Source organism: Lolium rigidum, chromosome 1 (assembly GCF_022539505.1).
Source record: "Lolium rigidum isolate FL_2022 chromosome 1, APGP_CSIRO_Lrig_0.1, whole genome shotgun sequence".
NCBI lineage: Eukaryota > Viridiplantae > Streptophyta > Magnoliopsida > Poales > Poaceae > Lolium > Lolium rigidum.
This window is the reverse complement of record NC_061508.1, coordinates 13,477,810-13,538,757: the sequence shown is the minus strand read 5'-3', so window position 1 is coordinate 13,538,757 and position 60,948 is coordinate 13,477,810. Positions and strand designations below refer to the sequence as shown.

General features: G+C 45.0%; 2 protein-coding genes and 1 non-coding gene across 3 annotated transcripts; 1 reads left to right on the top strand and 2 right to left on the bottom strand.

Moving 5' to 3' along the window:
- The first annotated feature begins 5,124 nt into the window (after window positions 1-5,124).
- On the top strand, window positions 5,125-24,968 carry LOC124704304 (callose synthase 10-like). The gene is made up of 51 exons (XM_047236555.1): window positions 5,125-5,386; window positions 6,229-6,326; window positions 6,426-6,580; window positions 6,910-7,033; window positions 7,218-7,328; window positions 7,425-7,544; window positions 8,614-8,703; window positions 9,682-9,779; window positions 9,897-10,014; window positions 10,658-10,786; window positions 11,156-11,232; window positions 11,323-11,401; window positions 12,502-12,594; window positions 12,695-12,797; window positions 12,960-13,083; window positions 13,175-13,364; window positions 13,447-13,499; window positions 13,761-13,821; window positions 13,912-13,993; window positions 14,157-14,206; window positions 14,294-14,380; window positions 14,455-14,552; window positions 14,625-14,649; window positions 15,028-15,122; window positions 15,202-15,283; window positions 15,373-15,533; window positions 15,648-15,768; window positions 15,912-16,009; window positions 16,096-16,186; window positions 16,461-16,621; window positions 16,692-16,801; window positions 17,331-17,462; window positions 17,633-17,701; window positions 17,782-17,959; window positions 18,198-18,315; window positions 18,811-18,930; window positions 19,411-19,526; window positions 19,616-19,696; window positions 19,840-19,952; window positions 20,184-20,236; window positions 20,560-20,736; window positions 21,400-21,447; window positions 21,551-21,709; window positions 21,783-21,896; window positions 21,968-22,056; window positions 22,700-22,858; window positions 23,171-23,273; window positions 23,381-23,500; window positions 23,972-24,022; window positions 24,111-24,293; window positions 24,402-24,968. Exons 1-51 carry the CDS (start codon window positions 5,125-5,127, stop codon window positions 24,636-24,638), a joined length of 5,766 nt encoding a protein of 1,921 aa, XP_047092511.1. The 3' UTR covers window positions 24,639-24,968.
- Window positions 24,969-31,895: 6,927 nt separating this feature from the next.
- LOC124667698 (transcription factor MYB53-like) lies at window positions 31,896-33,387 on the bottom strand. The gene is made up of 3 exons (XM_047204955.1): window positions 33,122-33,387; window positions 32,248-33,009; window positions 31,896-31,982 (listed from the first exon to the last, which is right to left on the bottom strand). Exons 1-3 carry the CDS (start codon window positions 33,385-33,387, stop codon window positions 31,949-31,951), a joined length of 1,062 nt encoding a protein of 353 aa, XP_047060911.1. The 3' UTR covers window positions 31,896-31,948.
- A 25,763-nt stretch (window positions 33,388-59,150) lies between these two features.
- Window positions 59,151-59,222, bottom strand: TRNAD-GUC. The gene has a single exon. It is a non-coding gene; the product is annotated as a tRNA-Asp (tRNA).
- Between the last annotated feature and the right edge of the window lie 1,726 nt (window positions 59,223-60,948).

Sequence of the window (60,948 nt, the reverse complement as noted above, 5' to 3'; positions counted from 1 at the left end):
ATGCTAACCCTAACATGTCTAAGATAACTACGTTGCTCGCCATCAAAAAGGCTTCGATACGAGCAACGCATGAACAACGTAGGCAGGCTTGTGCTGCCTAGATCGCAAGATGCGATCTAGGCAGCATGATGCTTACCGGTAGAAACCCTCGAGACGAAGGAGTTGGCGATGCGCCGAGATTTGTTTGTGGTTGAACGTTGGTTGTTGTTTATTCCATAAACCCTAGATACATATTTATAGTCCAGCGGACTTTCTAATGTGGGCGTGCACTAAACCGTGCACGAGTAAGATTCTATCTCTAAACTAAGATGCGATCTAAAATGTTACAGATACACGGGCAATTAAGCCCAACTTGGTATAAAAGGCCGATCCACGTATTCCTTCTATATATATTTCTTCAAACCCATCTTGATCGCGGCCCACCTCTGACTCGGTCAAACTCTGGTGATAACACATTGTCCAACTCCAGTATGATTTTTGGTATCCTCAGCTCCTCCGCCAGAGCAAGAGCCTGACGACAGGCCAGCAACTCCACCGTCTCCACATCTATGACATTGTCCACCTTAGATGAACGTGCTGCAATGACATTGCCGTCCTGGTTCCGAAGGATAGCTCCACATCCTCCTATCTTTTCCTCAAGATTCAGCGCTCCGTCAGAATTTACTTTGATCCATCCCCTTGGAGGTTTTGACCATCTTTTTGGTGGGCGCAGGTTCATCTGAGCATCATGTTGGTGCAGGTTCGCCCATTCCTGCAGCAGATAGTCAATCTTCCGAGCTACTGAAACTGGGCTATTCAGTGTATCTTCATGTACAGCAACATTTCTAGCTTCCCAAATATCATATAAAGTTGTAAGAAAAGTTTGAGCTGCATTTTCTTTCATCGTCTGGAGAGCATCAAGCATCCACCATTTGAGTGTCCAGGCCGTTTGTCGATCATCGGAGGGCCGTGGCATTTTAGTTCCGCAGGCCGTCTCAACTTCACGCCAAACATCACGAGAGTACGGACATGTCCAGAAACGATGTATTGTAGACTCCTCTTGTGCACAAAAAATGCATTTAACTCCATCTTTAATATGTCTTTTTTGTAGCTGAGATCCTACTGCTACCCCTTTTTGCATCACTCTCCATGCATGAACTTTATATTTGTGTTGGGTGGATACATCCCATAGTCGCAACCAGCCTTTGTGACGGTTAGCTGACTCCTCTGAGGAATTACCTTTTTTATTAGCAAACTTGTTGGCTTCTCTGGCATAATGGTATGCTGATCGAACCGTGAAAACACCCGATTTGGTAAGGTTTCATCCCCAGAAGTCCTCCCCTACACCTTCACCGATCTTTATTTGCAAGATATCTGTGGCATCGAGTGGGAAGCAAACCCTCCTTATCAATTCTTCATTCCACTCAACCGTCCCTTTTTTAAACAAGTCAGACACTCGTTTTAGATTGTTTTTGCATAACTGGCCAAAAGGGTGCCTCAGCGTGCATCTTGGAATCCAAGGGTCAGTCCAGCAATTTGTACCTTCACCATTACCAATTCTTTTAATCAAACCTTCTTTTAACAACTCCCTTCCATGGAGAATACTTCTCCAAGTATATGAGCATTGGCGCGGCTTTGTAGCCTCCATAAAAGAGGATGAGCTGAAGTAGCGTGCTTTCAGTACCCTCGAGCATAAAGTATCAGGGTTTGTCAAAATCCTCCAACCTTGTCTGGCTAGCAGAGCTTGATTGAAAGCTGCCATATCTCTAAATCCCATACCGCCAGTACGTTTTGATGTACACATTTGTTCCCAATTGATCCAGTGAACCTTCTTTTTTCCTTCCTTGATGCCCCACCAGAAATTTGCTGCAATAGTCGTTAACTTACTGCAAAGTTCATGTGTAAATTTGAAACAACTCATGGAGTATGACGGAACTGCTTGTAAGACAGATTTAATCAGCGCTTCCTTCCCAGCTTTTGATAGGCATTGTTTCCACCCTTGAACCTTGCCCCATGCACGCTCCAATATATGCTTGAATGCCCCATTTTTGGATCGTCCAACTGATGTTGGAAGGCCAAGATATTTTTCATTTAGTGCTTCCGATCGTATACCCATAATTTGCTTTAACTCTTCCTTTCTTTCCTCCGAACACCCTTTGCCAAAGAAAATGGATGATTTGTGAAAATTTACCTTCTGTCCAGAGCAAGCCTCATAGCGCTGTAAAACCGATTGTAGGGCTTGGAAATTGTCACTCGTTGCCTCTAGGAAGACATAGCTATCGTCAACAAATAGCAAGTGTGTGATATGAGGGCCCCCCTTCCTGCCAAACTGAACTCCACGTAGTCGTAATGCTTCTTGTTCCCTTCGTAGTAGTGATGAAAAACCTTCCGCACATAGAATAAATAGGTATGGGGAGAGAGGGTCGCCTTGTCGCAAACCCCTCGTCGGATAAAACCACTCAGACATGCCTCCGTTCAGTTTAACTGTAAATCGAACAGTTGTAACACATCTCCTGACCATATTAACCCATGCCTCTGAGAATCCCATCTTAATAAGCGCCTGTAAAAGAAAGTCCCATTCGACTCTGTCATATGCCTTCATCATGTCGAGTTTGATCGCACAAAGTGGGGTTTTCCGTTTCCGGCTCCGGATCGCGTGAAGGCACTCATAGGCTATGAAGACATTGTCGGTAATGAGGCGACCTGGAACAAACGCGCTCTGCTCTTCGGAAATCAAAATTGGCAAAATTCTCTTGAGGCGATTCGCTAACACCTTTGATGCCAGCTTATAAAACACATTGCATAGACTGATGGGCCTAAATTGGGCAAGTTCCTCTGGGTTAGCCATCTTTGGGATCAAGACTAACACGGTCTCATTTAGCTCTTCGGGAGCCTCATGGCCTGACAGAAAATCTCGCACAGCGTCACACACAACTGGCCCGATAGCAGTCCAATGCTCCTGGTAGAACAAGGCCGGTAGACCATCTGGTCCCGGTGCCTTTGTTGGACCCATTTGCATTAGTGCTTTGTAGACTTCCGCATCAGAAACTTCTGCACTCAATTCATAGTTCATATCATTAGTGACAAAGTGCACAACGGAATTTAGGACAGTGTCCATACCATAGGATCCTTCCGTGGCATACAGATTGCTGAAGAAATCCCTTGCCATGGCTCTCATCCCCTCGTTTGTGGAGCAAAAGGACCCATCAGCACACCGTAGACGTTTGATGGTATTTTTCTTATGGCGGTGGGAAGCCCTGGTGTGAAAATATTTTGTATTACGATCACCAGCTTTCAGCCAATCCTGCCTGGACCTCTGCCTATACATGATTTCCTCTCTTTCATACAATTCATGCAAACGATTCCTCAGTGCAGCCAATTGTGATTCGTCTCTTGTACCTACTGTTTGTAGCTCTGCTTCTTCAAGTTGTGATTGTACTGTTCTGATTTCTTTTCGTACTGAGCCAAAAACATCACGGCTCCATGACTGCATATGAGCCGATACACCCTTAAGTTTCTTCCACAAACTACACACACTACCATCAAACGGATGAGAAGACTCCCATGCATTTTCAAACATTTCTTGGTATTTTTCATGCCTTAGCCACATTTCTTCATACTGGAAACGGCTACCTACCCGGTACCTTGGTTCTTGCAATGTGGATTGAAGGTCAATCACAAGAGCAAAGTGATCTGACTCTTCGATCATGATGTGGTTGACAATTGCATGTGGGAAAAGATCCATAAATCCAGCTGATGCATAAGCCTTATCAAGTCTAACCTCGTACATTTTCTCCCCTTCCCGTCCGTTGTTCCAAGTGTAAGGGTAGCCGACGAATCCGAGATCCCGCAGATCACGGTCATCCAAGCATTCACGGAATTTGATCATTTGTGCTTCAGCCCTGTCTCTCGAACCAATGTATTCATGTCCGTGAGCAATTTCGTTGAAATCCCCGGCACAAAGCCAGGGCATATTGTCTTGTGCCTTCAGGTATCTTAGCACCCTCCATGTCTTGTCTCGTTGCTCAGTTCGGGGTTCACCATATATACCTGAAAATCGCCATCTCCTTCCGTCTTCCCTGATGATAGCGTCCATATGGTACTGGGAATACAGACGTATCTCCACATCAATTTCCCTTGTCCAAAGCAAAGCTAAACCACCGCTTTTACCTTGGCTTGCAACATATTCTCCATTAGCGAATCCCAGGCTCCACTTCAGTGTATCCATAGCGTGACGGCTCTTCTTTGTTTCACATAGGAAAACCAAGCTTGGATTGAAGGATCGAATTAAATCCCTTAACTCACCCACAGCAGCGGCCAACCCCAAACCCCTACAATTCCACACCAAAATTTTCATGGTTGCCAACAAATTCTATATGGAATTGAATCAAGGGGTCTGCGTGTACTGGATTGGAAAAGCAGGAATAAGGATTCAGGGTGGGAAAGAAAACAAAACGTGATGGGGAAAGCCGTAGATCAAAGAACTAGAGACTACGCCGACCTCTGCGCTGGCGTCGGCGGGGCGGAGACAATGGCGACGGTGGCTGCAGCGGTGATGATGGAGGCGGTTGGCCTATCCAAGGCCACTAGTATTCAATTCCAGCTCTTTCTCAAAAACAGGGAAAGGTTATGGCAGAGTGAGATTCGGATCTGGAGAAACTTAATCGAAACAGGTAGAGAACAGGGGAATTTGGCAGCTTGAGATAGAATTAGGAGGGAGATAAGAACGGCATACGCCAGTCGCCGGCAAATCGCCAAAGACGCTACCTAGAGCATAACGGTGTGCATTGGCCGAGGACAACTTGATGACATTTTGATCAATCGTGGATGCATTCGTCGCCCATTTCAGTCTGTCCAGACAACACGATGTAAGCGACACCTGATTGAGACTGCTCTTACCTAGAGCTCCGAAGCCAGACCGACCGCACCATCTGCAGCTGGCTGGGTCGCCCCCGCGTCGCACGCCACAAGGAAGAGCACGTTACCGCGTCCCGGGCTACCAAAGCGGAAAACAGCCCAAACCCATCTCCCCTGCCTGATCTACCACCACCTTCACTTTGAATCCGCCTCGCCTCGTCCAACTCCCCCAAAACCACCACACCAGCAGCTCAGATCGCTGCCGCCGCCGCAGCCTAGGGCGCCGGGATGGCGTCGTCCGCGAGGAGGCGGCCGAGCCGTGGCGGGGGCCCGGAGCGGGTGGCGGAGAACTGGGAGCGCCTGGTGCGGGCGGCGCTGAAGCGGGACCGCGCGGGCGGCGCCTCCGCCGCCGCCGCGCACGGCGCGGGCGCGGGAGGCGTCGGCCTCGCCTCCGCCGTGCCGCCCTCGCTCGGCCGGACCACCAACATCGAGCACATCCTCCAGGCCGCCGACGACATCGAGGACGACGACCCCAACGTCGCGCGGATCCGTACGCCCTCCCCCCCCTTCGCTTCCTTGCTTGGTTGGCTGTTGCTACCGCTTCCGGGCCGCTCGCCGTGCCGACTCGGCCTAAAGGGTGTGGGGAAATGCCTTTGGGGCCAATTCCGTGCCCACGCAGCGGGTTTCAGTTTATTTTAGCGTGCTCGAATGCTTTGCGAACTTGGATTGGGCTCAGAGCTTGTAGTAGTAGCATTCGTTGCCTGCTGATTCCGTGGTTTACCACGGGCCTGTGCGGGGCCACTCTAACAGATAGGAGCGCGAGACCAGCTAGGCCAGAGTTCCCCTTGCGAGAAATCCAGTAGATGCCTTTCCGAATGAACCTGCGATAGCTTAGTTTACTCCGACCTGCGATGCTATGATGACCTGCAGTCGAACCATTCACTACATGCAGTGGGTTTTAGGGTTTTCTGCGCTCTCAGTCTCGTATGCTCGGTGTTTACTTTCGAGGAACATTAATTAATACACAAGGGAAGGCTCCTGCTCTGCCTTAATTTCAAGTTTTAAACGAAGAATTGTCTACCTGGGATTAGGTACAGAACTCCTAACATTGCAAATTTTGTTGCTGACCTGGATAAACTTAGTAGTACCTCTGCCTCGCAAATGCTTTCCAGATTAATATCTTTCCATTCCACCATGGCTATGCTCGAAAATATTCGGTAGAGGAAATGTCTGTTTTGATATGTACTGTAGCTACTCCCTGTTTTTAAGTCCTTGCCGACTCGAATGATTTCACGGAGAAGAACATTGGTGACATTGTGCTTATATATGTACCCTTGCGTAGTTTTTATGTGATTGTGATTTTCTGATCGGAGGTTCATTGTCGCCCTACAGTCTGTGAACAAGCATACACCATGGCTCAAAATCTGGATCCAAGCAGTGATGGTAGAGGCGTTCTGCAGTTCAAAACCGGATTAGCATCTGTGATCAAGGTTTGCCCAGTTTTCACTGTGATTTCTGTTCAGTCTCTCTTCCAATTGATGGCTCCACTTTGGTATCTAACTGTCTATGTATGTCATGCTACTCTGCAGCAAAAGCTTGCTAAGAAGGACGGCGCCTCCATTGACCGGCAGAATGACATCGAGGTGCTATGGAACTTCTATTTGGAGTACAAGAGCAGGCGTCGTGTTGATGATATGCAGCGAGAGCAGGAGAGAATGCGGGAATCTGGAAACTTTAGCACAGAGTATGCCTTTCTCGTTATCGTATATATTGTGGTCTTATTTGTTTACATAAACACTAGTGCCGTAGCATTTTATGTGACTATTTTTTTTTGGCCTGGAAACTTCTCGCATCCTTTCATCCATCTCTGTTTAAGGAGTAATCCACCTATTTATGATGTACGCCGAGTGCTAGGTTGCCCTTCTTTCTTAAGGTTTTTGAGCACAATTATTTGCTGAAGTACTACTATTCATATTCTTCTTGCGCTGCCTTTGTACGATTTAATGCATGCCAAATCATCTTGTGTACATTATAACATTTCTCATGAATTTCCCATTTCTTACCTATGATCAGGATGGGAGCGAGGGCTGTGGAGATGAAAAAGATTTATGCTACTTTGAGGGCTTTGCTTGATGTTTTGGAAATTCTTGTTGGACAAGCACCAACTGATAGACTTGGTAGACAAATTCTAGAGGAGGTAATTGCTTGATCATGATATAACTGATCCTGCCACGACCTTTTTGTTCCTTTGCAATTATCTGTACTATATTTGGTTGATGCCATATACACGAATACATCTTTGACAGCCTTGATTGCTCATGCTGGTTGCTTGAAAATTATGCTTCATTGAACTGTTACTTTTTCTCATTGGACCTTTACAGATAAAGAAAATAAAAAGATCTGATGCAGCCCTGAGAGGTGAACTGATGCCTTACAACATTATACCACTTGATTCAGCATCCGTGGGAAATGTTGTTGGGTTTTTCCCTGAGGTATGCTGTTTCTTCTTGTTATGGTTTTATCTTCTCATGCCTTGCCAAATATTCTTTCCTCGTAATTGTCTTCACTGTCTCTTGCAACTCTATTAGGTCAGGGCTGCAGTTGCTGCAATTCAAAACTGTGAGGATCTGCCACGGTTTCCTTATGATACACCACAGCTGAGGCAGAAGGACATTTTTGACCTTCTTCAGTATGTATTTGGTTTCCAGGTTATATTCTCGACCTTCCATATTCTTCTTTTCATTCATTTTAAACTGGACCCCCTGTTAAGTGTTTTGAATCATTTAATAGGGTATCTTGCGAGTGAATTGCCCTGAGACACTGTCTGAATCACTCTGTTCTCTATAGTTCGATATTACACATATGTTCTTACATTTTGGTTGATCGATTCATCTAAGGACCATTTTGAGAAGCAACAGGCAGTCAAGCTTGTGCATGTCAGACCTGTGTCTGTCTCAATATCTTTCTTTCGAGAAAACGCAAAAGACTTTTGCGTTTCATTTCATCATTGAAAAGATAGAGAGTTTTACAATCCTCCTAGGAGACTAAGTACAAAGGAAGATAAAACAGTGCTGTCTCAATATCTCATGCTTAGTTTTACATTTGTATAATATGTTAATACTTTGCTGCTCCAGCTAGTGCCGTGCTGCATGTTTTTAGCTGTCAATCAGCTGATGTTGAGACGCCACAGTTGGATTTCTTATGTTGTATGCCCTACTCTTATTGGTGCATGCATCTTTGATTCCTACTCCTATGTTCAGAAGAGGTCTTTGCATCCGGGTGGGGATCATGATCCGAATGATCATTAGGATCCGTCTATTAGGATCAAGATCATTATAATCTTTGTTGTGAAGACCTTCAGAGAGTGAAAAAATAGATACTCTATGTGCATAGTTTTTTCTGGGTGTGCTCAGTTTGAGATTCTTATGCTATTCGATTTAGTTACCTATCAAGCAACACTGTGGCAAGTTGTTCCTTCTTCTCTTTACTGCTGCTCCAGTTGCTTCTCATCTTGTTCATGATTCCTTTATGTTATTCTATGTGCACCGTGGAACTGAGCATCAACGTTAGTGCAATGACGTCCCCTTGCCGACGTGGTTCGACCCCTGTGGGGGTGGATTATATCTTGCTGGTTTATTTGACTGGTTCGATAAACCAGTGTATCCCGTCGTATTCTAAATAATGTGTGAGGAGGTGCAAGTACCCTTAGTTTCATTATTATTATTATTCTGCCTGCATTGTGTATCTAATGCGGCTGAATTTTTATTCATGTTTCAGGATGATAATGTTCGGAACCAGCGTGAAAATGTTACACTTACCTTAGCCAATGCTCAGTCCCGTCTCAGCTTACCTAATGAGACAGAACCGGTTAGTTCTCCCCCTTTCCTCATCTGGATACATCTGAATAAAAAAACATTTGGACATCTGGGTTGTGGAGTTCAATGAGATCCTTATCTCTGCTGATATAATATCTCATGTATTATTTGTTATTTTGGGCATTGACATGGTTTCAAATGCATGATATAATTTATGAGCATGATGTGTAAAAGTTTTTACACCACACATTACAAGAACCGATCATGGCTTATTTGGTGGGCCTTGCACCTTGGTGCAAAATATGCAAGGGGGGTGACAGGTTTAAAGTACCCTGAGGGAGGAAAGCCCCACTCCCCACTTATAGAAGTAAATGTGTTCACGTCATGCAGTCTTAAAACTGTCATCACCGTTAGCTTGATGGTCCAAGTAGCCTATATTGCCTATGTGGTCTATTTGATCAATCGCCTTGTTGTCTGCTTATACTTTATGCAAAAGTAAATTTTGTGTATACAATAGACATCTGAATAATTACTACCTCTGTCCATAAAAGAAAGTCTTAGATTTGTTTAAATTGGATGGGATCACTAAATAATTTTCAGCAAAAGTAAATTTTGTGTATACAATAGACACTATTTAGTGTATAGGTACATCCTAATTTAGACAAATCTACGACATCCTTTATGGACGGGGAGGGAGTATTATTGTTGCATCATATGCTAATTTGTTTTTCGCAATTAGAAGCCTATTTACCTTGTTCGTCTTATATGATTTGGCTGATGGACGAGACAAGGTTTTGCATAGTAAAACTGAACTTTGTAAGTAATAGATGAGGTACAAGTATCTATGAATCCAAAAATGCCTAGGTGTATTGCTCTTGGTCCATCTACTTTCAACAAATTTGAGGCTCTTGACAAAAATGAAATCTTTTGACCTTCGTTATTATTTGTTGTGGCCATTTATCAGGAATTTAGCTGTGTAATTTGATAACTCCAACACAATGTACAATAAATATACACATGAATCTTGTAGAAAATCGACGAGAGGGCTGTTACAGAAGTGTTCTGCAAAGTTTTGGACAACTACATAAAATGGTGTAGGTTCTTGGGCAAGCGTGTTGCATGGACCAGGTATTCTTACTACCTGTGAGCAGTTTCTTACATGCTATTAAGTCCCTGGATGTGAGCAGTTTTCTTGCATGCTATTAAGTCCCTGGATGCTTACCTGTTATTACCTTTTTTTGGTAGCCTCGAAGCAGTAAACAAGAACAGAAAAATCATACTGGTTGCTCTCTACTTTCTTATTTGGGGCGAAGCTGCAAATGTTCGCTTCCTTCCAGAATGCCTATGCTACATTTTCCACAATGTGAGTCCCTTCTTGTCCATGTTGATGTTGTTTCCGAGGGATGCCATGTAGAGCAATATGGATCACCAATCGGTAGGCTCTTTTCTGTAGTAGATGATCTGGTCAGTTTGTGACGATGCAGCCTCATTTTGATATCTAAGTATCTTAGCTTCTTGGCAAGGTACTCTGTTATGGTTCAGTTTTGTAATTGTCAGAATGGGTGTTGCATTTCTATGCTTATCTAGCTAGTTAAATCATAGTTCACATAGTTATTTGTGAAGACTGTCACTGATGGTGTAGCTTTCCACCATTTTTGTTGAACTGCCTTTCTTTCAGGGAACACTCGTGTATACTGAATGGGATTATTATGCTATGGCACTCGCAGAAGTTTGCTTAATGCCGAAAAAATATTGTGAAGTAGTTCTTGTTGTAGATCCTCACTGTACAGTAGAAAAGTGGACACTGTATTTGATTCGATGTAATAAATGATATGTCCTCGAGAAACCAACTTCTTATTCATGGTGACCTTAAGCTTTGCTCCTTTTGTGTTGTGTTTGAAATATATTCTTACTAGGGGAATAGTTCCACACTTCCACTGTATTTCTTTTGCAATATTTCTTTGTACAATTTGTTAAGCTTACAGATCCTTCTGGCATATATTCAGATGGCAAAGGAACTTGATGGGATTCTTGATTCATCTGAAGCTGAACCTGCAAAGAGCTGTATTACCAGTGATGGTTCCACTTCCTATCTAGAGAAAATAATTACTCCGATATATCAAACGATGTCGGCGGTAGGTTCATCTATGGAAGTTCCAGTTTGATTTTCAATCTTGTTTAACTGTTATGTCTATTATATTTGAATTGGTATTGCTTTGTAATTTTTTGCTATTTTTGTATTGGCACTGATCTCCTATATTCTGCTGGTACAGTTTGGTGCTTTACTGCTTTAAGCTCTAAGCATTTCTTGAAAACATGAATTGTTCACCCAGTCTCTTAGTTGGCTATATGTGAAAATAGATGGTTATTGTGGGCCATGTGGTTTCGTTGTCCTGTTTTGTTACTTAACATCTACGAAACATGTTTTTCCTGTAGTGTTACAATATATAAGCTGTTTACATAAGACATGACTTACCTTCTTTTTATTCGTATGTCTTCCTCAGGAGGCTAACAGTAACAATGATGGGAAGGCAGCACATTCTGCATGGCGAAATTATGATGACTTCAATGAATATTTCTGGTTTACTGTCCAACCATTGCGCCTTTGTGCTCTTTTCTCTTATATCCATTGCATCACTGTCTCTTACTATGTTCTGTTTCATATGTGTAGGTCGCGCTCATGCTTTGAACTCAATTGGCCACCTGCTGAGGGTTCCAAATTTTTGCGCAAGCCTGCGAAGAGGAAGCGTGTAAGTTGATCATGCATATTTGTTTTAGAGAAAGTAGTGTTGGAGCTATGGTATCTACTAGCTCTCACCCAGGACTCTCTCTCTCTATGAGCTTCACACTCACAGCTCTCTGTTTTGAGGTGCTTCACACACGCACACATACACACAGGGCTTCTACTAGTAGGAAGCTTTATTAGATATCTCACTGATACAAGCTTAGTTACATGGGAGGGGTCGTACCCTATTTATACTTGTACATGACCCTTTAGATTGTTGCCATGTGGCATAATCCAAACCCTACACCATACTTCTAAAATACTCTACAAACTCTAGATATTTCTCACTACTAAATATCTCACTCTAGAACATTCCTACTTCTAGAGTTCTCTCTACATACCCTGGATACTTCATGACTAAGCTAGGTCTTTCTACTAGCCAATTACATTGACAAGATTACTTCTAACAACTAGAAGTTTGGATGATACGTGTGGTACAAACAGTCGAACACTATACATGTGAAACTGTTAGAAACCTAGTCTTTACAGTGCAGTCGTTTGAGTTCCTTCTTTTGCATTACCTAGTTCTTATCTGTTGTTTTGTCATTGTATGTCATGGGCAGGGGCTTCACTGGCAGTAATAACATTCCTGCCGTTAGCCAGTTGCTATAGCACAAAGTGGTAGTAAATTGCCTGTTATCTTTTAGCTCGTATCACTTTTAATCTTCTAGGTTGATAAGTTCTCAAGAGTTTGAGTTTGAGTCAGCAAATTGGTAGTAGGCTCGTTTTGATTGGGCGTTAGACATAAGAGTTTAGACTTTTAGGTAATTAGGTGACAAGGCGGGTCAGCCCTATAAAAAGCTACAACCATTGTACCTTCAAACATCAAGCAAGAAGAAAAGCTCTCATCAATAGTCTTCTTCCCCTTAGGCAAACATTGGACATTCATCATTGCTTAATTTTACTACTCCTTATAGATTTTTTTTGTTGTACTAGTGACTAAGGGGCTCGCTTTGACTTAACTGAAATAATTATACCTTTTTATGGAATATTCATCTATACTTTGTTCTGTATAATTATTTTTTTCTATACCAATGCTCCTTCTGATTTTAGTTTTTTCTACAGACCGGAAAGACCAACTTTGTTGAACATCGAACTTTTCTGCATTTGTACCGCAGTTTTCATCGCCTGTGGATTTTTCTCATATTAATGTTTCAGGTCAGTTTTTTATACTATGTTAACTTACGGGTATAAATATATCAAGAATTTATTGCTCTAAAGATGCCTTCTCTCTTTCCCTCTGTGAATGGTGCTGCAGTGCTTAGCTATTATAGCCTTTCACCATGGGAAGATAAACCTTAGTACTATTAAAGTAGTACTTAGCGCTGGACCAGCCTTTTTCATCCTGAACTTCATCGAGTGTATGCTCTCTAAATTTTTTCTTCACGATCCCCCTTTTTCTGTGATGGCTTTGCATGTGTTGTCATTTATACATTTTACAAAGTTGTTACCTGGACTAGGACCTTATAACATTTGTATGTTGCTTATGCTACTCTTTTTGTGGCGGCTCTTATGTTTTGTAGGCTGCTTGGATGTGCTATTAATGTTCGGTGCATATAAGACAGCGAGAGGTTTTGCCATCTCAAGAATAGTTATCCGGTTCCTTTGGTTAGCTGCAGCTTCAACATTTGTAACCTATCTTTATGTGTGAGTACTTGTTTGTGTTTCGTTCTTAAGTCTTACCCTTTCTCCATGTGCACTTTGTTGCCTATTCATTTGAATGTTAAATATTGAACAGGAAAGTCTTAGATGAGAAAAATGCAAGAAATTCTGATTCAACTTATTTCCGGATCTATGCGCTTGTTCTGGGTGGTTATGCTGCGGTTAGGCTCGTATTTGCTTTGTTGGCCAAGATCCCAGCTTGCCACAGGCTATCAGATTTCTCTGACCGGTCACAGTTTTTCCAATTTTTCAAGTGGATATACCAAGTATGCATGTCTTCACTCTACATCGGGGTTTGCTAACACTTATGACGTTACGTGTTTACCTTGTTTCTCTTTTTGCACCTAGGAACGATATTACATTGGACGGGGACTTTATGAAAGCATAAGCGACTATGCCAGGTTCTTTTCTTCTCATTTTCAGGAGTTTTGAACATTTTAATGCGAGACACCCTTAGATGTTATACTACTTCAAATCAAGATACTAATATCCACATGTGTAGGATTTGTAAAATTATGTGGGATGTTATTTGCATACTATGCTTTGTGACATGGTATCTGTTTCAGATCATCATGTTTCATGTCGAACTTTTGTTGTTACATCTGTTATGTTACATGTGGTCTCCTGGTGTGTTATTTACCTGTGAATTTTTTCTTATGCAGATACGTTATCTTTTGGTTGGTCATATTTGCCTGCAAGTTCACTTTTACCTATTTTCTCCAGGTGGTTATAACTGTCTTTCAGAAATCTGATGCTTACTTACTGTTTCTGTATCCAAAGTTATGTTGTTTATAGTGATCTTCCCTTTTGCAGATTCGTCCTTTAGTTGAACCAACCAATATAATTGTGCAACTCCATGATTTGGAGTATTCCTGGCATGATTTTGTATCAAAGGGTTAGTAGATTTGTGCATATTATACTAGCAGTGTTGTTTTATTTACTCCACATATTTATTCGAGGGAATAATTTGTTCCATTTCTTCGTCAAGGAGAAAATAATTACCATCTTATTTAAAGTACACTAGCAATGACACTTACATGCTGATGATATTTTTGTAGGAAATAAAAATGCTTTGACCATTCTCAGTCTATGGGCACCGGTTGTAGCTGTAAGTTTCCTGCATTGACCTTTAATGTTATTGGAGAGAAGTGAACTTTGCGAACAATAAATTACTTCACCATGTTTGTATATGCAGATATATCTGATGGACATTCACATTTGGTACACTCTTTTATCTGCTCTTGTTGGTGGTGTTATGGGTGCTAGACAGCGCCTTGGAGAGGTACCATCACCCGCTTATGCTTTTCTTGTGATTTGTAAACTGGATATCACTCTTACATGTGTCATTTAATGCAGATTCGCTCAATTGAAATGCTTCATAAACGTTTTGAGAGCTTTCCGGAAGCTTTTGCGAAGACTCTTTCCCCGCAAAGGTCCTTAATACTACTCTTAATGTGTGCACATCTTTGTGGATCTGCTGCCATCTAGTTTAATTTTATTTTTTGAATTTTCATTTGCGATTGCAGGATATCTAACAGGCCAGTTGCTCAGGTAAACCAACCTCCAGTTATCACGTACCTTGTCTGTTAATTCCCGTAGAAGATTGTTCCACAGCACATCTCAAAATGCATCGCCACCCCCCCCCCCCCGGCACAACACCCACATCTTCTTTCTTATTAGATCAATTGTTCAGAAAATCAGTTTTATGACCTGACGCCACTCTGTTTAAGCTTGTGGTTTTGCTAACACCAAGTTAACTTAACTTTCTTAAACTCTGATGAAGTAATTATGGCCTGAACATATTATTGTTTAAAGGTTTCTTCTCCATTTACCTTTAAAATGATCACGGTAGTTGATTCTAGTTTTGTTTCCGAAATCCGTTAAGTGTAATATCTGGCTTTACTGAGCTCTGATCACCCTGAACACTAGGATTCTGAAGCTACTAAGATGTATGCCTCAATATTCTCCCCATTTTGGAACGAAATTATCAAGAGCTTACGGGAGGAGGACTATGTCAGTAACAGGTACAAGAAAAGATACACAGCTTTACCACTTCTAGCTAATTTTTTTTTGCTTCGATTTCATGAAAGAATTTTCTTTCAGAGAGATGGATCTGCTTATGATGCCAAGTAATTGTGGAAACTTAAGACTTGTCCAGTGGCCGTTGTTTCTTCTTACTAGCAAGGTATACTAACTGAAATAAATTATACTATTTTTACGCATCAGGAATCAGTGGTTTGACTGCCATGAATCTGTTGGTTTCTTCATTTATAGATCATGTTGGCCAATGACTATGCATCAGACTGTAAAGACTCCCAATATGAGCTGTGGCACAGAATATCGAAAGATGAATATATGGCCTATGCTGTCAAGGAATGCTACTACAGCGCAGAAAGAATTCTTAATTCCTTAGTTGATGCTGAAGGGCAACGTTGGTATGTTTTCTTACTGAAAGATGAAGCATCTGATACTAACATCAACGTTATTCAGTGGTTGCCCTAAATTATGTCTTTGCTTATTTACGATGCATACTCCTGATCTATGTACAGGGTCGAACGTCTTTTTCGAGATCTCAATGAAAGCATAACACAGGGTTCACTTTTGGTGACTATAAATCTGAAGAAGTTACAATTAGTCCAATCACGACTTACGGGCCTGACAGGGCTTCTGGTAAGATTGCTACACCTGTGCTATTCGCCTCCACATAATTTCTTTTGAGCAGTGCTCGGTTGAGAGGTTATTATCGAGCTGTTTCGTGTTTCTTAAATTTATCGCAAGGTATTTTGAATGAAAGTCTTGTATATATATATTAGATACGCGATGAGACTGCTGACCGTGCAGCTGGTGTTACTAAAGCTCTACGTGAGCTCTATGAGGTTGTTACCCATGAGTTTCTTGCACCAAACTTAAGGTATGCAATGGAAAGCCACCTTTCGATTGCTGAAAGACAGCTGTTCCACAGTTCTACTCATTCAAATGCGTCTTCTCTTGCTGCAGGGAACAATTTGATACATGGCAATTACTGTTAAGAGCTAGAAATGAAGGGCGTTTATTCTCCAATATTTTCTGGCCAAAAGATCTGGAAATGGTACCCCCACCTCCCCTGCACAACTATGCGAAAATTTCTTAGTGGAAAAGTTCTTTTGCTATCTCCTCTTGTGATGCTACCGAACTACCAATTTACGGTGTCACCACTAAAATGTCAGGATTGTTCTAGATATTTTTGGGATATTCTATGATGCTTCTGTGTGTCCATAGCATAGCAGCAGCCCTTAATAAAGGGATAAAAGATGATATGATACAAAACTGTCTCATCGCTCTTTTATGTTCTTATTGCTAGAGCTGTGTATTTGTGCTTTCAGAAAGAACAAGTTAAGCGACTACACTTACTTCTGACTGTCAAAGACTCTGCTGCGAACATTCCGAAAAATTTGGAAGCTCAGAGAAGACTGCAATTTTTCACCAATTCTTTGTTCATGGACATTCCCGAAGCAAAGCCTGTTTCTGAGATGATCCCTTTCTGGTACTATAAATGCTTATGAATTTATATGCTCTTGAGGAATAGGATCCTCTTAACACTTGCTTTGCAACAGTGTCTTTACCCCATACTACAGTGAGACGGTACTTTATAGCATGTCCGAGTTGTGTGTTGACAACGAAGATGGCATTTCTATACTTTTCTACCTTCAAAAAATCTTTCCTGGTAATATTACGATCTTGATTTCCACTATTATTGCAACTTGTTATTCACAATGGTTATTTTTTTGGGTTTGACCAAAGCTCTTTATGCACCTTGTTTTACCTTTGTTGTATATAAGTTGCTCGTTTGCATGAGTTATTGGGTACCTTCTCAACTTCTAAATGGTTTTATTGCTTCTTAATCTTGTTAATTTAAATGCCCATTAGTTATGACAGATCATGATGTTCTAGCCAATTTAGGAATATTATTAATTTTGATATCGGGGTAAAGGAATAAGTTGTAAATACAACTCCAATCAATTATCACAAATTCCCCACATGTCAATATGTGTGGTTCCTTGGTGAAATATTTTTGTCAGGTCACCTCAAAGAGGAAATTATTCTCCTCGTTTATTGTACCCAAATACTGATTAAGTTGTTAGGTTTACCTGGCATATAATTGGTAACTCATTTTGTTGCAATCGGATTCTCATATACAAAGCATGCCCTTAATTTCTATGCTTATATGCCCTGGACTTTTATTTGGTTTGCAGATGAGTGGGCAAACTTCTTAGAACGAATTGGCCGTGGAGAATCATCGGAAGAAGATTTTAAGGAGAGTTCAAGTGATACCTTAGAACTGCGGTTTTGGGTATCATATCGTGGCCAAACTTTGGCAAGGACAGGTCAATTTGTTGCTTTATTTCTGTTGCCTGCAACTGAATGCTCATATTTTAGCAGAATATATGTGCAATAAATGCTAAAATGATCCATAAGCTTCATTTTGGTCCCAAACTGCATGTTTTTTTCTTCTTCTTTGTAATTGATACATTTGTTGACTTCGTATTTCTTGCAGTGCGAGGAATGATGTACTACAGGAGAGCTTTGATGTTGCAGAGTTACCTGGAGAAGAGATATCTTGGAGGTGTGTATAGAGTTTGCTGCTGTACTAAATCAATTAAACACATTTCCTGGTTAATTTCATCATTTTGTTTGTTCTATCAGGCATTGAAGATGGGTATTCTGCAGCTGAATATATTGACACTCAAGGGTATCAATTATCTCCTGATGCACGGGCGCAGGCAGATCTTAAATTCACTTACGTTGTTTCATGTCAAATATATGGACAGCAGAAGCAAAGGAAGGCTCCAGAGGCTGCGGATATTGCTCTTTTAATGCAAAGGTCAGTTTCTTGACTTGTATTTCTTGTGTAGGCTGTAATATAGATTGCGCGGACAATTGAATCTTTAATTCTTTTTGTGCTTATCAGTTGAGTTCTTTTTTATCAAGATGAGCATGATCTTCCTTCTTTCTTTTCATTATCTTGAGTTCCCTAACATGTTTTTCGTCGTGAGTTCTTCTATACAACTTTTAAACTGTTCCATTAGATAATACAGACTACGTATTGTTATAATTTGTAGAAATGAGGCCCTTCGGGTGGCTTTCATACATGAAGAAGATGGTGTATCTAGCGACGGAAATGCTATAAAAGAGTATCATTCGAAGCTAGTAAAGGCTGATATTCATGGAAAAGATCAAGTTAGTGAACTTCTATATTTGTTTGATTATTTATTTACCAATTATTTGGTGCATTTTCTACCAATTTGAAATCATTGGTGGATCCGCTACTCACTCCCTTCTTTTGATCCCACATAGTACCATGTTTAGCTTTATGCCATTATTCCCCTTAGTTATTCTGGCAAATATGCCCTTCTCAAATAGCTGGTAATAGTGTTCTCACCTGTTCCTATATTGAATATGATAATAGGAAATAATATAGATTCTGGCTCCTTGCTACTGCACTGCCGATTCTAGTGGTAACCTATTTTCCGATCTACCAAACCAACTCCACTTTTGGCAGTAAGCACTATTGTTGCTGTAGCCTTAACTATGCTAGTATAAAATTTTATTATCCAAAATATAGAAGATGAAACTTTCAGGTTCTTGTCATCCATGATGTATTTTACCGACGTTACTCTCCACTAATCTCTTATGCTTTATTTTTCTGTAACTGGTGTATATAACTATATATAGGAAATATACTCCATTAAACTGCCTGGGAACCCTAAGCTTGGTGAGGGGAAACCTGAAAACCAAAATCATGCTATAATCTTTACTCGTGGAGATGCAGTACAGACAATCGATATGAATCAGGTATACTATTCTTCTACAATATTATTAGTACACCTTAAACCAGTGACCTTGTCAATTCTCAGTTCCTCACTGAACGTATCAGCTGTCTAGATTTTTATGTACTTTTGTGGTATTGGATCTGAGTTCCAGTAAGAACACTCTCATATGACATAATGGCTGATTTTAGGTTGTTCATGTCTTTTTGAAAATATTTCTCAATATATGGATGCTGAGCTATGCATGATTCTGTTAGTGTTACAACTTGCGTTCTGTGACGTTTTTGTTAAATTTGCCATACAGATGGATATTCTATGCTTTTGGTTTGCCTCTGTTTTTTGTGAGTAGAAATGAGTTTGTTATGTATAAGTCGTAAGGAGAATATACAACCAAATGCCCTGCACTAGATACCTTCCTTTTATCTTATGCATGGCACAGTCATAGATGTTTACGATCCTTCTTTGTAACCCCAAACAGCCTTGATTGATAGAAGTTCTAATGTAGGATAATTATTTGGAGGAGGCAATGAAAATGAGGAATTTACTTGAAGAATTTCGTGGTAACCATGGAATACATTATCCCACAATTCTTGGTGTGCGGGAACATGTGTTTACGGGAAGGTATTATTTGACTATTCTTGGTTATTTTACCAACTATTGACATGTTTGTATCATTCTCTATCAACCTGTTCGATTTTATTTTTCTACAGTGTGTCTTCGCTGGCGTCATTTATGTCGAAACAGGAAACTAGTTTTGTTACTCTGGGGCAACGTGTTCTTGCTTACCTCAAGTGAGTAAATTTTGTAAACTATACTTTGGCTAGCTGTAGTGAATATCCGTGCTCATTGTTACTACATTTTCTATTTCTACCAATGAATGTGACAATAATTTCATTTTGGCGCAATTTAATTGCATTCTGTTATTGTTATCCAGGGTTCGAATGCACTACGGACATCCTGATGTTTTTGATCGGATATTTCATATAACCAGAGGCGGCATTAGCAAGGCTTCCCGGGTGATCAATATAAGTGAAGATATATATGCTGGTTCGTTTTTTGTGCTCTATACAATTAAGTTACATCATGAATGTGAAATATCAAGCTGCAGCGGTGGAAAAATTTACAAGAGTTCTGTTTTAAGCACCAAAAAACTGAGGCGGTCATGTCTGTTAATTATCACAGGGGTTAGGATGATAGGCGAAGTTGATAACTAACATTTAGTTTGGATCACTAGTGTTATCCGTACTTAGATACTGAAATACAATTACCAATTTGCAGGATTCAATTCAACTCTTCGCCAGGGCAATATCACGCACCATGAATATATCCAGGTTAGCTGTCCTGTTCACTTGCATTACAAAGTCTACAACATCGATAATAGGCATTTGGGTGCATACCGCATGTATATATGTTATGGTTTGCACAAGACAGTGGCCCAGAAGATTAAGATATTCATGCGTACGTGGAAACTTTTGTTTTTAAAGATGTCAATATGTGCAGTGCACAAAACACATGTGGAACTGACATATATGGCACATACATCAGTTTCTATTATTTTCCTTCTGTTTAATGCATATGACCTAACATGCTTTACAATCAACGGAATCTTGTTATTTTTTAAATGCACTTATGAATGTGTTTGCTTCTTTTCCAGGTTGGAAAAGGAAGGGATGTTGGTTTGAACCAGATTGCACTGTTCGAGGGGAAAGTTGCTGGCGGTAATGGCGAGCAAGTTCTCAGTCGAGATGTGTATCGTCTAGGGCAGTTGTTTGACTTCTTTAGGATGCTAACCTTCTTTTACACCACTGTTGGGTTTTATGTCTGCACAATGGTATTCGTCCTCTCCACCCTGCATCCTCGAGTTAACTTCACTTTCTTGCTGCTTGGTTGTGCCTGAATCATATGTTACGGGATTATGCATTATCAATGATGTCACTTTGAATAGATGCACCTAGAAGAGTTCTTTTATTGTGAGTTGCTCCTGTGCGGGAATGTTATGAATTGGTTTTAGTTGATTGTGAAGTACATCCTAAATCCACCAAAATTTTGTTTGAGGCTATAAAGACGGGTATGGATACCAGAATGGCGTCAAATACCGATCCTTCTTGAGTATTCTCAGTTTAGGATTTGCACAAACTTCTAAATCAACTTCCATAAGATTGATATGTTACCTTCACCTAAAACCTAGATCATGTTGAAGGACTTCTGGATATAGTTTATATATTGTTACATAGACATCCTGTCTTCCTTTCTACTAGCTTCTCAATTTTATTCACTTGATAGTTAGCTAAGAGCATATGCTAAAAAAAAACTACACTAATGATGATCCATATATAATCATTGTCTTGAAAATTGGATTGTTCATGTTTATTATTTAGCTGGCTGCATACATGATCTGTCATATGCATATATTTTTATAATGTCTATCTTTACATGTTCATGCTGTTATGACAATAAGTTGTTGTCTTATTTCTTTGTTTATGTGTGCATGCAGATGACTGTTTTAACTGTGTATGTCTTCTTGTATGGGAGGGTGTATCTGGTAAGTTTCAAATTCCTATTTTGTTATGCTTTTAGCTGATGCAATTTCTTTCCTGAATGTTACTTCTGTGGTTTAAAATTGTAAATTGAATTAAAACTTCTAGGCACTCTCTGGACTCGACCATTCAATATCTCGCAAAGCTAGGTTCCTGGGAAACACTGCCCTTGATGCTGCTCTAAATGCTCAGTTTCTGGTCCAGATTGGTGTTTTTACAGCCGTACCAATGATAATGGGTTTCATTTTGGAGTTGGGGCTAATGAAGGTATTCCATTTGTTCTTCCTATTATATGGTGATAATGATCTTGTATTCACATTATAGTTTTGAACCTCTGCAGGCTATTTTCAGTTTTATTACAATGCAACTACAGTTCTGCTCGGTATTTTTCACCTTCTCACTTGGAACTAGAACACATTATTTTGGCAGAACAATCCTTCATGGTGGTGCCAAGGTACAGACGTCGTGTTAATGTTCACAAATATTACTTGTTCTTACTCTGCTGATGCATGATTCTCTATGCAGTATCGTGCTACTGGACGAGGTTTTGTTGTTCGTCACATAAAGTTTGCTGACAATTATAGGCTCTATTCTCGAAGCCACTTTGTCAAAGCGTAAGTTTCTACTTTTAATCAATCAAGTGAATTTCTACGGATAATTCATCTGCATAAGTAATTGTCACACAAGTCCATCTTCACCACATGGAATAGTGCACAGCTTTAGTGCCATATTTCTTGCTAGCATCGCCGTGTTACTGTGTATAGCCTGATTTTTTTCTGTCTATTTACATTGGTGAGGACAAGGCTGGCTGGGTGTATTATAGGCTTATAGCCTGCAAAGGTTTGCAGAAATTACTGGAGTGGCTAAACTATTGTTATTTTGAAAGGGGATGAAAATACTATTTGCTTTTGGAAATCAACTGAGCCCAGCTGTTGGTTGCCCAATTCTCTCTTCTCCTGTTTCTCTCCAAGTACAAATAAGACTTCTGGCAACCCCTAATTTCGAGATATTAAAATATTAATTGTTCTAGTGTGTTGCAGCAAATGGCAGCAACTTTGCAGTCTTCATTGGCTAATTATCATTTCATGATTTGCTTCAGCAAATACAAACCATTTATATTTGTCTTGGAGTCAGTTTTGTTCCTTTCTTTGTTTGAATATTGCCAGGATCTAACTCAATGCATCGCATCTTCAATTCCAGTTATAGTGTTTTTGCTAGCATTACTTGGCGATCAGTCTGACGGGTATATTGTTGCAGGCTGGAGGTTGCTCTCCTGCTCATTGTCTACATTGCGTATGGATACACGAAGGGCGGGTCATCATCCTTTATTCTGTTGACTATCAGTAGTTGGATCATGGTTATGTCTTGGCTTTTTGCGCCATACATTTTCAACCCTTCTGGTTTTGAGTGGCAAAAGTATGTTAAGACCAATCCTATCCTTTCCCTTTAGATTATTGTTGGCATTCAAGCAACCTGACCGATGTTTGGGAGACTGAGAACTTGTTTTAATTCTTTCCTTTGTAGAAAGAAAACCAGCTCTACTGTGACGAAACATATAAAATTATAGGATGACAATATATGCACAGATTTAAGATATCTGCATGCTCATCATGCTAGTCTTAGAAATATGAATGGAAGATGCATTTTGTTGATTCACTTTGTATAGATGTAATTGCTATCTTATTTCTCGTTTTTCTGCTTTACACTTACTCCCATTTTTAATGTCAGAACTGTTGAGGACTTTGATGACTGGACAAATTGGTTATTCTATAAAGGAGGAGTTGGTGTAAAGGGAGAAAATAGCTGGGAATCTTGGTGGGACGAGGAGCAGGTCAGTAACCATGTCGTTGCGTGCTAAAATCTATTTGTTTAAGCCCTCTGCTTCTTATTCTTGTCCTTTGCACTTTTTTCTGTTACTTATATAATGTGTTTATACAGGCTCACATCCAGACATTTAGGGGACGTATCCTGGAGACTATCCTGAGCCTCAGATTTCTTATCTTCCAGTACGGCATTGTGTACAAGCTTAAACTGACTGCACATAATACATCTTTGGCAGTAAGTGAAGAGCCATCTCATTTGTTTGTGTGCTGCTTTACTTACACCCAATATTTCTTTAAATTTCAGCCTTCTGTTTACGTTGGCTGTGTAAGTGAGCAGTAGTGTGTTAGGTATCCACTGTTCCGTCTCTAGCGAAAATGTGTGGTTGAGTACACATTAATCTAATAATATGTCAATGGACTCCCTCATTTTGGTTCTACAGTGTTTTTTTGAAACAAGGCAAAATATTTGACATTTCACTGATCAAGAATACAATTGGCCAGTTAATAGTTTTGTTTTGTGACTAGTTTAAGTTTGTTAATGTGCAAGTTGAATAAACATGCTTGAAGTTTGATGTTGTACATTTATTTCCATTGCATGTTCAAATGAAGTTGCGAACAATACTGTAACTGATCCCTGATTTTCTTTCCCACCAAGTCTTGTTAGTTCTAACATCTGATGTATCTAATGCCTTTTGTTACTGTTCAGATTTATGGCTTCTCATGGATTGTACTTCTTGTTCTGGTCCTTCTATTTAAGGTGTTATATCAATTCCTTATATTTTCATCTATTTCATGATTATACATTAACTGAGCCAATTTGCCTAAGTTGTTCTATTCTTCTTCAGCTATTCACTGCAACTCCAAAGAAGTCGACTGCCTTGCCGACTTTTGTTCGGTTCCTACAGGGCCTCCTTGCACTTGGCATAATTGCAGCAATTGCTTGCCTGATTGGGTTTACAGACTTCACAATTGCTGATCTATTTGCAAGTGCACTAGCTTTTCTAGCAACTGGATGGTGTGTTCTATGTGTAAGTACAACAGCCTTTGTTTTCATTTCTCCACATCATTGCCTGCACTTTCTGCCTTGGTGCATATTTCGCCACATGCCTCCTCTAACTTGTTGCTTCTCATGGCAGTTGGCCATCGCATGGAAGCGTCTTGTGAAGACACTTGGGCTCTGGGACTCCGTCCGAGAGATCGCTAGGATGTACGATGCCGGGATGGGCGCTGTTATCTTCGCTCCCATTGTGTTTTTCTCATGGTTCCCCTTTGTCTCCACCTTCCAATCAAGGATCCTCTTCAACCAGGCTTTCAGCCGTGGTTTGGAGATATCTCTCATCCTGGCGGGGAACAAGGCGAACCAGGAGTCATGAAAAAGCCCCATCTGCAATCCAACCTGTGTGTTTTGTGTTGTATATTGCTGTAGTCAACTAGAGAACAGTAGGTTCGAAAGACATGTACATAGTGTCTCTAGTACTTGGGAGCTAATGCCAGCTTTAGACGTGTGCATATTCGCCTCTTGCTTGTAGGTTTGAGTAGCAAGATGTAATTTTGATCATCTGGTGAGCAAGTTTGAGTAACTAGTTGCTAACGATGAAATCTTTCCTCAGAGCCAGTCTATGGTTCCGAAATGCTTAACTGTTCACGCCTCTTGTGTATCTGTTACTTTCCTATGGAGTTAAGCATGCCGCCAAGAGTTGCTATTTGCTGTTGCTCTCGATACTTAAACTGCAAGATGGCAACTAACCGAACAGAAGCTACTAATCAAAGAAACATGCTGTGAGCTGGGTTCAGTTTCCTACGTCCATATCATGCCACTGGGTTCACCTCTGCACCACCAAAAAGTATGACCTGTTGCTGGATACTTTTGCAAATTGATGGTTCTCTGCAAGCAACACTTGCCGACAAGGTAAGCAACAAACAAGTCAACATGTTCACCAAGCATGGACATCTTCACAAGCCTGGACACATCATTCACTGTTTTGTTTGTCCCCATATGCAGGCGATTCTAGTCTCAGTTTGGTAAATTTTCTGCTGAATTATGTCACCTTTAGATGAGAGATGTAAGAGGAAAAGGTTTGGTAAATGTGCATGCATACATGCATGATCAAGCTAACTAACTAGGGGCCGTAACTAAGAACTGACTGGCTGTTTTACCACGTGAAGGATTAGAACACCTTTTCGATGGATCAAGATTATGTAAGATGACTGTTGCATCCTTATCTGTTGTTACTGTTTTGTTGCCCGATCCAATGTATTGAAGTGTTAGACCTTGCCCATTTCTTCGATGCGAGCTAATTATATGGTTGCAGCTTGTGACTCTAATGTTAATGCTGTCTATGGGTGTAATTTTAATTCCTGACGGTTCTTTTAATCAGGGGTGGAGCTCTTCATGCTAACCCTGATGCGTCATCAGGTTAGGCTAAGAAAGTGCACCGGGAGGCATAAATTAAACTAGCAAGCTTGAACATGCATCAGGGAATTTTTCACTCTAGCTCCGCCCCTGCTTTTAATTCTTTGAAAAGAAGAATATTTTAGCTTTGGTTCTTCTGTTAGAACATGTGCTCCCAAGGTTCTGTACGTACTTTCTACAGAAGCTTAGTTGGCTAATCAAGTTGGTCCTTAAAAGTTTTGTGTATTCCTTTCAGATTCTATTATTGCATTTTTTTCACGAATTACTGTTCTCTACAGAAACTGTTTATCAGGCTTATAAACAAATGAATTTCGTAAACGGTCGACCAATAGACAGCATTTTCCAAAAGAGACATTTCCCCCTTTAATTTTCTCCATTGATGATGCAACGAGATTGAGAGCGAGATCTAGCCAGAGGTGTATGCTTTAGGGTGGGAAAACACAGCATAATTCTTGCATCCATCACAAGGTAGGTACGTGGTTGTTCCTTTCTAGGTCCATGGTTTACCTACTAAACATCTTGCCATCCCTTGTGGGGCACTCCGTTATCCCCCCTCGATCAGCACCCATAAGCATCACAGTAATTGCTCGACAGATAGGATTATACAAGTTTTAAACTTTTCTGATGTAGTAATAGTATGGGGGGATTAATATAATTTTTTTCCGGGTAACCGGTGAAAATGATGTGAGCATTGAAAGGTAAGTTCATTTGTGAATGTATTGTGACAGAGCAAGACAAATCAGAGACAAGTTCACTGAACTGGGGACGGTGTAATGTGGTATTTATTTTCTTGCTGAAATGATTAGTCTGTGACTTGTTAAGAAGACGTTTAGTATGCTCAATCAGCAGGCCTTCTCATTGAGAACAACGTGCCCATGTTTTTCTTACTGATCTGACGACAGCAATAAAAGGTGGCTTTGGACTGTAGAAAGGGCCCTGACCTGATCAAAGACTCAAAGTAGCAGGTCAAAGCAGTACATCCACATGGGTAATCACCTTGATTGGTTAATGCAGGATTAGGAGGAGGCTGCCACTATTGCTAATTCACTGACCAGACCAAATGCCACTTAATTATTATACTTCTATATCAATCCGGAAAGAAATATGATCTCATAATTTGTAATTGACAACTTTCACTTGAAGCGACATATTGCACACAATTTGTTGGCCAAAGTGTCACTATAGAGCGAGTGACCGACGACCGACGTAGGTATTTGGTGGAGCAGAAGTAAAGTTTGCCTCCTCTTCTGAATTACCATCCATGTGTTTGTCAGTTTGTCTGAAACAAGGTAACTACAGAATATGCAGTGACAAAATGCAATCCATACCATTTGGAAACTCCAAGGCCAGATAGCAGTTAGTCTCACTAAGATAGGTTAACTGGTCAAAATCATAATCTTGCGTGGTTGGCTAGCCTATGTCACAGACACAGTGTTCTTCCTTATGAGGAATTAGTTCCCTTCCACACCTCCCAAAAGCTGCAGAATTTATATGTTTTAAAGTCGAATTTCATTTATGTGCAGCAAAAGTCTCAGTTTGACACACATTGGTACGAAGTCAAATCACTCAAAACGCCACCAAGTTGACCATGCACCCAGCCATCATATGTATTGCTTTTTGGTGGGGGAGGTTAAAATCTTTGCATGCATGTCACCATACATATGTGGACAGTACTGCATAGGTGGCCATGCTACTGGCAAGAATTCCTGGGATTCAGGTAGATGTGTATGAAGGTCACTGTTGGTTTCCTGTTGAACAAATTATCCCTAGCAAGCTAGCCCGTTTCTCATTCGCCATGGCAAGCGTGCCATGGTCATGTCAAAATCTAATCTCACCTGACCAGAAAGCGAGATCCAGGAGAAGTTCCTGGACACGTATCTCAGATGAAGCTAAATGCATGCACAGAAAAAAATATACATTTGGAAGTTTCTACGAAGAAGGTCATCCTGAGGATGGTAAAACTATAGTGCACATAAGATGACAATGATGATAAAATATTTGATAATTTAACTTATTTTTTTTTAAAATAGAACATGTTCAAACTGCTCATGGATAAGGCATTCCGAGAAAACCGGTTTAACTCTAACCACTTTTGTCAAGTCCAAAAAGCTAGCGAGCTTTCTGATGGCAAAGTGCTTTTGATAGGCGTAGATGATGGCTGCTAAAAGGATGCTAATTAAGCTAGGGTTCTGAGCATAGAAGCCAAATCAGATGAGAGTAATATGCTTTATGAAAGTGGATTTGGGAGATTTCGAACGAGCACGACGCCTGTGTATTCCGACGCGTCAGCTCCATGCCGAGCACTATTATAGTATTATGGGCAAAAAACCTAGGCTGCAAACTGGAGCATCATCGATCGGGCTAAACACTTGAGTTCCATTATGCAAATCCGCTTCATGTAAGTTTATTTTGGACCTGCGTCGTGTTTTGTAAACTCTTCTTAATTAGTGAGAGGCGGCAAAACTCTTACCCCTGTTTCAAGTTATGTGAAGCGGGGTCAAGTGCAAGAGCTGCAGGAATGGACAGTCAATAGCTTGTGGTGCCCGGAAATGAGCCCCCTACCTACTGTCTAACTAATTTCTGTGACTTATGGTCCAGGGCAAGAGAAAAATAAAATAGATATACATATATGTATATAAAAGTTGTGTCAAGTTATGTGAAGCGGGGGGCATCAGGGTCACAAGTAGCTGCCGGCTTAACTAAAAGTGCACTCAAGCAGCTAATGATATTTCTGCACTGCCCACATCATAAAAGAATCTGAGCTAGCTTAGGCAAGAACACATGCACAAGCAAACAAGACATGTCGGAACTCGGAACTGCCCAAGGACATCGGAGACATGGATACTTGTTTCTTCTTTTGCTTTTGTGTGTGTGTGGAAACACATGTAAGCCTTAATTAATTATAACTAGTATTATTATGAAATACCTTCTCTCTATTAAAGTATAGTCGTTTGAGTCTTAAATTCTGACTAACACATAACAGAAGAAACAGACGGGTAAGCCTGCCAGGTTCGAACCCCTAACCCCTCCCGTGGCGATCCCCAGGGCGCCGCCGGGGGGCCGATCTCCCTCCTTCCGCCGCCCCTCCCTCCGTTTCTCTCCCTCCGCCGCTGCCGTCGGTGCTGGCCACGGTGGCGGCGGTCCCCGGCGCCAAAGTGCCCGGGGGGTTGTTGGAGGCGGCGACCGGCGGTGGCGGCTGGGGCGGCGACCTCCGGCTTCGGCGTGCTCCGCGTCTAGGGCAGCGTCCCTAGATGCGGTGGCGGCTCCTCCTCCATGGCCTCCGGCGATGCATGGTGGTGGTGGCGGCTGTTGGATCTTGTGCCCGCCGAGATCCATCGTCGGCTTCTGCTGGCGGCGCGAGGAAGGGGGCGGTGATATGCGGGGCGAGGATGGTGTGGTTGCGGCTTCCGCCGTCCACCGAATTCTCCTTCATCATCGTTGGTCAGCGGATGGCGGCGTGGGGGCCTGTTCGTCTGCTTCGGGGTTGAAGGTGGTGATCCTAGGGTTCTTCTTCTGCAAAGATGAAGACCTACCGGATGCTGATCCTTTTCATCTAGCCAGAGTGTTGAGTTCCGGAAGGCTGCGCCGGCGAATGCATCAGCGCATCTTTTGCCTGTAGTTTGCTGGATCGGGTGGTATTCGATCGCGCACACCCATGCTTTTATTCCAACCATTTGGTTCTGGAGGGAGTGGCGTGAAGCTCTTTTTCTGTGTTGACATCAAGTGACTATGGATCCATGATGAAAGTCGGAAGAAGAGAATTTCATGAAAGCCGGATGGGAGGACTAGCTAAGGGAGGTTCAATTCTCCGCGCCGTTGAGGGACTTGCTTGGTGTTTCGGGCTTCACAACAACGGTATGAAAGTGGGGGCGATAACACATGTGAAGTTCAGAGTCCTACCTTTCAGGGTGAAAACCCAAGGTCTGGCCTTAACTAGTTGTGTCTGGCAATGACCTTATTGGAGGCATTGTTTTGAGAGCGGGGACTATCTTCAGGGTGAAAACCTAAGATCTTTGATCGGGCGACGATGGTGTTAGAGCACTGTTCTCTTCTTGAAGGCGCCGTTTTTGGAGAGTCTGTATTTCAGGTGTTGTCTTGGTGGTGGATGTATTGCTGTTGTTAGACCCAAGATACTGTAGCGGGACTTTTGTTTCTTAGTTTTCTTTTCTATTTTTTGGCTGTGTGCATCCGTAGTGCCATTAGGATGGTGCGTTGTTGCAGAGGCTGGGTGTAATTGGTATCTTTTGATATTAATATATTCTCTTTATCGAAAAAAAATCGTTTGAGTCTTTTTAACGATGTTTAGCCGTTTGAGTTCACAATCTCTTGCCTGATTTTTAACCAACTTAAACATTATCCAGGTTCTATTTTAGGTGCGGCCACTTGCAGCCCAACATGGCAAGATGACTAGGTGACAAGTACAATGGCTCTACCCAAGTGGAAAGAGGCGCTGTGCCCGACCAGGTTAAGCCACATCTCGCCCCCTTTGTCTCAACTGTGGAGGGGCGGGGAGGTACAAACTAATAGAGGCAGATGTTGAAATAGAATTTACTCGAATCATGTTAAGTTGAATTTGATTGATTTTCAAAAGAAGTCGAGTTTGGTCAATCTGGGGATAGTTGGATTTTCCTTTGGCTGCCTTGAGTTTCGAGCTATTAATTAATAATTGAGTGAATGTGATGTGGAGACGTTTTAGAAGATTAATAAGGTAACTTTCTCCACTTTCACAAGCTAGCTAGATCGCTACCCATCCTTCTCCTACTTCAACCAACTCTTTTTAAAGTATTATACCGTTTGCGTTTTATCATATATATGCATGCATGTCCCTGATTAGTAAGAGTGATGTGTCAGTTAGTCAATTCTTCTCGAACAAGTAACCTCGTTTTCAGAACACCCCCAAAAATTGAAGATGTAGGGAGTATGCATGAAACCATCTCTGTCTTATTATTATAGGGCGGGATACTAAAATAGAAATCAGCTAAGTGAGAATTAGCTTAATTCTCAGTCAAGTGATATCATCCTCACCGTTTGTACCACCTCCATACCGGTTAATTAGGGTATTACACACTTCAAGGAAAATATTCAAACATTAATTTGGCTAACAAAATATGAGATATATGTCATAAAACATATACCATTGAATTCATATTCCAAATAACTTTTTAGTTGTATGATTTTTATGATATATATCTGATATTTTGTTGACCAAATTAGTAGTTAAAGTATTCCTCAAAATGTGTAGTACCCATATAAACCGGTAAGGACGGAGTACTGCAAGAACATTTTTTCAGGTACAACCTGCTTGTAGCGCAAAAATCTCTATTACATTCCGTATGGCAACTGAAAATATCTCAGTTGCAACCTGATTTGCAACTTAAAAAAATTGCAGTTGCAAACTCACTTGAAACTGAAAAATCCGAGTTGCAACTCCAGTTACAACTCATAGGACGCATGCATCGCGATGCAAATCCAACAATTCCAAATTTGAATGAGCTCTAAATTAATTTTCAGTTGACTAAGAATTGGCAAAAACTCAAATATACCTCCCACTATATACCCTGGTGGCTGGTGCCAAATTGAAGGTCTAGAGTTCTAGGCTATGTCTTCTTTAATTGGCTGGAGTAAAATATAGAAGTTTATATGATGTAAACAAATTAGACTATCAACTACATGTAGCCGCCATACGACACACCAGTACTGTCGCAAAGTAAATATGTGGAGATTATCACAACGTGCATGCATGCAGTATATATGTAGAATTAACTGTTAAGACTAACGTTGGACTCACACGACCGATAACGAAGAAGTCAAGAAAATACTATTTCAACACCATGATGACCTGAGTTTTGCTTCACCACGCAAGGGAAGTCGATACTAATTAAATCATGTGTCATGGAAAAAGTAAACATGGTGAATAGTCACACTCACATACACTTTGCTGTCTGGAAAAAAGAAGGTCCTTTCAGTTTATGTCACCAGCTAATTATTACATATATATATATTCCCTCCTTGTAAACTCCAAAAAAGGAAACAACAAAAGAACTAAATCAACAAAAATGAACACTAATTGCAGTGAGTGTGTACATATGTATGTCCCTTTGTTCTTTTTTGTACATGACTAAAAGTGTGGACCAAACCACCCTTTTCCCTATCAACAAACAAACTTCACATCTTCGATGTCAATCGAACCGTGCATCCAATCCAACAATTAACTGTCTCCGTGCTTTTGCATTATTTGTGCATTCTTCATTTTCCTTCTATAGCTAGTCATCACAGGTCAGTTGGGTTCAACCATGACATTTGGCTGCATAGAAAAATTATAATTAATCAGAGATGAGCTAAGCATTAACTGTGTAAGAAAATCAAGGTGTATATGCTCTTTGTATATCCTAAAAATGACCTAGCTGCTTGAACTTTCAGTTATAAAAAAAGGAAAATTGATCATATTTTGTTTAGCAATGAAAGTCAAATCAATTGGATGGATGGATGGAAAATAGACATGCATGCATGCTTTTTTCTTGATGATTAGGAAGTTGATGGAATGGAAGCAGAGGGGAGCAGGTACTCACTCTAGCAAATCCTTCCAACTACCATCCGTGTTGATGTCATCCACCATCAGGTTCAGGCTGTCCAGCCCGTCGAAGGGGCTCGACGCCGGCGTCTCCTCGCACGACACCCCGCCGCCTCCGGCATTATTGTTGCACTCTTGGTCCATCGCCACCATTTGGCGCGGCGCCACCGCGTCCGTCACGTTGCTCCCGCTCGCCCCGCCGTGGCCCCCGAGCTCCGTCGAGCTCAGCCCATCACCCGACTGGCCGCAACCGGCGCTGGCGCCAAAGCTGTTGAACAGCCCGCTGATCTGCATGCTGCTCGTTGGCGCAGAGCTCGTGAGAGCCGGCAGGTTGAGCAGGCCGTCCCACTGGCACTGCTGGAGCAGCAGGCTCTGGTCAACGCCGCCGCCGTTCTGCCCGCCGTTGCCGCTCGCGGCGAGGAGTGCCATGAGGTTGTCCATGCCGGCGGCGGCCGTGGGCGCAGGCGCTGGCGCGGCAGCGGTGGCGAGAGCGCGTACCAGTCCCTGGAGCAGCTGGAACTTTGCGGCGTCGGCCTGGAGCCTGAGAGCGTTCATGTCCCAGGCTGCCCCGCCGCCAAAGTTATTACCGGCGGCGGCGAGGAGGCCAGGGAGCCCGGCGAGAAGGCTGAGGTCGGTGCGCGGGCGGTGCGTGACGGGGTCGATGCCCATGCCCAGCAGCTTCTTGCGCAGGTGGGTGTTCCAGTAGTTCTTGATCTCGTTGTCCGTCCTGCCTGGCAGCTTCGTCGCGATGGATGACCACCTAGACCAAGCTCAAGCTGTCAGTCGCCGGAGCCGGAGAAGAAGATAGACGTACAAGAAGGAGAAACCATATATATATATAGAGAGAGAGAAGTGATATCTAACGGACGTACTTGTTGCCGAGGATGGAGTGGAGGTGGATGATGAGCTTCTCCTCGTCGTCGGTGAAGCGGCCGCGCTTGATGTCGGGGCGGAGGTAGTTTGTCCAGCGGAGGCGGCAGCTCTTGCCGCAGCGGTTGAGGCCGGCGAGCTTGGGAAGTCGCCGCCAGCTGCCGTGTCCCTTCTCCTGGATGTAGTCCACCAGCAGCTTGTCCTCCTCAGGCGTCCACGGGCCCTTCTTCACGCCGGCCTCCCCGTCGCAGCACGGCGACCTCCCCATCGATCACTAGCTTACTTGCGGCTAGCTAGCTTGCTAGCTTCGATCGAGCTCTCTGCAGGCTAGCTTAGAGGAGGGAGGTGTAGCAATGGCTGTCTGAGTTGGTTTTGTTTAGGTATCGTTGGGATTCGTTGGACGGATAGGAGGTGGGGGTTTTATAGAGCTAGCGAGGGTTTAGAGGTGGAGGTGGAGGATGATGGATGCATGGCGGCATGGCATATGCTCTCGGCCAAAAGGAAGTCTTTGTGTGCGGGAGACGCAGCCTCCTCTCTCTCTAGCTCTCTGTTTCTCACTCTGGAACTTTCTCTCGATCTTACTTACTACTCGGCTGCTCTCTCTCTCTCTCTAATTGTCTCTCTCTGACTTTTAGGGTTAGCGGGCGAATCAGTTTCGTTGAGCACGTTGTTTAGTTAGATACGCTGGCGTAAGGGCATGCAGGTCGATCTACTGTCATGTTGCGTTTTGTTTGTTTTCCGTACGTACGTGCTGCGCAAGTGGAGCAGGAGATGGTAACGTGCGTGCGTACGCCTCGTAAAGAGATACATGCAGGCATTGTAATGTATTGTACACACGTACACACAAATATACTACTATACGTATGTATACGCGTCCATGCATATACGGCCATATATGTCTCCATGATGGGTGCATGACTGCATGCTCATATGTCTCTCCATGCATGACAATATTTTAATATGTTTTTTTTGGGACGTGCTCAGCCAAGTCTTACACCATTCGATTTGTATCACGATTTGTGCTAGTAATGAGTTGCAACTAAACTTTGATGACCTCATCTAACTGAGAAAAAGTTAGTTCTCAGTCAACTGAAAAATAGTCACACCCTTTTTTCTCGAAAGCTCACAGGGGAATGCATTCCCCACCTGGGGATTCATTTATGCCGCCAAATACAAGCTATTCATCATGAACCTTGTTTTAAGAAAGGGATTTGCTAACTTCGTGCTTAGTCAAGTCTTGGATCATTTGATTTATTTGCATCGTTATTCATGCTAATCATGAGTAGTTGCAACTGAAATTTGATGACATTATCTGACTAAGAACGAAGTTAGTTCTCAGTCGATTGAGAAATAGTCACACCCTTTAAGAAAACTTATTTTCTCTCTCTTTTGTTACATTTTCTTTCTGAAGTAGCAACTAGAGGGGGCCAATCACTCTCGGAGAGACCGAAGAAGATAGATCCAGGCTTCAGTGTCATGCTTCTTGTCCATGTGAAAGTGAGCACCCGCTAGAAGAGTCTCTTCATGGCAGATCTTGCGGACAAGGGCAAGCCCATGGAAGACAATGCCGTCCTTGTGTCCCCAAATTAAGGCGCTAGAGGCACAACCGGCGCAAAGAGATCGCATTGTCCACCAGGTTGGCATCCGACATAGCGATGATCGGTGTCGGAGGCCAGCAAGCTGGGGTGGGGAGGCGCCAATATTTCGATACTTCTGTACGCATACGGTGCAGCACGTGATAATTAGGCTCCACATTCCAAATTATAAGATGTTTTGGATATTTCAACATTGTGGCACATACAATTTGAAACGACTAAATAGACACAATAAGCTATATACGACTCAGAAAAGGTACTGTTGATAGAACATCTTATAATTCTACTTAGAGAACAAGCCATGAAAGCACATATATATTGTTTTGTCCACGTACGATGCTGAAATGACAGATGAGTCATGGGTGTGCCATGAGGAAGCACTGATCATGAATCCACTGTACATCATAGCTATGCATATTGAAAATAATTTTGAAACGACAGATGCAGTGTTATAAAAATAGAGAGACGCGTGAACAGGGCCACTGCGTGGGCGGCACGTGTGCGGGAGGCAGAGGAGAGTTAGGTTCGTGTGAGCTGACACGTGCCTCCCGTGCAGGAGCAAGGTGCAAGGAAGAAGGAACTACCAGCTGTTCCCCTTTCCCCTCGTGTCACATTATTTGGTGTACCTCACCGCTCTCCACCAGATAGGCGACGGCCGGCTATTAGGGCGGGCTAGCGGGCCACACCGTAGCTACTTAGTGGACTGGTATTGTGTGACTGTCATCGGACCATCTGGCCTTGCCAAATCATCCGAGCAACTAAACAATTATATTGATGAAAATTGTAGGAACAAACTAGTTATGTGGTACATGCGTGGACGTGTGCATGCTTGACTTGAAAAATGGGATTCCTTGGTTCAGTGTTTTCTTCTTATATGCTGTGTGGCATTGTCAAAGATTATGATAGTTTCTTTTTTGCATAATGAGGTTTTGTTTTGTTTATTTTATTGCTTGTTTGACCCGATTTTGCCTGAAAATAATTAGTTTTGTACTCCCCGTCCCACAATAAAGCCTATAAAATATAGTCAAAGTTCAAAGCTAGTTAAGTTTGACAGTATATATAACAAAAATATTAACATTTACAATACTTAGTAAACAGACTATAAGAAAAATGTATTTTGTGGCGGATCTACTAATAATGGTTTGGTATTGTTGATACTCATTTTTTTTTTGTCTAGCAACAACTTAGACAACATTGACTTTTCACTAAATTATATGCCCTTTTTTGAGAAAGGAGGGAGTAAACCACATTATGAAATAAGTACACCCTGATACAATTCGTTCTCGTAAACAAACACTTAACTTCTAGTGATGACTGCGTGTCGAGTGTAGAACAAATTCCGAGGAGAAAATGCGTGCCAAATGATCCGAGCAGCTAAACAATTATATTGATGAAAATTGTAGGAACAAACTAGTTATGTGGTACATGCGCGTGTGGACGCGTGCATGCTTGACTTGAAAAAATGGGATTCCTTGGTTAAGTGTTTTCTTCTTATGCTGTGTGGCATAAATTGTCAAAGATTATGATAATTTCTTTTTTGCATAATGAGGTTTTGTTTATTTTATTGTTTGTTTGACCCAATTTTGCCTGGGTTTATAAAATTAGTTTTGTAGACCCCGTCCCCGCAAAAAAGCCTATATGTATAGTCAAAATTCAGAGCTCATTAAGTTTGACAGTATATATAACAAAAATATGGAAGTTTACAATACTTAGTAAATAGACTATGAAAATGTATTTTGTGGTGGACCTACTAATAGCGGATTGGTATTGCTGATATTCATATTTTTTTTGTCTACAAACATGGCCAAACTTAGATAATGTTTGACTTTTGACTAAATTATATGCTTTCTTTTAGAAAGGTGGGAGTACACCACATTATGAAATAAGTACACCCTGATACAATTCGTTCTGGTAAACAAAAACTTAACTTCTAGCGATGACTGCGTGTTGAGTGCAGAACAAATTCTGAGGAGGAAAGGTGTGATGAGTGCGTTTCAAGGAACCGAATGAGTTCCTCGCCAGGCCTTTCGATGTCGTCGTGCACCCGGAAGGCTAGCGCCGGGTCGGTGAGAGGGAGAAATCCGCCCACGACTAGATCTAGAGGCTCCATGACTGTGGGTTTAATGGTCGGCAACTTATCCTTGCAATGACGCTCCACCTGATGTGGGGGTACGAGGGGTGGGAGGATTGCACCCCCCCTCTTCGTGGGGCAGATGCCGAATCATCCCCTGGACGAGCTTGATTCCTTGGTGACAGAGCTCTATGGTGGAGCGGGAGAGCGCGAGCTTCTCTCGTCAGACGTTCTCGCTCTCTCAAACGACAAACAACATATCGATGAGATTCTCTCCTTGATGCCTATGTGCACTGGGTTCGGGTTTTCGCTAGAATGGGCATCTCCATCGGATTACGCTCAGCTTGCTCCCCTGGCGCGGTTAGAGGAGGGGACGGAAGAGGCACGAGCGCTGCCGAGAGTTAGGGAAGCGTGCCAACACGTCCTCTTCTTCGAGCCCGGTGCAGCATTCGTCCGATGCGAGCGATGAGAAGGATAGCATCCCCTTAACCTAGAAGTGGCGAGAGAGGGCAACACGACAACAACGGGTAACCTATGCGATAGCCCCCCCGGCAACAAGCGTCGTGCCCACCCCTAAACACAACTCTTGGCTGCCAACGCTTAGGGAAACTCCATTAGCAACGAGGCACTGGTCGACCTTTGGCCCCTATGCCAACCAAGGTCAGGGGCCGCCTATCACCTATAGCTCGTTCTTTTTTTACCTTGGTTCCGCTAGAGTAAACGCCACCCTCCTTTCTCCACTCAGTTATTCCAGAGAGGTCGTTCCCTATATCAGAGTCCTCTAGCAAGCGGGCACGTGAAGACATCGATGACCTAGAGCTTACTAGCAAAAGAGCGCACAACACTCCAAGGGATGACGTAGGGACGACCATGTTTCATGCTTCACCAAAAAGTGACCTATTACATGTCCTATTTTAAAAAAAGATAAAATTCGGTGTTGAAAAGAAAACACTACAAATATTGTGCCCTCCCTAGCTAGAGGGCGCCCCGCGTTGCTCCTCGTGCTGACAAGTGGTGCACCATGGTTCATCTAGTGGCTTCTGCCTCCTTCCCGGCACGCCACATGTAGTCCATGGAGAGGGTCACACTTTCCCATTTCTTTTATAGATTCGAATACGAAAATCAAAATATCTCTTGAACCAAACGCTCAAATAAAGTTTAGTTTTCATGACCGTGCTAGTTGCGTTGAGATCTACAAAACTAGATTTCGTGTTAATAGGTTTTGACAAACTGTTTATTTTTACTGCCTTTCATGTCTAGGTTGCACTGCCTTTGGTCGCGTTGCACGGCGGGGTATCCTGTGTACCACGTTGCACTACTTTTGGTCGCTTTGCACAAAGCGGTGTCTTGGCAGTGTGCACTACTTTTGATCGCTTTGCACGAAGCGGTGTCTTGGCAGTACACTACTTTTGGTCCCTTGTGCTAGTGCCTCCTGTGTTAAAATAAGGATTTGCACGATAAAGAAAAGAATTATCGGTTTTTCACGAAACTTTGTGTACACACATGGAATATGAATATATTAAATATTTTTTGGAATTATTTTCTAAATGTGTTTTTGGCTATATCAATCGGAGGTCATATCAAAAGAGAATTACCACTGATAGAAGATGTGTACGTTGAAGGGTGTTGCTCTATCCCATACGTACTTATCTTTCTGGCCCACATGTGCACCCACCCACCCATGCATGCATGGCACATTTGAACTTTTCCGTAACAGTATATAATATTTAACATGGTACTAGGGATCGCACAACATAGCTTTCAGATGGCATAATTGCTTAGCTATCCCTCTCACTAAAAAATTACCTAAAATGAAGCCTGTCAAAGGTTGATTAGACAGTGCCCCCACAATGCATTTTAAAATGGTCATGTGCCCCTGAGTTATCTAAACCACCATGCATGCATCAAAGCCAGTTTAAGAACTTGCTGAAATTCAAAATTAGTGTCATATGTTGAACCAAGCTGTACTTGTGGACTAATCAAAACCAGTTTAAGAAAGAAATTGCGGAATTAATTGGAATGATCTAATGGTCCTCGTGGAAGTGGCAGAAATATGGAAGCAGAAAAGAAATCTGTGTTGGCACACTTTGCCACCTCTTTGTAATGCGGAAAAGAGAATATGATGGTCAGGGCATTGAATGCAGGAATGTGGTTTTTTCTGCAGTTCAGTGGAGTCCCTCCGAATACAATTCAGGATATGCTTATTGTGTTGGTCAAAATGCATATGGTCAATTAAAGAGAATTACATCAATTAGAATTAAGTGGTTTAGTTGCAATGCATGAAGAATAGTTTATCCGCGTGATCTACTTAAGAAACTGATAGAAACTATATAATAAAGTGTGCAATTCAAACAGTTGGTTAATCTTTTACCAAACATACAACCACCACCTCTCACATCACACGGAGCAGAGATATTCCTGTAAAATTGCACAATTTGATATTCGAATTCTGCATAGAATACCATGCCTCGATTGGAAGCTTCCTGTCAACCTTGATTGCTACTGTCATCCTTGACAAATGGTGGCGCACAAATCCAATATGTATGTGTGTCCCCCACACCAAAAGATGAGTGGTTCCAGGAGCTGTCCATTCAGACATATAGTTGAACTCTCTTGTTTGTTCTGTCAGGTCGTTTCTTCTTTCTTTTCCTTTTTGAATAATTCAATAATATACACATACTTAATTTGCATGTTCAATATATAGCTCTGGTAGTTGGAGTTAAGGCATGCCATGTGTTTTCATAACTCTGAACTGCAAGGAAGCCACAAGACTAGAATTAACAAGATGATTTTTTTTTTTTTTTTTTTTTTTTTTGCTGAAAAGGGGCCGGGGAAAGCTTGAAGCCAACTCCTACTGTCATGGATATAGGCTCAACTGAAACTCCCGGAAAGTTATACATTTGTGTATTGACAATATAGTTCACAATTTTCGAAGCTTGATAAACTGAAAAATTCTTTGAGTAAACATAATTCCATACTTGATCTCATAGATCCCTTTAGAATTTTGTGGAAAGCCGTATTCGATAGAAGTCATATGTACTGCTTGGAGGGGGATCATTCCTATCTTTCGAGATCCACCCTACAATATGGGGTCAATGAGCCAAACAAAAAGTGATTTTAGCCTTTATAAAAAGAAAACAAATTCTTGAACCTCTTTCACGCTCATGTCATATCAAGGTGAAAAACTACAGAATCTGATCCAAAATTTCGTAATCTAACCAATACAGGTGCTCTACTATGCACTAGCTTCATCTTTAATTTTCTCAGACACACACCGAAATGCGTGTCATATTGTATTAGAAGAAAAAATAGTGAGAAGACTCAGACACTAGCTACAGCTTCACTTCTACAAAATTAGCATCTTACAGAGTCTAACACATATACTGGTATGGACAGAGACTATATCCCTCCTATATGTGACTTCACCATCACCAGCCACCCAATGTGGTTACAACTAAATCGGTTATGGTGGGTGGATCAACACGCACACGCATGTTCTTAGGTAGAAGCTTCAGGTTTCATCCAGTATGAACTAACCATGCATACTAAAATCACAATGTGCTCTGAATTGGATATACATATATCCATACTCTTGTCTGCGCTGGTCTCTTCGTGGTCGCCGCCACGACACAACCACTGTACCCGGGCTTATTAAACTAATTTCCACATGAGTAAGACTAGCTAATTGGTCAATTAGACTTCCCTTCAACAAACCTGGTCTCTAATATTGTTTTCCCTAGTTTTTTTAATACTCTGGATCACTAAAATGAAGTAGTGAATCGGAAAGCTTTCACTCTGGCTTCTGGTGAGGGATTTGACCCGGTGGGTCACTGAAATTTTGTGCTCATGTGAATAACTGAATTTTCGTAGCAAAATTCATTGGGGTCAATAATGTGAGTAGACGTGACAAGAAGAAAAACTTTGTTTTCACTGATAGCTTCTGCAACTAACCTAGCTAATGGATGAATTGGCAAGCATCCCACAGTAAATCCAGATATATAAAGTACCTACCTAGGGGTCTAGCTGCTAGGACAAAATACAATGGTTGTTTTGTGCATCGAGACGTCAATATATCATTTTCTGCAACATTGATTTAGAGTATAGGAGAGTGATATGGTGAATATGAACGCTATTTGACAATTCAAATCATCTACATATGATTGTAGCATGCAGTATATGTTAGTGTAGAAATATGGCACAATACGCTAACATTGCTGTCGATTTCTGATCGACAATGCATGACATGTCCTCCTACACGATAGGATCAGTTCATAAAAACTATATATGTTTCCGCTAATCAAAAGTAGACTTTAGACTTAAGAAATTAAATTGAAGGACAACAATCTCTTTAGAAATGAACTGAGGAGTAACTCACTCTGATAAGAAATCTGATATGGACATCTTGTACAACCATGTGTTTATAAAGGAGGCGATCCTTTTCAGCCTATCAATATTGTGTATCATTAGAAGCAACAACGTTCCAAATATAACAGAACCAAATATGACAAAACGACCTTACCAGTTATGTACATCATACACAGAGCTAACTAATAGTTCCTATCATTTTCCGAAGAATGAATTCTTATCTTTGGTTGATTTGTTCTGCTCTATGATTAGGCAATTAATTTAGTTTATTGTTTATTCCAAATCATACTGTTTTTTCTTCGAAGGGGGGTTGAGGCTCCCAGCCTCTCCTATGCAGCGAAGAGATGTATAAGACCTTTATTTAAATTTTGTTCAACAAAGATCTGCAAGGGCATACATTGAAAATTCAAAGCCACCACTCAACACTTACAAACCCGATAATGGGTGAAAAGATTTGCCATCCAGGCTTTATGCCCTAAAACAATAAACAGCGCCCTGCCAACTAGGTATCGGGGGCATCACCGTGTCACCCTATAGCGAAGCATGACCACACATCCAGTCTAGCAGACCCTTACCGAGCGCCACATATACTCGCCTAAGACGCCATCACCTCCATCGTGTCATCTTTAGGGAAGAGATCCACATAACCCTCACTAGACATGCCATCGGCACTACCACGACGCCAGACAGCGCTCCCGTCCTGCATGAGTTCATCATATCACCGAGGCCACACGGCGCCATGACATCGAGACTCGCCTTCGTCAGTGTGGCAGATGCACATCACTGTACCTCTCGCCTCCACCATCCAACAACTGCTCCAAAAATAATGTCCCATTAGGAAAAGCAACACCGAGCATGTGACAATCGTTCGATCTGGCAGAGGGCAGACCCCGACGATGGGATTTCGTCGAGCCCAGCATGAGTGAGTAGACGATAGCTACCCCGACGATGCCCTCAACAAGGTAATGACGCATTGGAGCCACCATTGCCTACCATGAAGGCTCGGTTCTCAGTCACACCTTCACCGAGACTAGATGTGAGATCCATGAACGTCCCGACCATAACCCCTCCCGTGGCGCTCCCCAGGGCGCCGCCGGGGGGCCGATCTCCCTCCTTCCGCCACCCCTCCCTCCGTTTCTCTCCCTCTGCCGCTGCTGTCGGTGCTAGCAACGGTGGCGGCAGGCCCCAGCGCCAAAGTTCCCGAGGGGTTGTTGGAGGCGGCGACCGGCGGTGGCGGTTGGGGCAGCGACCTCCGACTTCGGCGTGCTCCGCGTCTAGGGCGGCGTCCCTGGATGTGCGGCGGCGGCTCCTCCTCCACGGCCTCCGGCGATGGATGTGGTGGTGGTGGCTGTTGGATCTTGTGCCCGCCGAGATCCATCGTAGGCTTCTTGTTGTGGGTATACTTCATGGGTGTACCATCGACAGTGCCTAGATCCGGCAAGCCCGGGTGGCCCATAGATGGTGATGTGGCATGTGGCCCATCGGGCGGCCCGGTCTCTGTTGATCCTGAGGGATGAAGTCCGGCCCAGGAGAAGGAAGCCGGATCCGACCGACCTTTGGAGGAACCCGGATCCATGAAGGCCTAGTAGGAACCCGGATCCGGGATGACGTATAGAGGGAGGCGGATCCTTGACGTACACGGCAAGACATAGTACCGTAGTTAGGCAAACCTGTAATCCGGCTAGGACTCTCCATGTAAACCCTAGATCCGTGCGCCTTTATAAGCCGGATCCCGGGAGCCCTAGAGGCACAACCACAACTCATTGTAACAACGCGAAAGCGCCCGGATAATTCCGGACAAGCAGCGAGTAGGCCCTGTCATCGTGCGGTGTTCCGAAGCTGGGTAAATCGCGTACCACCGTCCCGTGTGCACTCCGCCCTATGGCCCCTACTTCTTCTCCCCCTCGTGAGGATCCCTCCTCCAAGGTACCGTCGATTAGGCCACGACAGTTGGCGCCCACCGTGGGGCCAGCGGCGTCTGCAGGCCGGAACCGGGAGGGTCACCATCGCTGTGGGGCGCGTCCTTTACGCCGGAAATCTGCCGATCGTCCCTCCGGATGAGTGCTGGATTCCGGCTAAGACTGACCCCGTCAAGCTCTCCATCGTCCCAGTTGGCGGCATACACATCTTCATTGGGGAAACCGTCGATTCCGACGGAAACCCACTGGTAAGTAGCGCTGACGCGACCGCCGCTGAGCAGGACGCAGTCGCGAAGATCCAATCTGAGATGCAGGAGCTTCCCAAAGAAGATTCCGCCTTGGATCTGGAAAAATCAAAACCCACCCAATCCGCCCCGAGCAGGAGATAAAGGTGGAAGACCAATGCAGATCCGCCTGGGTCTCCCAGGTGTTAGAGAAGCAAAGGTGTCACTTCGTGCACTTCTTGGCCCATACCGCCGGAACCGCCCCTCAAGAAGCCGGAGCTGGTCTTGAGCAGGTCGAGGCACCGGAAAACAACGTTGCTCCGGATCAGCAGGAGGCTGTCGGAGAAAGCGGAACTCCGGTTGAAGAGTCGATTTTGGGCAACCTAAGCCCAATTTCCGGGGATACCCCCTCCATGGACACTGAAGAGTTCGATCGCAAGGTAAAAGAATACGGTGATCAGCCCGAAGTTGAATCCGCCCAGCCTAAACAGGTTCTCGCAACCTTGGCGGCGCTGGATCAACGGGAATCAGAGGATGACAACACCTACTCCGATCCACAGCCATCCCGTGCAGGATCTCCGCTCTCGCGAGAACGTCCGCGCAAGGAAATCTTGTCCCCAGAAGAACTAGTTGAGCAAGTAGGTATGGATGCAATCGCACGTTCAGACGTCATAAACAAACCAATCACCCCCGAAGACGCAGCAAATGCAGAGGCTCTAGAAGCCAAAAGGCTGGAGATGCTGGAAACAGCCCAGAAATTCGCAAGAACCGCAGCGGCAATGCTGGATGAGAGGAAAGAAGCCGCGCACTTCGTGGAAAACTTCCACCAGCGAGAGCTTGAGGTTGACGAACAGCTGGTAAAAGTCAAGGAGCTCCAGCAACATTGGAAAGACAAGGTCACCGAGCTTCAGCGGGAGGCCGATAAAATCAGGCGGGAAGCTATACCTCCCCGTAAGATCACCTTCGCGACCCCCACTGAGAAACAGCCAGTCGCAACTCCAAAGGATAACATGAAGAAGGCTGCGGAGATCTTAAAGAAAAAAGGACGAAGAAATCGACATCGAATACGTCCGTACGCTCGTTGCCTCAGCAATGAAGCAGCAGAGCAAGGCAGACACTTCGCGCAAGTTGGAATCCAACCCGGATCATTGCATCTCTACTGCGCAGAAGGATGCCTACGACAATCATCATCGCGATGACGAATCGGGAACCGGATCCACGGAACGCAGAAGGAAAACCAGAGAACACCCAAATCCAATCCATGTACCATCAAAGACACCTCCGTCGGATCCGAGAAAGGGAAAGGATGCGATGTATACTGGCAGGGACAAGTACCGGAACCCCTCACCTCCGCCCAACGGATACCCGCGTCCTCCACCTCCTCGCCGCCGCAGTCCAGCCGGAAACACAATGCCTCATGGTCCAGGTGGAATCAACATCCGCGACAACATGCCGCCGCCGAGGAACAGAGAGCGTACGCCGGAACCCCGCCGAAGCCGGAACAATGATCGAGAGCCCGAGCCCAGGAGGAGTCGGAACGAGGACCGTGAGCCGGAACCACCCCGAAGCCGCGACGGCGACGGCAGCCAGCACCATGGTGAAGGCAGCCATCGAAGCCGGAGTCAACACCGCGAAGGACGGGGAGACTCGGATGGTGGAAGCAAGAGGTCACATCGGCCCCCTCGCAGGTCTCCCTCACCACCACCTAGCGGTGGAGGCGGAGGTGGAGGCGGAGGCGGTGGCCGGAGATCTCGCTCTCGCTCAAAATCCCCCCGCCACGGCTCGCGTGACGCGCGGGAACGCCTCAATGAGTACAAAACTGATTACATTGGCCCAAAGTGCTTCGGCAGGATGATTCGAGAGGAACCAAAGCCAAGGATGAACCTCAAGCTACCCGGAAACCTGAAGAATTATGATGGCACGGAAAGGCCGGATACCTGGATTGAGTATTACTATAATGCAGTAACCTTTGCTGGAGGAACCCCTAATATTGCCTGCCGCATGCTTCAGTTGTACCTTGTAGGTCCAGCCCGGATCTGGCTCAGCGACCTCGAGAAGAACTCCATCTTTTGTTGGTTTGACCTGAAGAACGCCTTCGAGAAACACTTCAGGGGCACCTACAAGAGACCTGCCACAACAAGCGACCTACAGGCATGTATCCAGAAGAAGGGTGAAACATCAAGGAGTTTTCTCACCCGATGGTTGGCATGCAGAAACAAGTGCGAGAACATCGATAACCGCACAGTAATGCACGCCTTCATTGGTGGCTTGCAGCGAGGAGGACTGCTGCGGCACAAGCTAACCTGCTTGGTCAATGCAAATAAACTGACGTTGGATGACATGATCACCATCGCCAGCGATCATACCGCCGCCGATGACGACGCATGCGGAGATCTAGCAGCTACAGCAATTCCCTTGCATCAGCAAAAGAAGAACCGTGATAACGGTAACACTAGCGGCACTAAGCGAAAAAACCCACCTGATGACCAGAAGAGTGGCGGATCCGATATGGTCGCCATGGCTTTTCAGCGCGGAGGTCAAGGAGGCGAAAGAGGCCGCGGCCGCGGAGGCGGAGCCGGCAGGGGCCAGCAGCGTGGCGACGAGGTCACCGCTGCCGGAATCCGCGCCCCCCAAACATACGAGGAATATAGAGACATGCCTTGCCTGGCCCACCTGGATCCGACTACAGGGAAGTCCACTCATACTAACCGCAACTGCAAATGGGTCAACGATCTCAAAGCTGACCCGGAAGCAGGATACAAGCGAGCCCGGAAGCACCGCCCACGCGGCAAAGGAGGCAAGGGCAAGAATAAGGACAAAGAGGAAGACAGTTCCGAGGCAATGGATGAGGATGACGCTTCGCCGGACCTCAAGGACGGATCCGCAGCTAAATCCAACCCCTTTGGCAAAAAGAGTGTAGGCGCGTACCACACCTTCCTCGGAACCCCAACAGTCCGCGCAAGCAAGTCAGCTCTCCGGATCCTGAACGCCACAGTTCCGGCTGTGCCGCAGTATGTCAGGTGGTCGGAAGTCCCGTGCACGTTTGATAGGCAGGATCACCCTACCATTGTGCCAAAAGAATGCTACGCCTTGGTTGTAAGTCCCCGCATTGACGGGTATGACTTCTCCAAGTGCCTCATGGATGGCGGGGCCAGCTTGAACATCATGTACCTGGAAACTCTGGAGCGGATGAACCTTACCAAGGAGCAGCTTAAACATAGCACCACTGAATTTCATGGTGTGGTTCCGGGTAAAAAGGCAAATTCCCTTGGCAGCATCAGACTTCCCGTGGCCTTCGGCGATATTAACAATTTTCGCGAAGAGATGATCACGTTTGAGGTCGTGCCCTTCAAGAGCTCTTACCACGTCATCCTCGGCAGGCCCACCTACCACAAGTTCCACGCAAGAGCGTGCTACATCTACAACAAGCTCAAGATTCCGGGTCCAAATGGTATGATTACCGTATCCGGACACTACAAGAAGGCTCATGAGTGCGAGTTAGGCGAAGCCACCTTCGCAGAGTCTGTGATATCTGGAGAGGAGCTGAAAGGCTACAGAGCCGCGGTGGATCCGGCTGAGATGCAGACCACCAAGAAACATATCTCCGAACAGAAAAACTCCTTCAAGGCCGCGATAGAGACCAAGAAAGTCAACTTCAAGGAAGGGGACGCTACCAAGTAGGTCTCGGTCGGAGCCAACATGGACCCCAAATAGGAAGACGCGCTCGTCGAGTTCCTCCGCGCTAACATGGATATCTTCGCATGGCAACCTTCTGACATGTCCGGAGTACCAAGGGAACTCGCCGAGCACTACCTCAACATAAACCCGGGGCTAAACCGGTGAAGCAAGCTATGCGACGCTTTGGAGATAAGAAGCGCCGCGCCATAGGAATGGAATTAGCAAAGTTACTAGAGGCAGGTTTTGTAATAGAAGTTATCCATACCGATTGGGTCGCAAATCCCGTCCTTGTACCCAAAAAGAATTCTGAAATACTAAGAATGTGCATCGATTACTCCGGCTTGAACAAGCATTGTCCGAAGGATCCGTTTCCCCTGCCGCACATTGACCAATTCATTGATTCGACGGCAGGGGCGGAACTTCTGTGTTTTCTTGACGCATATTCCGGGTATCATCAGATCCGGATGAAGAAGTCCGACCAAAAGGCGACCTTGTTCATCACCCCATTTGGCACTTACTGCTATGTTACTATGCCCTTTGGCTTAAAAACGCAGGTGCCACCTACCAACGTACGATGCAGCGGTGCCTGAAGGACCAAATTGGCCGGAACGTGCACGCCTACATCGACGACATCGCGGTCATGACCTGGAAAGGATCCGACTTGATCAGCGACCTCACAGAAACCTTTGAGAATCTCCGACGGTACAAGATGATGTTAAATCCGCTGAAGTGCGTCTTCGGCGTTCCAGCCGGAAAACTCCTTGGCTTCATCGTCTCTAATAGGGGCATTGAAGTTAACCCGGAGAAAATCAAAGCAATCTTGTGCATCAAAAGGCCAACTTGTCTCAAAGATGTGCAACGACTAACTGGTTGTGTTGCAGCAATCAGCAGGTTTGTTAGCCGTCTTGGCGAGAAGGCGCTACCCCTGTACAAGCTATTGAAGAAAACAGACAAAATTGTCTGGGACGAGGCAGGAGATGCAGCGCTTCAAGGGTTGAAGGAAATACTCACCTCCCCACCCATCCTAGCAGCACCAGGAGAGTCAGAGCCTATGCTCCTTTACTTGGCGGCTACCAACAGAGTCATCAGCCTCGTCATCGTGGTGGAGCGACAGGAAGAAGGACACGAGTATGGAGTCCAAAGACCGGTCTACTACATCGGCGAAGTGCCGACGGAATCCAAACAAAGATACCCTCACTTTCGAAGCTAGCCTATGGAGTATTCCTGGGTAGCGAGGAAGCTGAGACACTACTTCCAGGAGCATCCAGTAACAGTCGTGAGCAAAGCTCCGCTGTCAACGATTCTCAATAACGCTGACGCAACAGGACACACAGCAAAATGGGGCATTGAGTTATCCGCCTTCGACATCAACTACAAAGCCAGAACCGCGGTTAAATCCCAAATCCTGGCAGATTTTGTGGCAGATTGGACAGAAGCTCCGGATATAAATTTGGAGCCGGAACCAGAGACATGGGTTATGCACTTCGATGGATCCAAGCAGCATCAAGGCTCGGGAGCCGGAGTCACCCTGAAGTCCCCTACCGGAGAAGAACTGCAGTACGTTCTGCAGATCCACTTCGAAGCTACAAACAACATGGCGGAATACGAAGCTCTACTACACGGACTGCGCATCGCTAAGGAGCTAGGGATCAAGCACATTATTTGCTGCAGAGATTCCGACCTAGTGGCACAGCAAGTAGCCGGAACCTGGAACGCCAGAAACTCCATCATGGCGGCTCACAGAGATGAAGTTGACGAGATCGCCAAGTGCTTCCTCGGATACGAAGTCAAGTACGTCAGGAGAGACGACAACGCAGCGGTAGACATGCTATCCAAGCTCGGATCCGGCAGGAAACCAATTCTGCCTGGTATTTTCCTGGAGCATCTACGGATACCCTCGGTGAATGGCGCTAACCCGGAAAACCCAGATGTGGCAGTATCTCCGGCTAGAGAAGTGATGGCTATCATTCCGGCCTGGACGCAGCCTTTCCTGGACTACCTCATCGATCAGAAGTTGCCCGAGGACGAGGTCCTCGCACGACAGATCATCAGACGAGCAAGATCCTACACAATCGTTAACGGACAGCTCTACAAACGAAGCGCAACAGGGGTATTTCTCAAATGCGTCTCTAATCAAGACGGTATTGAGATACTCAGAGAGATCCATGCAGGGGACTGCGGGCATCATGCCGCTCCCAGGTCACTCGTTGCAAAAGCTTTTCGGCTTGGATTTTACTGGCTCACAGCTAAAGAAGATGTTGATAAGTTGGTAAAAACCTGCCGAGGTTGTCAGTACTACGCTACTCAACCAAACGCTCCAGCCCAAGAGCTGAAGACCATCCCTATCACCTGGCCATTTGCGGTCTGGGGGCTCGATATGGTTGGTAAACTAAAAAAATCATCTCCTGGCGGTTTTGTACCTCCTGGTCGATGTTGACAAGTTCAGTAAGTGGATCAAGGCAAAGCCAGTGAGAAAAGCCGACGGTGCCACGGCACTAAAATTCGTCCGCAGCCTCGTGATGAGATTCGGCATCCCACACAGCATAATCACAGATAATGGCACAAACTTCGCACAAGGAGAATTAAAGGATTACTGTGAGGAAGTTGGGATAAGGCTAGACCTTGCTTACGTGGCTCATCCACGGTCCAATGGTCGGGTCGAAAGAGCCAATGGTCTCATATTATCGGGAATTAAGCCACGCCTTGAAGAACCGCTGCGACGCGCAGCCGGAGCTTGGGCTGATGAGTTGGACTCCGTCCCGTGGAGTTTATGAACTACCCCTAACGGATCAACGGGATTCACTCCCTTCTTCCCGGTATACGGATCCGAAGCCGTGCTCCCCTCGACATCATCCATGATTCGCCGCGAGTCTCCGCCTATAATGAGGAAGCTGGCCGACGAGGCCGGACAGCTATCCGTGGACCCGATAGAAGAAGCTCGGAACCTAGCCGACCAACGCTCCACCATTTACCGGCAGAAACTCCGACGCTATCACAGCCGTCGAGTTCGGAATCGCTCTTTCATGGCCGGAGACTTGGTCCTCCGCCTTCGTCAGGTGAAAGACCATAAGCTGCAATCTCCATGGGAAGGACCCTTTGTCGTTAGCAAAGTACTTCACAACGGATCGTACTACCTTGTCGATTTCCGGGAGCTAAAGGATAGACCTGCTAACTGGTACCGGAAACGCAAGCGAGAGGATCCGGATGACATCTACGACGAAACAGATCGCCCCTGGAATATTGCACAGCTACGTCCTTTCCACACTTAGCACAATTTTCCGAGTTATATACTCTGTAATAGTTATACATGATTAATGAAATAAAGCTTTTGGTTCACTCTTTGAGTCTTTTACCTCCTTTGATTGTTCATTTTTTAGATCGTGTATGTTTTCTGACTAAAACCGCAGAGCTGGATATTTCCGCCTAGGCGTGTATGAAAGTTGTGATTTTCAAAAATCGTCCTTCAGGACGTAAGCTTAAGTTTTCTGGCGGAAATATTTTCTGTTGCGAATTCGTGGATTCCTGGTAGCGATTTCCGGCACCTTGGCTGGGGGCTTGTTTCCGCGGTTATTGACGGATTGCCATTGGGCTTCGTCGCCGCTGGCGAGCGTTTCCGGTTAAAGGTCTTCCGGCTCGCGAAAGGTCAAGCGAGTAAGCCGGAAAACATAGAAATCAGCACTTGCTTTCCAACAAAACGAAACATGCAAATAATATTAAAGGATTGCAGGATAACTTGTTTCCGCACATGCATAGCTGTTTCGTCCCTAGCTACTTAAGAATATAAGTTATATTACAAACCCACTCCGGGGCCAAAATGATGCAACATTGTTTCATTGTTTCACAGGAATTCTACTCGGAGGACTGCTCTTCCTCAGATTCCACATAGGCGGAGCCATCACCGTCGCCGTCGCCAGAGCCCATGTCGGAGTCTTCGTCGGAGCCTTCTTCGGATAGCTCAACGCTCGACCCGGAGCCCTCCGCATAGTATTCCGGCTCGCCTTCCTCCTCATTTTCCGCGTCGGAGAAACCCTTGGGCAGATCATACTTGTGGTACCAGAACGAGTGGTTAACTCGCCTGACAAACAGCCGATCACACCCTTTGGTCTCCGCCAGAATAGAGCGCATGTCGGCACCCTTGGGAGTGTCGCGCGCAATATCCGCGAAGTTCAGGGAAGGGAAGTGCGCCTTGCAGGTGGCTAGGACAAGGGAGGCGACTCCGCGAGCGGAAGATTCTTGCCAGTCCTTGATAAACTCCGGTACTTGCTTCATCAGTTTTGACATAGTGTCAATCACTGTGGTCTTGGCCTTCTTCAAGGATAGGGTCTTGGCAATTCCGCGACACGCTGCGAACAGCTCGTCGATGGAGCTCCGCGCTTCATCGTATGCCTCGGTCCTCTTCAGGGCTGACTCCTTGGTCCACTCGAAGCCAAGGCTCGCTGGAGAGACTGAGGGTCAGTTCCCTCGTGGACAAAGCAATACATGATGAAGTCGGAATTACAACATAAAAGGATGCTTACGGAAGATCATCTTGTCGATAGCCTCCGCCTCTGCTTCTTGAACATTGTTTTTGGCCACTAAGGAAGTTACCCTTTGTTGGATCTTCTTCAGTTTGTTAGTAAGTTCCGCCACGTCGCGGGCGTGCTTCTCGGAGAGCTCCTTCCTCGCCAAATTCTCCCTGTCGGAGGAATCTTTGATAAAGGCCTTGAGGGATTCGTTCTCTGCCTCGAGCACTTTGACTTTGGCGGACAGTTCATCGAAGGCGGAAAGCTTGGCAGTTTCTTCTGCAGGCGGAAAGTCACAACATGTTATGCATCATGAAAGATTATAGCAAGATACAAATCCAACTCGGAATTCGTACCCTGAAGGCGGGTCTCCAAGTTCTTAATAGCCTTCTGGCTATTTTCAGCGTTCTGGCGCAGCCCCTCTATCTCCGTCATTTGCTCCAGCACATGGACGCGCAGGTCTTCATGCAGCTTCCGTGTGTTCTGAGAAGCAGACAGGAGTTAGCCGGAAATTCAAAATTCTGGGGGCTGGCGAGGATTTCAAAGTCTTGGATTGAGAAAATTTTAAATTTCCGCCTTAAGGTACATATTGAAGAAAGCATCGGCTAACACATATTACACGGAAAAAATGTCTAACCCAATGCTTGGGGGCTAGTGTTACCTGGCGCACCTCCTTATGCTTAGCAAAGAAGACCTTGAGATCGCTCTCGAGGTCGGAGAGCTCCTTCATTTCCGTATCCGCAGGCCCCCACACCTTCTCCATCATGGCGGAAACTTCCGCGTGGCATTGAGAGAGGGGAAGCTTTCGCAGAGACGAAGTAGGTTGAGGGTCAGTTTGGAGCGTGTTGGTGGCATGAATAAGTTGCACCTTCTGCTCGTATTGCTCTGGTGTAGGTTCGGCGAAGGTGGCAGTTGGCTGCTCAGGCGGAAGTGCCGAGGATGATGCGCCCTTGCCGGAATCGCCATGGCCAGTTGGGTCTTCGGGGAGGTCATCAAGATTGATGACATCCTTGGGATCCGGTTTGGTGGCAGAGGAGGCCTTGGGCGGAACCTCGACCTCCGGCGTAACAGGGATGGAAGCCGGAGATGGCTTGACCTTCTTCTTGGGGCCTTGGGGGGCTGGCTTCCGGAACTTATGTAAAGGAAAAAGCATAATAGTTAAGTGAGTGCTTGCTCGTGATAACAGAAGATTTTTGAATTCGGAAATCGAGCATTCACCCGGAAGGCTTGAAGAACTGATGGATGTCGGGTTGGGCTCTGTTGCTGGTGTCAATAAGTTTGAGGCGCTTCTTCTCCGCCTCTACCTTCCGAGTAGCCGCAGTGCTAAGCACTTCGCGGGCGCGTTTGGCTGCAGGGCTGGAGGGAGCAGCCCTCTTCCTCTTGGAGGGGCGCGGAGCCTCGGGAGCTTCCGCCTCCGACGCGGCTTCCGGATCCGTGTTACCTGTAGATGGGACCCGGAGAAGAGTTCCGAGTTCACTTTCCTCGAGGGCCTCGAGCTAGGTTACAGAACCAACACTTAGACAAAATTTTGAGTACAAAGGAAACAATGGTTAAGTCAAGATAACATACCGCGGTCCCGGAGCCGTTGGTGTGGATGTCTTTGTTACACACGTGAACATGAAGTTCACGCGGAATCTTGATGAGGAGCCGGATCCTCTTATTGATGGCGTCGGCGGAGAGGTTGTCTTTCGTGGCGCGCAATGGATCGTCGCGCCCCGTGTAGTGGAACATCAAGCGGTCCCGATGCTGAAGTGGCTAGACATGGTAAGGTCCTTCCCTGTCAGACCCTCCTCCGTGAGCTTGCAGATCCGCCTAACAGCGCGGGTCAGCGAAGGCGACTCGGAGAGGTGGGGGCACTGCGTCCATGCCGGAGTTTCGCTGGCGGGGCTGTTCTTGAATGGCGGCAGCCTCCTTTTGCTCGCCGGGTCGGAGATGTCCTTCAGATAGAAGAAGCCTCCGGACCAGTACCGCGCGGATTCGTGGCGGTCGGTATGGGGGTAGACGCGGCCGGGGCGGAGCATGAAGGTGATGGACCCGCAAGTCGCCAACTCGGAGGTCTGGCGGATCTTCTCCTTCTTGACGGAGAAATAATATTGGAATAGGGGAAGTTCGGGAGTTACCCGGAGATGGCCCTCGCAGAGAGTGACGTGGTTGCTGATCGCCAGGACGCTGTTTGGCGATATGTTGTGGGGCTGGAGCCCATATTCCTTCATGATTTCCGAGAAGAAATCTGATGGCGGAAAAGAAAAACCTCTCTCCACCAGCGCCTTAGTCACCACCATCTCGCCATCCTGAGGGGCTGGAGCCAGGGAACCCGGAACTGTTCGCCGGCTTCCGGACGCAGAAACCTTCCGCCTCCAAGTTCTGCAGTTCCATTTCGGTGGTGGTGCGGGGCCACCATTTCCCTTTAGATTCGCAGTCTCGCCGACGAGCCTTGGACTTCTTGGCGGCGATTTCTTCCGCCTTCGTTCGCCTGTTCCGCCCGGAGGTTTTCTCCGGGTTAGCGAGTTCCTTCGGCGTCCTTACCGGAGTCCTTGGTGGGATCCGGTTGGACCGGAACGAAGGGAGGAGGGGCGGAGGTGAGGGGGGTTGCCATGATTGGCTCGGAGGTTGGAGGCGGAGTCGCAGAAGACATCTGAAGAAGAAGCAGTGGCGGAAAACATAACTTAGTCGGATCCACATCGTCATCCTAAGGATCATCCCTTCCAACTATGGCGAAAGGGTGAAGCTCGAGAACTCACCGTGATGGATTCCGTGGCGGTCGGAGTCGCCGGCGGCGAGGATTTCGCGCGGTGGCTCGCTGAAGTTAAGAACACGATGAACTGTGCGGTGGCGAAGTAGCTCCGGCGAGACTCCGGCGGGTATTCCAGCAGACTCCGGCACGGCGGAGAAGGAGCTCGAGGGCGGCGCTTCGCACAGAGGTGAAAGAGGGGTGAATGAGAGGTTTAGGGTTGACGGTGGATATTTATAGGCCGTGGGGAGGAGATTCGTGCTCCGCATCCTGTGGTCGGAACGCAAGCGTCGCACCGTTGGATGCGTGACACGTGTCAAAACCCTAAACGGTAAAAATGGCTAAGGATAAGTTACCGCTCAAATCACGCGAAAATGGCGCCAGAATTGGCGGAACCGTTTGAGTCTTTTGAGATTCCGGGTAAACAGCGCGAAGATAAGCAGTTCTCGTTCGCAAGCAGGGGAGTAACCCGGAGACATGTTTTGAACTGTCGATGGATGAAGTCCCGCAGGATGAGAAGATTTTCCGACTAAAGGTTGGGAAAGAAGAAAATGTGAAGTTGGAGTTCTTCAAGTTTCTCCGCGTTACCAACATTGCCGGAGACCGTAAGGCGCTAGCAAGGCGGAAACAGGAGGTGAAACTCGGAGAACTCTCGGGGCTACTGTTGTGGGTATACTTCATGGGTGTACCATCGACAGTGCCTAGATCCGGCAAGCCCGGGTGGCCCATAGATGGTGATGTGGCATGTGGCCCATCGGGCGGCCCAGTTGCTGTTGATCCTGAGGGATGAAGTCCGGCCCAGGAGAAGGAAGCCGGATCCGACCGACCTTTGGAGGAACCCGGATCCATGAAGGCCTAGTAGGAACCCGGATCTGGGACGACGTATAGAGGGAGGCGGATCCTTGACGTACACAGCAAGACATAGTACCGTAGTTAGGCAAACCTGTAATCCGGCTAGGACTCTCCATGTAAACCCTAGATCCGTGCGCCTTTATAAGCCGGATCCTGGGAGCCCTAGAGGCACAACCACAACTCATTGTAACAACGCGAAAGCGCCCGGATAATTCCGGACAAGCGGCAGTAGGCCCTCGTCATCGTGCGGGTGTTCCGAAGCTGGGTAAATCGCGTACCACCGTCCCGTGTGCACTCCGCCCTATGGCCCCTACTTCTTCTCCCCCTCGTGAGGATCCCTCCTCCGAGGTACCGTCGATTAGGCAATGACACTTCTGCTGGCGGCGCGAGGAAGGGGGCGGCAATGTGCGGGGCGAGGATGGTGTGGTTGCGGCTTCCGCCGTCCACCGAATTCTCCTTCGTCATCGTTGGTCAGCGGATGGCGGCGTGGGGGCCTGTTCATCTGCTTCGGGTTTGAAGGTGGTGGTCCTAGGGTTCTTCTTCTTCGAAGATGAAAACCTACTGGATGCTGATCCTTTTCATCTAGCCGGAGTGTTGAGTTCCGGAAGGCTTCACCGGCGAATGCATCAGCGCATCTTTTGCCTGTAGTTTGCTGGATTGGGTGGTATTCGGTCGCGCGCACCCATGCTTTTATTCCGACCGCTTGGTTCTGGAGGGAGCGGCGCGAAGCTCTTTTTCTGTGTTGACATCAAGTGACTATGGATCCATGATGAAAGTCGGAAGAAGAGAATTTCATGAAGGCCGGATGGGAGGTCGACTAGCTAAGGGAGGTTCAAGTCTCCACGCTGTTGAGGGACTTGCTTGGTGTTCCGGGCTTCACAGTAGCGGTATGAAAGTGGAGGCGACAACACAGGTGAAGTTCAGAGTCCTACCTTTCAGGGTGAAAACCCAAGGTCTGGCCTTAACTGGTTGTGCCTGGCAATGACCTTGTTGGAGGCATTATTTTGAGAGCGGGGACTATCTTCAGAGTGAAAATCTAAGATCTTTGATCGGGCGACGACGGTGTTAGAGCATTGTTCCCTTCTTAAAGGCGTCGTTTTTGGAGAGTCTGTATTTCAGGTGTTGTTTTGGTGGTGAATGTATTGCTCTTGTTAGGCCCGAGATACTGTAGCGGGCTTTTGTTTCTTAGTTTTCTTTTCTATTTTTTTGGCTGTGTGCATCCGTAGTGCCATTAGAGTGGTGCGTTGTTGCAGAGGTGGGTGTAATTGGTAAGATGTGAGATCCATCACAAGTTCACAACCAGCCAGCCGACGATCTCGGGCAGAGGAGGAGGCCACCACTGCCATGCCAAGGGCGGCTGCTCTCGGCGTCCTCGTGCTGCGTGTGAATTGTGAAGCCTAGGATCACCTCTGCGTGCTGCCAACGGAGACGACACGATGCAGTAGGAAGCTCCATGCACGGCCCGTCCGACACCCAACGATCCCGTGCCCATGTCGCTACCACCCGCTGCCTTGCGCGCCGCCCGCCGCAGTGATCCGCTGATCTTCCCTGTCTGCCGCCGCCCCCACAGCACCACCGCAAGTACACAGACAAAAAATAGAAAGATTTTTCTTTGCTAAACATTGTTATTGTCCTAAGGGTAATTACATATAGCATACTCATTGAGGACTCGGTCACCAATGAAGCTTGGACATTGTAGGACAAGGCCTTCTGTGTCACACGTGCAGTCCAGTTGATGAATAAAAGTGTAAAACAACCGTTGGGGCGACTAATTCAAGCTTTATTATTTACATAGTATTGTGGTTGCGGGGCCTTTAGGTTAATTGGGGTCTTAACTTAGTCCAATGCAACCTTAACATAGTTCTCATCCCTTCAGTATGATACTACACTGCTACAAGAATTGTCTGAATCAACAGGGATAAGTGCACGATTTGCTGCGACATGCACCGGGATCGCATCTGTTAGCTGTCGCAATACTCTAGTATAGTTAGTGAACAGAATCTTATAAAGAAACCGGGACCAAATCCTTGCGTGATCCAATTGTTCACCACATGTCACTGTTAGGCCTGTGGTTGTTAACAATTTTGGTGTGGATTGTGTCCAAGTTTCTACTTCAGTTGTGACTCCGCACGTATACTAGAAGCTAAATTAACAACCTAGGCTAGGATTGATCGCAATTTATACATCGATCTAGGTGCTTAAGACAGAGGAGAACTAAAACAATGCCTAGGAATGGTCAAAAGGCACACTGTTCTAATGGCAGATGTGCAGAAAGCAATTAATATGATATGGTAATAATTTGGGTGAGTTGACAAAGACCGTTTCAAGATTTGGATGCTTCAGTCTGATCTGCTCTTCTTGCTGAAATCATCGGTTACAATTAACTGAATATTTTTGCTACTAAAAATATATTTAATTACATTTTGTTAAAAATTATATATTTGCGAGTGTCATGGGTTACAGATAAGACCTCAGATCAGATATATGTATACCCATTTGTCTAAATAGAGACAGGTTTTTTTGCTTCCGCTTCCGATATTTCAACTCGCAATGCATACGTGGTCTCTGTGGTGTCATGGACCAGAAAACCTTGTGTGATCTCACTTGTTGCATAATCTAATCTAGTTAGTTAGGAGAGAGTGGACTATGCCACATCCGTATATCTTGTATCTGTTTGACTTTGCTGCTGAGATTGACCCTGTTTTTATTAACCAATTTGTTTGAGACCATGTCTGTGCTATTGGCAACATGAGCTGTTCATAAATAGCACGGAGAGAATCCACCCTGTTGTAAGAAAATGGTTGGAACCCTGAACCTCTGTGTCTGTGTCTGCACCTGAAAACAGGCACAAGCTATCTGCTGTCCAAAGCCCACAAGTAACAGTAGATGGAACTGAATCTGGTCTTGCACAGATTCTGTGATCTTCAGTAATATCATTTGTCTTGCAATAGTCGTTACCCGTTAACCGCTTGTGACTAGTCGCTTAATCTTGAGGACGGTGTGTGTTGAAGAGCTGACAGTAGTTTATGCATGTTTGTTTGTTAGACTCAAATCACTGGAATCTAGTGAACGCCTCTACAGTTAGTGACAAAAAAAATCAACTTAATTCACTACAGAAGTACCTCAGCACAAGCGTGTGCGCACTGCACGGATGAGAAACCCGGCACTCGCGAGCCACAAAAGATAGTTAAACTGCGCCTGAGCCAATGAACAATGTGGCTTCACAATCTAGCCCTATAGAGACCAATCCCTAATTCTTTCCAGATCATATACAAAGACAATAGGCATGTAGCCAATTTAGCAGGCAGCAACTTGGCACATTCTCTAGTGGGTCAAAGGCATAGTTGAGAAGCATGGGAAAGCCACAGAGCAGTGGGCATGACAATGATGCAAACCCATGTCTGACTAGCAACAGTGCCTGGTTCCTACTGGGGCACATACACAAAAATTCCTGTCCGAAACTTTGTAAAAGAAAACTAAAGGATGTTCCTTGTTGCCTGAACAATTATCGCAGCTTCAGTAGTAAGTCAGCTGGTTTTAATTGGTCAATGAGGCAGGCATTCTTCCTAGCCTGTGTTGTCATTCTGACTAGTCACAAGCAGGATACAGAGACATAGAGACACAGAGAGAGGCTTGTGCTGTGATCCAATCCAACATATGGATGATGCTGATTTATTTATCTAAGAGGGACAGATGGTGGCTAACTAGAGCTACATAGGGCTGTGGCTTGCAAGATGGTTATGTTAGGTAGTGGTGATGGCACTTGTGTAGGCTTGCAAGTGAAGCTTAACCGAAGCTGAATTGACACATGTGGGGGCCAGCAGGAGTGACAGGTTACTCCTCTTGAGGCCACCACAAAGAGCCGCGTCTTCCTTCTGTGTCACTAATTGATACAGCTTTGTGATGATTGCTGAATAATGCTAATGATTGGTTTGGTTCTATATATAGTCAGCAATGAGCAAAACGGATAACGAATAATTGGGAGGAAATGGCAAGAGTAGACGCTGCTGAGAATGGAAAGTATTGTATGCTAAAATGCCAAGGATTGTTAGAACTTAGAACCAAAAACAAAAAATTTAAAAAACAAAAATAAACGCCGTTGCCGGGGATCGAACCCGGGTCACCCGCGTGACAGGCGGGAATACTTACCACTATACTACAACGACTTTGATGACATTCTTTGTAACGCAACTTATAGCAACCTATTGTACTAGTCTTTCCAACTTACAAGTTACAACATCGTCTCTGTTTCTTTTCTCTTCTGCCTGTGCATCCGTGTTTACTGTTGTAGATTGTCGCTTTGTTTTCTTTCGGTCGTCTCCTGCGCCCGAGTTGCTTATTTGTGTCAGCAAAAGATATTAATTTCTAGTTTATTACGTTAATAAATTATGGTGAAGTTCCCCATTTATTCTAAATAGCACATAACCATCACAATTTCGCGTGAAAATTCAAAAATCCACCAACTTTTTAAAATTTCCAAAAATCCTTCAGACCCCGTCACCTTCTGCCCTTCTCCCGTAGATCCCGTCGCCTTCTCTCACAGATCGGAAGATCCCACGCAGATCTCTTCGTTGGAGACGAAAATAGTTGCCTAGGCTTCAACCTCGACATGATCTGAGGGATTCGGAAAGGCTCCGTCCCTTTCAGCTCTTTCGGGGAATTCGGCAAAACCCGAAACCTGAACCCGATTTCCCGAGTACCCGATCTGTCGGGTCTCTCTTTTTCGGGGTGATCTTCGGGTGCCAATATTAAAAACCGAATTCTAGATTACCAGAGGAACCAGACCCTAAAATTTTGGGTTACCCGAACGCCCACCCACCGTGTGTCATCATCCCTAATAGTTGCCCCTTCGAAAAATCTTCTTTCATTATCTACAGCATGCAGAGAACCACGGATAATTTATGGAGGTGTCTAAGAGCATCTCTAGTAGAGAGCCCGTAAAAGACCTAAAATCGAAAAGTAACCGCCTGTTTACTGGTTCGGGCTGAAATACGGTGTTGATCAGTTACCAAACGAGGTAAAACCGAAAAAAAAAATTCCAGACCGAGCCCGAAAACCCAAATTGGTCTGTATTTGCAGTGGGCGAGCAAGCGAACCGAACGGTGGATCCATATCTAGGGCGTGCTGAAATTTCACCTCACGCAACTGCTCACCCTCTCCCTCCTCCCCACGCGCTGCCACCACACTCCGCCGCCGCCACAACCGCACCGCCCGATTCGGCCGAGCTCGGTATTCCGGAGCTAGCGCAGGTCGCCCTGCATCCAGCCCACGGTTCCTCGCCCAGCTCCGGGTGCCGCCACCGCGCAGGCCGAATCGAGGATGAGCTCCGGCGACGAGTTCGTCGACGACGATCTGTGTGATTCGTCCAGCTCGGACGATTCCGACCTCGACGATCTGCTCCGGGACGACGAGGTGGAGGCCACCATCCTCCTTCTCTCCGTCAAGGAGCTAAAGGACCGTGCACAGCTGCTGAATCGGAGGTGCGGCTCGGTGATTGGCCAACACCACATCCAACGGAATCGCCTCCTCGGCCACGAGCAACTGATGGTGGACTACTTCGCCAAGGTACCTACCTATCCGTTGCATCTATTCCGTAGGAGATATCGCATGCACCGTAGTTTGTTCGTCAAAATCGTGAAGGCCTGCGAAGCCAACTCAAATTACTTCAAGCAACGTAGAAATGCTGCCGGTGTGATGGGTTTCAGCCCCTTTCAAAAATCTCGACTGCCATGAGGGTGATTGCGTGTGGCAGTCTTGCGGATTACACCGATGAGTATCTTCGAATTGACGAAGATACAACCACGAAGTCCGTGCGTAGGTTTGCTCGCATGATTATCAAGTTGTTTGGGCCAACCTATCTCTGAGCTCCCAATGAGGATGCCACAAAAAGAT

What these genes read in the sequence shown, in the direction of transcription:
- LOC124667698 (XM_047204955.1), bottom strand. Translation starts at nt 33,387, where the DNA reads ATGGGGAGGTCGCCGTGCTGCGACGGGGAGGCCGGCGTGAAGAAGGGC. An exon ending in CACTCCATCCTCGGCAACAA is followed by an intron (nt 33,010 to 33,121) that starts GTACGTCCGTTA and finishes AGCTTGGTCTAG; the next exon opens with GTGGTCATCCATCGCGACGA. An exon ending in AGTTGGAAGGATTTGCTAGA is followed by an intron (nt 31,983 to 32,247) that starts GTGAGTACCTGC and finishes TTTTCTATGCAG; the next exon opens with CCAAATGTCATGGTTGAACC.
- LOC124704304 (XM_047236555.1), top strand. Translation starts at nt 5,125, where the DNA reads ATGGCGTCGTCCGCGAGGAGGCGGCCGAGCCGTGGCGGGGGCCCGGAG. An exon ending in TATATCAAACGATGTCGGCG is followed by an intron (nt 10,787 to 11,155) that starts GTAGGTTCATCT and finishes TGTCTTCCTCAG; the next exon opens with GAGGCTAACAGTAACAATGA. An exon ending in GAGGACTATGTCAGTAACAG is followed by an intron (nt 15,123 to 15,201) that starts GTACAAGAAAAG and finishes ATTTTCTTTCAG; the next exon opens with AGAGATGGATCTGCTTATGA.